Below are 72089 nucleotides of genomic sequence, written 5' to 3' on the forward strand. Positions count from 1 at the left end.
GTGGCTGCGGTCCACAACTTGTGCTAGCCACCGCACCAGCTCTAACTGCACTTATGGGACTCATCACGTCACCAAGTGTTACTGCAGTGCTGGTTTGTCTACGACCAGGGTGTACTAGGCCGCTGGTGCTTGCCAGTTTACCTGACGTTTGAGCGGCACTAGTACCAACACTCTGCTGCATACTAGCACCCTGCGATCTCTGCACCTCAGCAACTCCAGAACGGGGCAGGTACGCCTGACCTTAGCAGGGACCCCTCCGTATTCGAAGCTATCTGTCAGGGAGCCACTGCTCTCTACAGGTTCGTATACTGACCCTGATTCTGCCAGTGAGGCTTCCCCTCATCTGACATGGTGTAATGTTCCGGTACCTTTGGTACCCTAAATTACACTTTCCACAAGTGTATGCGCCCCACCATTTACTTTTGGAAAGGTGCGCATACACCTTTAAGACTGGAGCTGTCATCACCCAGCGCCGGACTAGATGGCTATTTAAAGCGCCGGTTCTCACTCACATGTGTTCGTTCAAACACCCTTACCTGGATGCTAACCTTGCTTGAAGCTTCCATGCTTGCAAGCTCACCTCGCTGACGGAACCTCGCTGCGCTGATCCCTGTATCCCGCTACTGGATCATCCGCCTCTCCTGAACCACCCTTCGGCTGTATCGCTAATAGTGTTAAGTACCCCGCAGGGGAATTCTCTATAAACTTATACTAAGCTTACACTATCTAGCTCTGCATAGTAAAGACTGTTTATCACATCTGCATAACTAGATTGCTAGCTCTTGAGGCTACTGCTACTTTCCTGCACTGGGTTGATCACTCTTGTATGTCCACCTGCTACTCTGTCATCTGCTACCATACATGACTGCTAAACCTTCCTGCATCCATCTGCTACTGTCTCACCTTCAAGTGTCTATCACCTACCACCTTCACTCAACCTATCCCTCAAACCCTCATCATTGTGTTACCACATACATAAAGTCACACTAGGAACCAACTTGCTAATTGTGTGTATTTACTGGCTGAAATAAGACCTTCCACACATGATGAATCATTGAGGTTGGGAATGGTATCTCAGCATATCTCTTACATGACTACTGACGTGGAACTATTTCTGCAGCTGAAAATCCACACCATATAAGAAACGCAGAAGCGTTACAGATTGAACAAACCAAAAAATGGATTCAGCAGAAATAACCACTCAGGTGACACAATTAAAACAGCAAGTATCTGCGTTAATACACGCACTTGCTGAATTAAAAGAAGACAATCAGGCTCTGTCGCAGCAGGTAATTAGACTGACACAACTTACCTCTGCTCAGTCCCCTGAACCCAAGATAAATCCCCCTTTGGTATTTACAGGCGATCGCAAAAAATTTCGCGAATTTAAAAACGCATGTGAGTTACTTTTTTTGCTAAAACCTCGTACCTACCTTACTGATCACATTAAGGTTTGTACTATTATTTCTTACCTATCAAATGATCCTCGAGCCTGGGCAGATTCTCTTTTTGAGAAAAACGACCAGCTTCTCAACTCCTATGCCTTGTTCCTGGCAGAGCTCACTAGCCTATATGATGACCCCAATAGGCAGAGTACTGCTGATCTTCAGTTAAGATCCTTGAAACAAGGAAGGAGGCCTGTAGAAGACTTTGTCGCAGAGTTCAAGAGATGGACCCTTGATTCAGAATGGAATGATGCATCTCTGAAAACCCAATTTAGGCTTGGCCTATCAGAAGCCGTTAAGGACGAGCTCGCCCGAGCGGATCTGCCAAAAACCCTGGATGCACTAATACAACTCAGTATTACCATAGATAGAAGACTACGAGAAAGAAAGGCTGAAAAGATGGGAATGCCATTATCCGTTTCCTCTCGGAGTCTGGCCGTTGACCCCGTTCCTATGGAGATAGGAACCATACGCCCACCGCTATCAACTATGGAAAAAGCCAAAAGACGAAATGAAAATCTCTGCTTGTACTGTGCATCCCCGGATCACAAGATAAACGTCTGTCCCCTAGTCAACAAAAAGAAGGGTGAGTGTTCACATGTCTCCCTAGGAGGATTGACAACTTCATTCACTAACCCCTACATTTCTGTTTTTTTGACATTACAGTGGGACCAGAACAGGATTACTACTAAGGCCATGATTGACACAGGATCTTGTGGAAATTATATGGATATATGTTTTGCTGCTTTAAATAAAATTCCTATTATTTCTAAACTCAAACCTGTCTCAGTAAGTCTTATTACCGGTGTTCCGTTATCCTCTGGTCCGATCACCGATCAGACACAAGCACTTCTAGTCACTATTAACGAGTCTCATAGGGAGACTTCTACCTTCGATTTAATACCTTCACCCCACTTTCCCATTGTGTTGGGACTTCCCTGGTTACACACACACCAACCAACCATTGATTGGAAGAAACGGTCCTTGACCTTCCCTTCTTGTTATTGCGAGGATACGTGTAACCTCCCGTTTTCCGGGAAGATTCTGTCTGTGGTGACAGATGAGATTGCACCACTATGTTATCAGGATCTTTCTGAGGTTTTTCTTGAGAAAAATGCTCAAACATTACCTCCTCATCGAGACTATGATTGTAGCATTGATCTACTCCCAAATAGCAAATTGCCGTTCGGTCATGTTTATCCTCTTTCACAGGATGAACTTGCCCATCTCAAAACCTATTTGGATGAGAACTTGGAAAAAGGTTTTATTAGACCTTCCACTTCTTCTACAGCAGCAGGACTCTTTTTTGTTCGCAATAAAGATTCAAGTCTCAGACCTATCATCGACTACAGGAAATTGAATGCCATCACAATAAAAGATCGCTATCCTCTACCGCTTATCCCTGAGCTCATTGAGCAGGTGCGTGGAGCTACCTATTTTTCAAAATTAGACCTGAAAGGAGCATACAATCTCATTCGAATCCGTGATGGACACGAGTGGAAGACTGCATTCAGAACTAGATACGGATTGTTCGAATATCTTGTGATGCCATTCGGCCTATGCAATGCCCCTGCAGTTTTCCAACGATTTATAAACAATATTTTTAAAGACTTACTAGATGTCTGTGTTGTGTTATATCTGGACGATATACTTATATATTCACGGACCCTGTCTGAACACATAAGACATGTAAGACTTGTATTATCGAGATTGCTTGCACATAATCTTTATGTGAAGCTGAAGAAATGCTTGTTCCATAAAGATGAGGTACTCTTTCTAGGCTACATCATATCCAAAACAGGAATCGAGATGGACATGAGTAAAATATCCTGCATTCAGGATTGGCCTACACCAACTACACGCAAGGCGCTACAGCGATTCCTGGGATTTTCAAATTTCTACAGGAAGTTCATAAAAAACTTTTCTGCTATTGTGAGACCCCTCACACAGCTCACTAGCATAAAAATACCATTTAAATGGTCAGAAGAAGCAAATAAGGCTTTCCACTTGTTAAAGACAAGGTTTACTTCCGCTCCCATATTACGCCATCCAGACCCATCCCTCCAATACATTCTGGAGGTAGATGCGTCAAACATGGCAGTAGGAGCAATACTCTCCCAACGACCTACCCACACTTCACCACTTCATCCAGTCGCTTTTTTTTCTAAATCCCTGAGCAGTCCCGAGATAAATTACCCCGTGGGTGAAAAGGAACTGCTTGCTATAAAATTGGCTCTGGAGAATTGGCGACATTTACTCGAAGGCACCCAATTACCAATAATTATATACACGGACCATAAAAACCTCCAATATCTTCAGACTAGCAAAACTCTCTCGCATCGACAGGTACGATGGTCACTATTCTTTCTAAGGTTTAACTTCCTAGTGACCTACACACCTGCAGATAAGAACAAAAAGGCGGATGCACTATCACGACTAACTGAAGAAAACTACTTTGAAATCCCTTCCGTTCCTATAATACCTCACAAACGCATTATTGGAGTTGTCCGTTCCTTAAAGGAAGAGGTTCTGCATGGTATAAGTTTGGATTCACCCCCACCACAACTAAATACTGATGCAGAAGGCTTCCTCTACTACAACGACAAACTTTACATACCACCTACCCTACGCACCAAGATCTTGGAATTATCGCATGATGTGCCTATGGCAGGACATATGGGTATGACAAAGACTTTCAATTTGATTTCTCGACAATTCTGGTGGCCTGACATGAAAACATCTATACAAAGATTCGTCTCTTCATGCAATGTCTGTGCCAGGTCCAAAATTGACACTACGAGACCATCCGGTCTACTATGCAGTCTACCAATACCCCAAACTCCATGGGAGGTTTTGTCATTGGACTTCATCGTAGAATTGCCTCCTTCCAAAGGATTTAATACCATCTTGGTGTCAGTGGACCATCTGACAAAGATGGCACATTTCATTGCTATTCGCAGACTACCTTCGTCCAAACAAACGGCAGAACTCCTGATGAAACATGTCTTCAGATTACATGGTATCCCAAAAACTCTTCTGTCTGACCGTGGATCCCAATTTATTTCTAAATTCTGGCAAGAACTATGTCACATACTACGGATTGAGCGGAAGCTCACTTCTCCTTACCATCCGCAGACCAAAGGACAGACTGAAAGAGTCAACCAATGCATCGAGCAGTATTTACGTTGTTACACTTCTTACCAACAGGATGATTGGTTGGATCTTCTCCCCCTGGCAGAATTTGCCTACAACAACGCAACTCACAGTACAACCAAGCAGAGTCCGTTCTACTTGAACTATGGGTTCCATCCCTCTATTCTCCCTCCACGTATCCTTCCTTCAAATAACCCAGTAGCCTCAGACTATCTTACCCAAATAAAGGATTCTCTGGGTTTACTAAATACTACCATTGCACACGCTCACAGTCAACAAAAGAAGTACTATGATCTTCGTAGAAGACCTTCTCCACAGTATACTATCGGGGACCTCGTTTGGCTCTCAACAAAAAACTTGAGACTGAAGATCCCTAGCAAAAAGCTTGGACCTCTGTTCTTGGGACCTTTCCCAATCAAGAAACTTATTGGAAAAGCTGCAGTGCAGCTTACATTGCCAATGGACCTAAAAATCCATCCCATTTTCCATGTGTCGCTACTAAAACCCCATGTTCCGGACCAAGGAATAAGGCCTAATATTCCACCTCCCCCTCCTGTACAAGTTGAAGGTGGAGAAGAATACGAGATAAAAGAGATTCTGGATTCTCGTATCTACAGAAGAAGACTTCAGTACTTGGTTAGATGGAAGAACTATGGGCCCCAAGACGACACCTGGCTAAACACCTCTGACATACATGCCCCTAGATTAATCCGCAATTTTCATGCGAGATACCCAGACAAACCAGCTCCAGAGGCCTTCAGGAGCAGGCCTTAAGGGGGGGTATTGTAATGTTCCGGTACCTTTGGTACCCTAAATTACACTTTCCACAAGTGTATGCGCCCCACCATTTACTTTTGGAAAGGTGCGCATACACCTTTAAGACTGGAGCTGTCATCACCCAGCGCCGGACTAGATGGCTATTTAAAGCGCCGGTTCTCACTCACATGTGTTCGTTCAAACACCCTTACCTGGATGCTAACCTTGCTTGAAGCTTCCATGCTTGCAAGCTCACCTCGCTGACGGAACCTCGCTGCGCTGATCCCTGTATCCCGCTACTGGATCATCCGCCTCTCCTGAACCACCCTTCGGCTGTATCGCTAATAGTGTTAAGTACCCCGCAGGGGAATTCTCTATAAACTTATACTAAGCTTACACTATCTAGCTCTGCATAGTAAAGACTGTTTATCACATCTGCATAACTAGATTGCTAGCTCTTGAGGCTACTGCTACTTTCCTGCACTGGGTTGATCACTCTTGTATGTCCACCTGCTACTCTGTCATCTGCTACCATACATGACTGCTAAACCTTCCTGCATCCATCTGCTACTGTCTCACCTTCAAGTGTCTATCACCTACCACCTTCACTCAACCTATCCCTCAAACCCTCATCATTGTGTTACCACATACATAAAGTCACACTAGGAACCAGCTTGCTAATTGTGTGTATTTACTGGCTGAAATAAGACCTTCCACACATGATGAGTCATTGAGGTTGGGAATGGTATCTCAGCATATCTCTTACATGACTACTGACGTGGAACTATTTCTGCAGCTGAAAATCCACACCATATAAGAAACGCAGAAGCGTTACACATGGACAGTATCCTGTAGGCCTCTTCACTAGTGTACCTCCGTTTGGACATTTTAGCCACAACATTTATAGGTACTTAGTGTGACTCACAGGTAAAAAAGCACCTGGTTGTCCAGGACTATTTGAAACGCTACAAAAAAAGAACTGCTAGTGCAAGCAGAGATCAGGCCTGACTGTGCTAACGCTGCGATTTTGTGTGTTTTTGGAAGTGACAGTAATCTATTGATTACTGCTCTTGCCTGGGTGGAGTGGGCTGGGCGGAGGGGCTAAGCGCAGGTGCTGGCAGGTGTCTTGGCCGATCCTGCTACTGCTAATGCTGCATTTTGGGAACCCTAAAACTATTGGGGATGCAAGTGTGTGTATGTGTGTGTTACTTGGAATCCAAAGGTTAAATTATATTTCTAACTATGCGGCGGGGATCTGCGCTGTCCTAGACTGACGCTAACTAGCGTTAATGCTAACTAACATCACCTGTGACACTAATAATAGTGATCAGAAAAAAAACTGTAACTATAAAAGTGACACTGTGACAGGGCAATGAAGGGATTAACTGGGGGTGATCAGGGGGTTAAATCTTTATTGGGGGATGGTGGGTACCCTAAACCTATTTGGGACAGAAACTGTCGCTAACGCTAAATGAAGTCACAAGGCACACTATTACAGAAATCAGCAAAACCACTATATACTGCATATAGTGTGCAACGTGACAGGGGGTGTGTGGGTTAACTGGGGGGTGATCGGGGCATTAAATATGCCTAGCTAGGTGTGTGTATATGTGCTATTGGTCGGTCTGTCATTGGTCAGATCCGATCACCAGGTCCAGGCCAAATATCATCATTGGTTTGGACCTGATGACTTATCAGTTCTATACCGAATCAGACCATCGCGGGGACCGAGGGCATGCGGGAGGGCGCCCCATAGCCCCGTAGACCTACGTCGCTTTTCCTGCATGAGCCACCCTGCCGCAGTAAAAAGGCGGCGGGTGGTCAGGAACTGGTTAAAGTAAGGTGCGCATGGGCAGCCAATCAGCAAAATAAGAAAAAATCTACAATGTTTCAGCAATTTGTATTGGATTTATGTTGGATACATTTGCAAATATATCTGAAGCTGCACTGCCACGTCAAGGCCCCTCTGCAAAGTGCAGTCCCTAACTCTACTCTACTGTCATTTCCAAATTGTGATATACAAAGTAAAAAAAACATTCAGAGTCTAAACTAGTTCAATAATTTCATTCAAAACAGAGGTTTTGGTTACATATATTTGCAATCATATGTAATAATTCCTTCCATTACAGGCTGTTCAAAACCTGTCTGAGAAAAATACCAGCCTCCAACCTCCCCTTATAGCTGGTCCAACACACACCTGAAAAAATACCTTCCTCCAACCTCCCCTCATAGCCAGTCCAACAAACGCCTAAAAAAAAAAACACCGACCTCCAACCTCCCCTCATAGCCGGTCCAACACACGCCTGAAAAATACCGGCCTCCAACCTCTCCTCGTAGCCGGTCCAACACATCCCAGAAGAAATACTAGCCTCCATCTTCCCTTATAGCCGGTCAAACACACCTGAAAAAAATAACGGCCTCCAACCTCCCCTCATAGCTGGGGGAAAAAAGTACTGGCCTCCAACCTCCCCTATAGCCAGTCCAACACACGCCTAAAAAAATACCGGCCTCCAACCTCCCCTCATAGCCGGTCCAACACACACCTTTAAAAAAGAAGTACCGGCCTCCAATCTCCCTTTATAGCCAGTCCAACACACACACATAAAAAGAAATAGTACCGGCCTCCAACCTCCCCTCCCCTTATAGCTGGTCCAACACATGCCTGAAAAATACCGGCCTTTTTGGACATTTTTCTGTTTTTGTAGCATGGTGCTCTTTCACATTATAAAAATGCTGTTCTGGACTTGTCTTCTCAGCAGTAACCTCCTGCACCTCCTGTTGAATATCTTCTGTCCGCCATTGTTTTGCCATAGCCAATACATCATCAGAAGAGAAAGCATGGTTTTTGTATCAAGGATTCAAAAGACTTGCAAGCACAACATTTTTAATCTCTTCATGCTTCTGAAAACATATATCAACCAAAGCTCTTTGGCTTGACAGACCATCATTTGAAAGTTGGAGGGTGTTGTGTGTCATGACACTGAATTCTGACATATCAGCAAGCCTCATTCCTTTCTGCATGTTTGCTCCATTGTCTCGAAGAAGCACAAGCATCACTCAGTCTTTGTTGATTCCCCAGTCTTCAAGCATGTCTAGAAACATTTCTCTACTGTGCTCAGTGTGGGATCCGTGCATCACTTTTGTATCCAACACCAATTGGATTTTTGTCCATCCGCTGTCAATGAAGTGGCATGTAAGAATCGTTAATGACTCGCCTGACTTTTTGTCCTGATCAGCAGTCAGTCGTGAATGAGAGTGAGTTGCCAGCATTCTCTGGTTGCAGCATAGCCTTTTACTTTCTCGACGACCTTTTGTTCGATAATACTTCTCACTCTTCAGTGTGTAGCTTGGCTTAAGTATGGACATCAACCACTTAAATCCTGAGTCAGACACCATTGTAAATGGCTGGTTATCAGTGACAATCATCTCTGTGATTATTCTGTCCAGCAGTTGGGATCTTCCATCTAAATCTAGACAGTGACACCTGTTTTTTTTCATAAACATATCTGTTATTGACGCCTGGTAGTGTGGGTGGCTTGCTGGCACCCTGTTGTGGGGTGTCTGGCTGCTGTCACCCTGTTGTGGGTCAGTGGCTGACGCCTGGCAGTTTGGGTGGCTTGCTGGTAGCCTGTTGTGGGTCGGTGGCTGACGCCTAGCAGTGTGGGTGGCTTGTTGGCACCCTGCTGTGGGTCGGTGGCTGACACCTGGCAGTGTGGGTGGCTTGCTGGCACCCTGTTTTGGGGTGGCTGGCTGCTGTCACACTGTTGTGGGTCGGTGGCTGATGCCTGGAAGTGTGGGTGACTTGCTGGCACCCTGTTGTGGCTGGCTGGCTTGCTGGAACACTTTGGTGGGTGGCTTGCCTGGTGTCACCCTGTTGTGGGTGGCTGGCTTGCTGGAACACTGTCGTGGGTCGCTGGCTGGCTTGCTGGAACAATGTGGTGGGTGACTGGCTTGGTGTCACCCTTTGGTGGGTTTCTGGCTTGCTGGAACACTGTGGTGGGTGGCTGACTTGGTGTCACCCTGTTGTGAGTGGCTTGCTTGCTGGAGCACTGTAGTGGGTGGCTGGCTTGGGGTCACCCTGTTGTGGATGGCTTGCTTGCTGGAACACTGTGGTGGGTGGCTGGCTTGGTGTCACCCTGTTGTGGGTGGCTTGCTTGCTGGAACACTGGTGGGTGGGTGGCTGGCTTAGAGTCACCCTGTTGCGGCTGGCTGGCTTGCTGGAACACTGTGGTGGTTGGCTGGCTTGGTGTCACCCTGTTATGGGTGGCTGGCTTGCTGGAACACTGTGGTGGGTGGCTGGCTGGCTTGCTGGAACACTGTGATGGGTGGCTGGCTTGGTATCAACCTGTTGTGGGTGTCTGGCTTGCTGGAACACTGTGGTGGCTGGCTGGCTTGCTTGAACACTGTGGTGGGTGGCTGGCTGGCTGGCTTGCTGGAACACTGTGGTGGGTGGGTGGCTGACTTGCTGGAACACTGTGGTGGGTGGCTTGCTTGCTGGAACATTGTGGTCAGTGGCTGGCTTGGTGTCACCCTGTTGTGGGTGGCCTGCTTGCTAGAACACTGTGATGGGTGGCTGGCTTGGTGTCACCCTGTTGTGGGTGGCTGGCTTGCTGGAACACTGTGGTGGGTGGCTGGCTTGCTGGAACACTGTGGTGGCTGGCTGACTTGGTGTCAACCTGTTGTGGGTGGCTTGCTTGCTGGAACACTGTGGTGGGTGGCTGGACTGGTGTCACCCTGTTGTGGGTGGCTTGCTTGCTGGAACACTGTGGTAGGTGGCTGGCTTGGTGTCACCCTGTTTGGATGGCTGGCTTGCTGGAACACTGTGGTGGGTGGCTGGCTTGTTGTCACCCTGTTGTGGGTGGCTTGCTTGCTGGAACATTGTGGTGGGTGGCTGGCTTGGTGTCACCCCGTTGTGGGTGGCTGGCTTGGTGTCACCCTGTTGTCGGTGGCTTGCTTGCTGGAACACTGTGGTAGGTGGCTGGCTGGATTGCTTGCTGGAACGCTGTGGTGGGTGGGTGGCTTGGGGTCACCCTGTTGTGGGTGGCTTGCTTGCTGGAACGCTGTGGTTGGTGGCTGGCTTGTTGTCACCCTGTTGTGGGTGGCTTGCTTGCTGGAAAACTGTGGTAGGTGGCTGGCTTGGTGTCACCCTGTTGGGGGTGGCTGACTTGCTTGCTGGAACACTGTGGTGGGTGACTGGTTTGGTGTCACCCTGTTGTGGGTGGGTGACTTTCTTGCTGGAACACTGTGGTGGGTGGCTGACTTGTCACCCTGTTGTGGGTGGCTTGCTTGCTGGGACACTGTGGTGGGTGGCTGGCTTGTTGTCACCCTGTTGTCTGTGGCTTGCTTGCTGGAACACTGTGGTAGGTGGCTGGCTTGGTGTCACCCTGTTGGGGGTGGCTGGCTTGCTTGCTGGAACACTGCGGTGGGTGACTGGCTTGGTATCACCCTGTTGTGGGTGGGTGGCTTGCTTGCTGGAACACTGTGGTGGGTGGCTGATTTGTTGTCACCCTGTTGTGGGTGGCTTGCTTGCTGGGACACTGTGGTGGGTGGGTGGCTGGCTTGGTGTCACCCTGTTGTGGGTGGCTTGCTGGAACACTGTGGTGGGTGTAGAGACATGCCGGTTTTCGGTAATGCGATATATCGCGGTATCACATACACACGGTATCATTATTGTGGTTATTTTTAAAATACCATGTTTTTCTGCTCTCCAAGTCTGCCTTTAGAATTTATTATTTTCAGTGAACTGGATGACTCGTTCACTCACTCATTCAATAGAGACAGGTCTGGTAATATGCTCCTAGAGTGAGCTTAGCTTAGCTTAGAGAGAGAAAGATCACCTGAGGGGCGGAGTCTAAGTACTAACTGGTGTTTACCAGAGCTCCTGATGGTGGAGATGGGTTTTGCTGCGTGTTAGTACCAGGTCGCTGTCCTCAGGATTGCCCCCCCCCCCACTAGGAGGTAAGCAAGCCAGGGTCCAGTAGCATATATAGCATATATAGAAGGTACAGAGCTGTAGTTGGTAAACAAGCTCAGTGAGAATAGTCTTTGATAGACACAGCAAAGGTCCCAGGTTCAAGTTCAGGCCCTGACACCTAGTTTAAAATGTCTTCCAACATTTTGGCCATCTTCACTCCCAAAAAAGCTGCACCTGTCCCATTTAAGTGCATTCCATCGATGCCATAGTGATGGTAGTTGACTGAAAAGTCAGCCCAGTTCTCCATGAAGCCAAACCCCTCCTCCCTGCACCAGATCCTCAGCCACTTATTAAGCTCCCTAAGCTCCTGTTGCCTCTCTGGTGTGGCTCGAGGTACAGGCAGTATTTCTGAAAATACTGCATTGGAGATCCTTTTCTTCAATATAGCTCCTAAGTCCCTGAAATCACTTTTTATGGCGTTCCATCTTCCTCTAACTTTGTCGTTAGTACCAATATGTACCATGACAGCTGGGTCCTCCCCAGCGCCATCCAACAATCTGTCCATGCAGTCTACAATGTCCCGAACCCGAGAGCCCGGTAAACAACATACTGTTCGGCGAGAACGATCTTTGTGACAGATTGCCCTCTCTGTTCCTCTAATAATAGAATCCCCTACCACAAGTATCTGCCTATTCTTTCCTGTATCCTTGCCCCCATCTTCACTGGGGGAGTTGTTCCCAAGGTTCCTCTGGTATTTTGGTGGAGCCTCAACTTGAATTTCTTCCAGCTTTTTGGTCATCTTCTCTCCCAATAGAGCAGCACCCTGCTCATTTAAGTGCAGCCCATCTCTGGTATAGAGCCAGAAACGGTATGAAAAGTCAGCCCAGTTATCCAGAAACCCAAATCCTTCCTCCCTGCACCAGTTCCTCAGCCACTTGTTAAGTGCTGCAAGCTCTTGCTGCCTCTCTGGTGTGGCTCCAGGTATGGGCAGAATTTCTGAAAATACGGCCTTGGAGGTCCTTTTCTTCAGTATAGTCCCTAAGTCTCTGAAATCATTTTGTAGGGCGTTCCATCTTCCTCTAACTTTGTCGTTAGTACCAATATGTACCATGACAGCTGGGTCCTCCCCAGCTCCATCCAACAATCTGTCCATGCAATCCACAATGTCCTGAACATGAGCGCCTGTTAAACAACATACTGTTCGGCGATAACGATCTTTGTGACAGATTGCCCTCTCTATCCTTCTAATGATTTCGTCCCCTACCACAAGTATCTGCCGATCCTTTCTTGTAACCGTGGCTCCAACTTCACTGGAGAAGATGTTCCCCTGGCATTTTGGTGGAGTCTCAACATGAACATCACATTCTGGTGGAGTCGCAATGTGAATGTCGCATGCAGGTGAAGTCGCAATGTGAACATCACATTGTGGTAGAGTTTCGATGGGAATGTCACATTCTGCCGGAGTCTCATTGGGAATGTCACATTCTGCCGGAGTCTCATTGGGAATGTCACATTCTGCCGAAGTCTCATTGGGAATGTCACATTCTGCTGGAGTCTCATTGGGAATGTCACATTCTGCTGGAGTCTCATTGGGAATGTCGCATTCAGCTGGAGTCTCATTGGGAATGTCGCATTCAGCTGGAGTCTCATTGGGAATGTCGCATTCAGCTGGAGTCTCATTGGGAATGTCGCATTCAGCTGAAGTCTCACTGGGAATGTCGCATTCTGCTGGAGTCTCATTAGGAATGTCGCATTCAGCTGGAGTCTCAACAGGAACCTCACATTCTGTCGGCGTCTCAACAGGAACATCACAATTTGTCGAAGTCTCAGTGGGAATGTCACAATCTGCTGGAGTGTCAGCGGAAACGTCAAAATCTTCTGTAGTCTTAGCCGGAACGTCACATTCTGCCAGAGTCTCGGCGGGAATGTTACATTGTGGAGAATTATCAATGTGAACAACACATTTTGGTGCATTCAACATTTTTTCCAACTTTTTGGCCATTTTCTTTCCTAACAGAGTTGCACCCTGCTCATTTAAGTGAAATCCGTCCCTGCTGTAGAGCAGGTAATAATTCATTGAAAAGTCAGTCCAGTTCTCCATGAAGCCAAAACCCTCCTTCTTGCACCAGTTCTTCAGCCACCTGTTAAGCCCCATAAGCTCCTGCTGCCTCCTTGTTGTGGCTCGAGGTACAGGCAGTATTTCTGAAAATACTACCTTGGAGGTCCTTTTCTTCAATATAGCCCCTAAGGCCCTGAAATCATTTTGTAGAATGCTCCATCTTCTTCTGATGTTGTCGTTGGTGCCAATATGTACCATGACAGCTGGGTCCTCCCCAGCCTCATCCAACAATTTGTCCATCTGTTCTGCAATGTCCCGAACCCGTGCATTCGGGAAAAAACATACTGTTCGTTGATCACAATCTTTCTGACAGATTGCTCTCTCTGTCCCTTTAATAACTGAATCCCCTACCACCAGTATCTGCCTCTCTATTTTTGTAAGCTTGCTCCCATCTTCACTGGAGGAGGTGATCCCATGGCTCCCCTGGTATTTTGGTGCATTCTCAACATGAACTTCACATTGTGCTGTAGTCTCAACATGAACATCACATTGTGCTACAGTCTTAACGTGAACATCACATTCTGGTGGTGTTTCAAAGGGAATGTCACATTCTGGTAAAATCTCAATGTGAATGTGACATTCTGGTGGATTCTTTTCGTGAACCTCATATTCAGGAGAAGTCTCAGTGTGAACCTCACATTCTGGAGGTGTCTCAGTGTAAATGTCACATTGTTTTGGAGTTTCAATGTGGACATCACATTCTTCCGGAGTGTCAGCGGGAACATCACATTCTTCCGGAGTATATGAGGGAACATCACATTCTGTTGGAGTCTCAGCGGGAGCGTCACATTCTGGAGGAGACTCATTGTGATGATGAAATTCGGGAGACGTCTCATTGTGAACATCACATTCTGGAGGAGTACCATTGTGAACTTCACATTCTGGAGCACTCTCAATGTCAACGTCATATTGTGATGAAGTTTCAACATAAAAATCTCTTTCTACTGTAGTCTCAACGGGAACGTAACATTCTGGTGATGTCACAACAGGAATGTCACATTCAGCCTGAGTCTCAGTAGGACTATCACATTCTTCCTGAGTCTCAGCAGGAACATCACATTCTGGAGGAGACTCATTGTGATGATGAATTTCTGGAGAGGTCTTAATGTGAAAGTCACATTCTTGATTAGTCTCATTGTGAACATCACATTCTGGAGGAGTACCATTGTGAATGTCACATTCTGGAGCAGTCTCAATGTGAACTTCATATTGTGATGAAGTTTCAACATGAACGTCTCTTTCTTCTGCAGTGTCATGGGGAACGTCACATTCTGGTGATGTCACAACAGGAATGTCACATTCTGCCTGAGTCTCAGTGGGAATGCCACATTCTGCTGAAGTCTCAACAGGAACGTCACATTCGTCTGCAGTCTTAATGTGTACATCACATTTTGGTTGCCCCTCAATGTGGATGTCACGTTGTTGCTCACTGGGGAAGGCCTGCTGCGTGGGATCCGTCTGCAATAAAATTCTGCCTTCATCTGCAATAGAAAAAAAAAGAATTAGATTTAGCACCTTGATCTACATTTCATATATATTTTCTTCATAAAACATCAAATTATACAGAGAATAATTCAGTGCAAGGAACAATAAATAAACCCAACATGACAGGGACACAGGGATGACTACTGTTGGCCTTCGTATAAAAATTCTGGTTGCCTGGCAGTTACTGTATGCCAACCCACTAAATTTCAATGACTCAGGAAGCTGGTAACAAGTATTTTTAGTGGTGTGGTGATGCGCTTTCATGTTTAAATGAGTGGGTGGGTCACAAAAGAAGTTGCAACAGGGGGTATTGGTGTCACTTGCTTGGCTTTGCATTGTGGTAGGGGCTTGTGAATCATCAGACCAGCTAAGCAGATGCTTTCTTAACTGTCAGTTTTGCCCAGAAAGCTTGTCATTTCTCAGCCCTGAGATCAGACAGGAGAGGGGTCACTTGCTATGGGGGTCATACACCAGCTGATAGGTTTGCATTGGCCGGGAGAGAAAACAAGTGACTAATGTAGTAGGAATAGTAATGTATGGTTTCCTATATTCTTATCATTGTTTTAAAGATATTCATGCTGTTCCTTCAATTGCTATATATTAGTTATGCTTAACCCCCCCTTTGACAGAATCTTTACCCCAGTAGGGGGAGGGCAGGAGGGACCAGCCAATCACAGGACTGATTCTGTCATATGAGGGGCGTTTTATGAAATCGGTGGGCCTGTGTGCAAAATCATAAGTTGGGCTCAGCTGCTTAATTAAAAATAAAAAAAGTGGTGTACTTAGTGTGGCGCAGTGAAGAGTAAGCATGGCGTTCATTGTGCCAGGGGTGGTGCTAGGATTGTAAGAGACCTGGGGCACCTTTGGGCACACCAAGTAGAAGAATAATACGGTTCACGTAGCATGTCGTGGTGAACAGTGGGTGTGGCCAAATTATGTTAATGGTAGGAGGGGTTTGAAGGGGTGGTTAAATAAAACAGAACATGCAAGAGTCCCACAGACATGTATAAACCTCAGCACAATTATTTAAAAATAAAACTCTTCCATTGTGTCTGATTTTGTGTACATTGAAAATAAATGGAGAGCTGACCATAAAGGATTATTTCACCTTTTAGTGAAGAATAATAAATGGCAATTTTTTAGCAGGTAAGAAATCGTACATTTACTTTTCCTGTAAAGCATTGCAGTGAGATTAGCAGATCCCGGGTACCATGCCGCTCTCCTTCACACTGACAGTTTAAAAAAAAAAAAAAATCGTTTGGCAGCGAACAGGTGTGGAGAGAGAGATGGGGGAGGGGAGACTTGGCTCCAAGATTTACAGTTTGTTTCTCTTGATTTAAAAATCTGCAGATTTCTGTTTATAAGACAAAAGTCAGCAACGTCCATGGCAACCCCTATACATGTTTTTATATGGGGGGGGTGACCTGTCATCAATGTCCATGACAATCCCTATACATGTTTTTATATGGGGGGGGGGGTGTGACCTGTCATTAACGGCAATCCCTATACATGTGTACATATGGGGGGGGGAGGGGGGTGACCTGTCATCAATGGGGTGGAAGGATCCAATGAAAGGCTGTCAGTTATTTTGTATCTATTAATATCCACAACACTTACCAATCCCAGTGTCGGTATTTCGGGGCGGTCCATTGGCTTTACGGCCGGAACCAATACATCTAAGAACGGCTCTGGCGCAGCCGCGCACAAAAGCCCGAGCCCTCTTCATTTTGGGGGGCTTCTTGGTTGGGGTATCTGCAGGACGGTCACTGATACCTTCTTCCATAGCTGATCTTCCTATGGGGGGTTTCTCTTTGGTGTTTTTCAGAGAAAAAAGCTGTTTACATTTAAATTGGTTCATTATTAAGAATAATGAAACACGCTTTAAACGTACAACAATGAAATCGCAATGAAATTGAATTCAAATGAAATCAAATCCAATGAAATCGCAAGAAATATCTCAGCAGAGATAAAGACAGGTCTTCACTGGTCGGTGTCAACACTTGTCTCAGTGATTTCCCGCTCCTGCGGCTCTTTATATAGGCCCAGCCTCCTCTGGCTCCTCCCACTGGTCATGTGACCTTTTTTTTTTTTTTTTTTTTTAAATCTCATGATGACTCAGCAAAAAAAATAACTGACGATTTTTCTTAAAGGAGCCTCGTCCTTGTTTGTGAGCTGTGTGAATTCAGGCTGTAGGCTCAGTATACGGATCTAATAGGGATACGGCTCCTGTAATAACATGTTTTTCTGGAAGTGACAGTTATTTTCACTGACATTTAACCCTTACAGTCCCATGGCTGAAATAAAGATCTGTATTCCTAACCAATTACTTTTCCATATTTAACCCTTTAACTGCCAAACCATTTTTTTTCCTTTCAGCTTTTAACCCTTTCAGTACCAAACTATATACTTCATTTTTTTAAACCCTTAACTGTAAAACCAATGCTGGCCCCCTTTCATTTATTAACCCTTTCACTGCCAAACCAAATAACCCCCTCCACACAAACTTTAACCCTTTCACTGTCAGATCTTTTTTTGTTTTTTTTTAATTTTTTTTTCCATTTTTAGCCCATATGTTAAAATATAAATAAAGGAAAACATTTTTATTTTTAGTTTTGGATGGAGTGGAGAGGGATTAGAACACCTGTTAGGTTTTTATCGCTGTGTGCGCCCCCTTTAGGGATATTCACCCTCTTTGTGTTTCATGTTTACCATTATCACCAAAGGTGAAAGAAAATTCCAATATTTGGGTTGTCACCAGAAGCAGAATTAGAGGGGAAATCTTCCAATGGGGACACCCTGGGATTATGTCACTTTGGGGGATTTCTCTAACTTCTGTTTTTGTTTGGGACAGGAAGTGAAGGGAAATCTCCACAATGGGGACACAGTTGGCAAAGAAAACCTGGCAGAGGTTCTATCCCTCCCTTATTCTATTCTAAATGGGGAAAAACAACATTGTCTTTAGTTCAATTTTAACTTTTCACTTGTTTGTGGGGGGTGATGGGGAGTCTGAAAGAGGGTGCAGCATATTACACATGGGGCTCAACGGGGGTGGAGTGTCTGCAGACACGAGCAACTGCTGCTTTCAGAGAGGGGGAGGGGAGAGCGCTCAGATGGTCATTTTAACCCTTTCACTGTTGGACATTTATTTATGTATTTTCATTTTTCCAATGTACTAATCGCTAATTTCTGCCTTCAAAGCATTCCATAGTTTGTGAAGTGATGAAGGCCCCGCCCAGTCACACTTCTTACATACACCTGGATGGGAAACGCCCATTTTTTCAAGTGTTTTTTTTTTTTTACCCAACAAGCATAGGGCAGTCTATTCATTTCAATGGGCCGCCTTATGTGCAATAAACATGGCAAAGTAGCGCATGGCGTGTTCCGGGTCACTTTTTTTTTATTGTTCTCGATCAATTGTTCGCAGGGATACCTCACATGTGGGGTTTGAATATCGTTTATATATGTGTGCGCGACTTGCACATGCGTTCTCTTGGATGTTAGAGACCTTGCGCTCCTCCACCTTCCGTTTGAGGATGTCCCACAGATGCTCAATAGGGTTTAGGTCTGGAGACATGCTTGGCCCGTCCATCACCTTTACCCTCAGCTTCTTTAGCAAGGCAGTGGTCATCTTGGAGGTGTTTGGGGTCGTTATCATGTCGGAATACTGCCCTGCAGCCCAGTCTCTGAAGGGAGGGGATCATGCTCTGCTTCAGTATGTCACAGTACATGTTGGCATTCATGGTTCCCTCAATGAACTGTAGCTACCCAGTGTTGGCAGCACTCATGCAGCCACAGACCATGACACTCCCACCACCATGCTTACTGTAGGCAAGACACACTTGTCTTTGTACTCCTCACCTGGTTGCCGCCACACACTCTTGACACTATCTTAACCAAATAAGTTTATCTTGGTGTCATCAGACCACAGGACATGGTTCCAGTAATCCATGTCCTTAGTCTGCTTGTCTTCAGCAAACTGTTTGCGGGCTTTCTTGCGCATCATCTTTAGAAGAGGCTTCCTTCTGGGATGACAGCCATGCAGACCAATTTGATGCAGTGTGCGGCATATGGTCTGAGCACTGAAAGCCTGACCCCCCATCCCTTCAACTTTTGTAGCAATGCTGGCAGCACTCATACGTCTATTTCTCAAAGACAACCTCTAGATATGACACTGAGCATGTGCACTCAACTTCTTTGGTTGACCAAAGCAAGGCCTGTTCTGAGTGGAACCTGTCCTGCTAAGCTACTGTATGGTCTTGGCCACTGTACTGCAGCTCAGTTTCAGGGTCTTGGCTATCTTCTTATAGCCTAGGCCAGCCGTCATTAAATGATAGCCTGCGGTCAAAGAACGGACTGCACAATGCTTCCACCCAGACCGTCAGGCCGCCACTATAAGCAGTCATTTGTTTGCTGGGACCTCGTGTGTCCCAACAACCAGTGACGTCCCGTGTATGCGCCCCACCCCACTGCTTCTTTCTACCGCTCCCGACTCACTCCCAGTCAGGCCGCGAGTTGGGGCGTGATGTCAAGTGCACGCCTGCCCCCCTGCTCCTAACTGCGGCTCCTGACTCTCACTCTCAGCCGGGCTGCGAGTTGGAGCCTGACATCACGTGTGCGCCCCGCCCCCCCTGCTGTTTGCGGCTCCTGGCTCTCGCATTTTCTGCCCCCAAAGGTATGTGGGTCACATTTTTAAGGGGGTTGCTTATTTTATAAAGTGCAGACTGATGGGCATATTTTATGATAAGGGACATGCTGATGGGCACATTTTATGTTAAGAGCAACGCTGATGGACACGTTTTGTTTTGCCCAACAGAGTGCCCTCTAACATAAAATGTGCCCATCAGTGTGCCCCTATTTTATGTTAAAGGTCACGCTGATGGGCAAATTTTATGCTAAAGGTTACACTGATGGGCATAATTAATGCTAAGGGTCATGGTGATGGGCACATTTTATGTTAAGGGACACGCTGATGGACACGTTTTGTTTTGCCCATCTTTCTGAGTCATAGCACAGACTTGAGATTCAGACCTCGGCCCAAAGAAAATTTTAGAGGCTGGACCTCCTTGAATGTTAATTCATTACCCCTGGCCTAGGCCATCTTTATTTAGAGCAACAATTCTTTTTTTTCAGATCCTCAGAGAGTTCTTTGCCATGAGGTGCCATGTTGAACTTCCAGTGACCAGCATGAGACAGTGAGAGCGATAACACCAAATTTAACACACCTGCTCCCCATTCACACCTGAGACCTTGTAACACTAACGAGTCACATGACACCGGGGGAGGGAAAATGGATAATTGGGTCCAATTTGGACATTGTCACTTAGGGGTGTACTCACGTTTGTTGCCAGCAGTTTAGACATTAATGGCTGTGTGTTGTTATTTTGAGGGGACAGCAAATTTACACTGTTATACAAGCTGTACACTCACTACTTTACATTGTAGCAAAGTCTCATTTCTTCAGTGTGAGGGGTGTACTTAGTTTTGTGAGATACTGTATAAACCTCAGCACAATTATTTAAAAAATAAAAATAAAACTCTTCCATTGTGTCTGATTTTGTGTACATTGAATATAAATGGAGAGCTGACACTTCATCTGAGCCGACCATAAAGGATTATTTCACCTTTTAGCGAAGAATAATAAATGGCAATTTTTTAGCAGGTAAGAAATCGTACATTTACTTTTCCTGTAAAGCATTGCACTGAGATTAGCAGATCCCGGGTACCATGCCGCTCTCCTTCACACTGACAGTTTAAAAAGAAAACAAAAATCGGTTGGCAGCAAACAGAGAGAGAGAGAGTTGGGGGAGGGGGAGACTTGGCTCCAAGATTTACAGTTTGTTTCTCTTGATTTAAAAATCTGCAGATTACTGATTACAAGACAAAAGTCAGCAACGTCCATGGCAACCCCTATACATGTTTTTATATGGGGGGGGGTGTGACCTGTCATCAATGGCAACCCCTATACATGTGTATATATGTGGGGGGGGGACCTGTCATCAATGGCAATCCCTATACATGTGTACATATGGGGGGGGGGTGACCTGTCATCAATGGGGTGGAAGGATCCAATGTAAGGGTGTCAGTTATTTTGTATCTATTAATATCCACAACACTTACCAATCCCAGTGTCTGTATTTCGGGGCGGTCCATTGGCTTTACGGCCGGAACCAATACATCTAAGAACGGCTCTGGCGCAGCCGCGCACAAAAGCCCGAGCCCTCTTCATTTTGGGGGGCTTCTTGGTTGGGGTATCTGCAGGATGGTCACTGATACCTTCTTCCATAGCTGATCTTCCTATGGTGGGTTTCTCTTTGGTGTTTTTCAGAGAAAAAAGCTGTTTACATTTAAATTGGTTCATTATTAAGAATAATGAAACACGCTTTAAACGTACAACGATGAAATCGCAATGAAATTGAATTCAAATGAAATCAAATCCAATGAAATCGCAAGAAATATCTCAGCAGAGATAAAGACAGGTCTTCACTGGTCGGTGTCAACACTTGTCTCAGTGATTTCCCGCTCCTGCGGCTCCTTATATAGGCCCAGCCTCCTCTGGCTCCTCCCACTGGTCATGTGACTTTTTTTTTTTTTTTTTTTTTTTAATCTCATGATGACTCAGCAAAAAAAAATAACTGACGATTTTTCTTAAAGGAGCCTCGTCCTTGTTTGTGAGCTGTGTGAATTCAGGCTGTAGGCTCAGTATACGGATCTAACAGGGATACGGCTCCTGTAATAACATGTTTTTCTGGAAGTTACAGTTATTTTCATTGACATTTAACCCTTACAGTCCCATGTCTGAAATAAAGATCTGTATTCCTAACCAATTATTTTTCCATGTTTAACCCTTTAACTGCCAAACCATTTTTTTTTCTTATAGCTTTTAACCCTTTCAGTACCAAACTATATACTTCATTTTTTTAAACCCTTAACTGTAAAACCAATGCTGTCCCCCTTTCATTTATTAACCCTTTCACTGCCAAACCAAATAACCTCCTCTACACAAACTTTAACGCTTTCACTGCCAGATCTTTTTTTGTTTTTTTTAATTTTTTTCCATTTTTAGCCCATATGTTAAAATATAAATAAAGGAAAACATTTTTATTTTTAGTTTTGCATGGAGTGGAGAGGGATTAGAACACCTGTTAGGTTTTTATCGCTGTGTGCGCCCCCTTTAGGGATATTCACACTCTTTGTGTTTCATGTTTACCATTATCACCAAAAGTGAAAGAAAATTCCAATATTTGGGTTGTCACCAGAAGCAGAATTAGAGGGGAAATCTTCCAGTGGGGACACTAGTTCTGGTGACACCCTGGGATTGTGGGGGGAGTTCTCTAACTTCTGTTTTTGTTTGGGACAGGAAGTGAAGGGAAATCTCCCCAATGGGGACACAGATGGCAAAGAAAACCTGACAGAGGTTCTATCCCTCCCTTATTCTATTCTAAATGGGGAAAAAACAACATTGTCTTTAGTTCTATTTTAACTTGTATGTGGGGGGTGATGGGGAGTCTGAAAGCGGGTGCAGCATATTACACATGGGACTCAGCGGGGTGGAGTGTCTGCAGACACGAGCAACTGCTGCTTTCAGAGAGGGGGAGGGGAGAGCGCTCAGATATTCATTTTAACCATTTCACTGTTGGACATTTATTTATGTATTTTCATTTTTCCAGTGTGCTAATTGCTCATTTCTGCCTTTAAAGCATTCCGTAGTTTGTGAAATGATGAAGGCCCCGCCCAGTCACACCTCTGACATACACCTGTATGGGAAACGCCCATTTTTTCAAGCGTTTTTTTTTTTTACCCAGCAAGCATAGAGCAGTCTATAGATTTCATTGGGCCGCCCTATGTGCGACAAACATGGCAAAGTAGCGCATGGCGTGTTCCGGCTCACTTTTTTTTATTGTTCGCAGCGATACCTCACATGTGCGGTTCGAATACCGTTTACATATGTGGGCGCGACTTGAATATGCATTCGCTTCTGCGCGCCAGCACTGAGGGATCGGGGCACTAAAAGTGTTTTTTTTCCTATTTATTTTATTCTTTACTTTACACGGTCCCTTTCATTTTTGTCACTTTTATTCCTATTATAAGGAATGTAGACATCCCTGGTAATAGAATATAAGGATGACCGGTCCTCTTTTTGGAGAGATATAGGGTCAAAAAGACCCCAAATATCTTCTTTACCTTTAACCACTTCCCCCAAATGTACGCCCCGTACGTCCTCGGGCTTCACTGGTAATAACGGGATGGTGGGGGCACCTACAGGCATCATCTCCGTATCATTGTTTGCAGCCAGCGAATTCTCTACAAGGCAGAAGTGATCCGAGGGGCCAATTAGCCACTGGATCACTTCTGCGGGTGGTGGAAGGAGGTCCCCTCCCCCTCCCCCATCTCTCCAGTCCCATAGCAGAGGCCGGGAGCGGTGTGGCCGGTGGCAATGACTGCCCTGTACAGAGAGAAAGGAACTGGCGTCATTCTCCTCTCTTTGTAACTCTGGAAACCGGGAGCGAAAAGTGTTCATCACTTCCCTGCTCCGCCCCCTTTGTTTACCTGTCCACCAGCGACCAGAGAAGCAGCCGATCGGACCGATCTCAGTCTGTTCTGCAGCATGGAGGGGGGGGGGGGGGTGGTCAGAGGAGAGATTTGGGGTCTAACCCCAAATCTCTCCATAAAGAGGAGCTGTCAATGTCCCATGCTGTCACAAGAGATGTTATTCATCCTTTGTGATAGCAATAAAGTTATTATAAAAAAAATAAATAAAAAAAGTATAACATTTTTTTTTTTTTCAGAAAATAAATAATAATAAAAAAATAAATAAAGCGCACCGTACCGCTGTGCTTACGCGCAAATGGGAATGCATACGTTATTCCCACGCATATATGTAAATGTTGGGTATTGTCACGAACGTCAAAGCGAGAGAAATAATTCTATCACCAGACCTCCTGTGCCCCTCTAAACTGGTAACCTGTAAAGGCATTTAAAGCGTCGCCTATGGAGAATTTTAAGCAATGTAGTTTGCCGCCATTCTACGGGCAGACGCAATTTTAAAGCCTGACATGTTAGGTATCTTTTTACTCGGCATAACATTATCTTTCACAGTATACAAAAAAATTGGGCTAACTTCACTGGTTTATTGTTTTTTTATACTTGAAAGTGTTTTCTTTTTTTTTTTTTAAATTGCGTTTAAAAAACCGCTGTGCAAATACCGTGTGACATAAAAAATTGCAACACACACTATTTTATTCTATTTTGAGGTTCTAAGTAGTTTTCTAGCAAAAAAGAGTGTCAGAATAGGTTTGGGAAGGAGGGGGTTAAAAGCAAATGATAACAAAAATGTATTATTTTTTTGCTTTAAAAAAAAAAAATAATTTTTACTTCCAGCCTGGACTGGAAGTCACGTCATGACGTCTCTCTGGTCCTCCAAGGTCATAGAGTGGATGAAAGAGTACTAACTGTTTGATGGGTTATGGGAGCAGCTGGCCACACCGTCAAATGGTTTCTCAGGTGAACTGGCGGAAACGGTAAGCCCGGGGAACACCGGCGAGTGTTTCATGAGCCGCTTGGAGCGGTTCCATGAGAAAGCCGGGTACTGGGGTTATGGGGATATCTTCAGCTATAATCCCAGGAAACCACTTGCAGATCACAACGGATATATACGTATTGCGGGTGGCAAGGGGGTTAACCACTTACCGTATAGTTATGTACCGGTACGTCGGTACACTTTGTGGGGTTATACCGGGATGATGCCTCTTAGTTAGAGGCATCATCCCGGTACCGTGGTTTGAAGCCGACGGTTGGCTTTCCGTCTGTAACGACCGATGCGGCTTGGGAGCCGCTCGATCGTTACCCAGGTGAGCGGGAGGGGACATCCCCCCCCCCTCCTGCCGCCTTCCGTGGCTTTGCTCAGGGCTCCCGTCCCACCGGGAGCCCCGAGCACCCAGCCGGCACGTCCGCCGGCTGGATGGAGTCCCGATGAATGGCGGAAATGGCATTGATCGGGTCTCCGATGACGTAACCCGGAGGCGGCGTCCATGACGTCACTTCCGGGTTACTGTACTGCAAAAGGCGGCAGATTTGAAAAACGTCTGTATGCAAAAATGCAGTTTTCGGCGTTTTGCATACAGGGAAGTGTAGTGGAGGGGTCTAGGGTCTTTTAGACTCTCGATCCCTCCATAAAGTGTATAGTGATGTCGCGAACCTAAAATTCGCGGTTCGCGAACGGCGAACGCGAACATCGGCAAATGTTCGCGAACCGGCGAACCGGGCGAACCGCCATAGACTTCAATAGGCAGGCGAATTTTAAAACACACAGGGACTCTTTCTGGCCACAATAGTGATGGAAAAGTTGTTTCAAGGGGACTAACACCTGGACTGTGGCATGCCGGAGAGGGATCACGCAAAAAAAAGTTCTTAAAAATTATAATTTTTTGATAGAGAGCCAATTATTGGAAAAATTAAAAAAAAATAAAAATAAAAAATTTCTTTGGATTTAGCATCTGGGGGGTCTAAAAAGTGTACCTGTGAAGTTTCAGCTCTGTAGCATGTCCAGAACCCCTAAAAAACAGCATTTTTCTTATATTTTCAGGAATATGGCTTCTCTGCGGCTGGCTTTTTCTCTTGCAGGCATTTAGCGGGCATTTTTTTAGGCAGGCATGTCATTTTTTGTATTTAGTGTCTGGGGGGTCACAAAAGTGTACCTGTCAAGTTTCAGCTCTGTAGCATGTCCAGAACCCCTAAAAAACAGCATTTTTCTTATATTTTCAGGAATATGGCTTCTCTGCGGCTGGCTTTTTCTCTTGCAGGCATTTAGCGGGCATTTTTTTAGGCAGGCATGTAATTTTTTGTATTTAGTGTCTGGGGGGTCTAAAAAGTGTACCTGTCAAGTTTCAGCTCTGTAGCATGTCCAGAACCCCTAAAAAACAGCATTTTTCTTATATTTTCAGGAATACGGCTTCTCTGCGGCTGTCTTTTTCTCTTGCAGGCATTTATCGGGCATTTTTTTAGGCAGGCATGTCATTTTTTGTATTTAGTGTCTGGGGGGTCACAAAAGTGTACCTGTCAAGTTTCAGCTCTGTAGCATGTCCAGAACCCCTAAAAAACAGCATTTTTCTTATATTTTCAGGAATACGGCTTCTCTGCGGCTGTCTTTTTCTCTTGCAGGCATTTATCGGGCATTTTTTTAGGCAGGCATGTCATTTTTTGTATTTAGTGTCTGGGGGGTCTAAAAAGTGTACCTGTCAATTTTCAGCTCTGTAGCATGTCCAGAACCCCTAAAAAACAGCATTTTTCTTATATTTTCAGGAATACGGCTTCTCTGCGGCTGGCTTTTTCTCTTGCAGGCATTTAGCGGGCATTTTTTTAGGCAGGCATGTCATTTTTTGTATTTAGTGTCTGGGGGGTCTAAAAAGTGTACCTGTCAAGTTTCAGCTCTGTAGCATGTCCAGAACCCCTAAAAAACAGCATTTTTCTTATATTTTCAGGAATACGGCTTCTCTGCGGCTGTCTTTTTCTCTTGCAGGCATTTATCGGGCATTTTTTTAGGCAGGCATGTCATTTTTTGTATTTAGTGTCTAGGGGGTCACAAAAGTGTACCTGTCAAGTTTCAGCTCTGTAGCATGTCCAGAACCCCTAAAAAACAGCATTTTTCTTATATTTTCAGGAATACGGCTTCTCTGCGGCTGGCTTTTTCTCTTGCAGGCATTTATCGGGCATTTTTTTAGGCAGGCATGTCATTTTTTGTATTTAGTGTCTGGGGGGTCACAAAAGTGTACCTGTCAAGTTTCAGCTCTGTAGCATGTCCAGAACCCCTAAAAAACAGCATTTTTCTTATATTTTCAGGAATACGGCTTCTCTGCGGCTGTCTTTTTCTCTTGCAGGCATTTATCGGGCATTTTTTTAGGCAGGCATGTCATTTTTTGTATTTAGTGTCTGGGGGGTCTAAAAAGTGTACCTGTCAAGTTTCAGCTCTGTAGCATGTCCAGAACCCCTAAAAAACAGCATTTTTCTTATATTTTCAGGAATACGGCTTCTCTGCGGCTGTCTTTTTCTCTTGCAGGCATTTATCGGGCATTTTTTTAGGCAGGCATGTCATTTTTTGTATTTAGTGTCTGGGGGGTCTAAAAAGTGTACCTGTCAAGTTTCAGCTCTGTAGCATGTCCAGAACCCCTAAAAAACAGCATTTTTCTTATATTTTCAGGAATACGGCTTCTCTGCGGCTGTCTTTTTCTCTTGCAGGCATTTATCGGGCATTTTTTTAGGCAGGCATGTCATTTTTTGTATTTAGTGTCTGGGGGGTCTAAAAAGTGTACCTGTCAAGTTTCAGCTCTGTAGTATGTCCACAACCCAAAAAAAACAGCATTTTCTTATGATTTTTAGTAGAAAACTAATGCAGTGTCTTTCCAGCTGTCTTTTTTTCTTTCTGGCAAGCTGAAATATGATATGCCAAGGCAAACATGCCTATCAGTTGAGCTATGACACAGACAACACTGCACACATGGGGAAATATGTAAAACAAAAAACAGGAAAAGGAAATTAGGTGACGGTCACAAAACATGATATTGTGATTGGCCAAATAAAAAGTCACCTCGCGATGAGGTCGCGCCAAAGTCGCGCTAAGTCGCGCCAAAGTCGCACTGGAAGCGACGCTACTTTAGTGGTAGCGGCAGTGTAAACCAGCACTAAAACATCCAGTGTGTGAATACGATCAGGTATGATGTTTTATCGGTCAAGTAGTGTAAGGGTTACGCCCGTCGCCCGCTTCACAGTGACAGACCAAACTCTGACAGACCAAACTCCCCGTTTAACAGTCAGTCAGTCCATTTGCACAACCGCAAACTCCCAATTTGCACAAGGTTGGATACCAAGCTAGCCATGTCCCGTTCCTTGTCCTCACTGACATCATTGAAGGTCTCTTCCTCCACCCAGCCACATACAACACCAAGGGTCCCCGAAAGGTGAGAACAAGCCCCCTGGGACGCCTGCTGTGGCTGGTATTCCACCTCCTCAAAGCCACCTTCCTCCTCTGACTTCTCTTCTTCAGACTCCTCTCTCTGCGTTGCCACAGGTCCAGCAATTGACAACGACAAGGCTGCTTCTGGTGGTGATGAGGACCACAACTCTTCCTCTTCATGCTCATCTACAGCCTGATCCAGTACTCTTCGCAGGGCACGCTCCAGAAAAAACGCATATGGGATGAGGTCGATGATGTTGCCTTGGGTTCGACTGACCACCAGGGTTGTCATCTCCGCAAAAGGACGCATGAGCCTACAGCCATTGTTCATGAGCATTCAGTAACGCGGCCAAAAAATACCCAGCTCCGCAGAAAGAATGAAAGAAAATGAATGTTTTTTTTTATGAAAAATTATCCTGCGGATCGCTTTTGGTCTGTACACAATGAAGCAACGACCTTATCATCTGGGGTGTGCCAACACAATCCTAGAGGTGATCGCTTCATTGTGATACGCAAGCCCCTTCACCACGACAAGGTAACGATCACGAAGGGGAATTGACACATGTATGTGCCTTTTTTTTTGTTTTTTGTTTTTTTGCAGCCACAGTGTAGCACCAGAGGCCAGAAAAATTAGGCATGTACACATGCATGAAAAAGTAGGTATTGTTGCAGCCGCTGCTGTAGCAGCGGCCTGAAAAATTGAGGTTTTAAGGCAGAAAGTGCACTAAAACATTGCTGCTTGAACCGTAGTTGGTGGCGGAGACGTCACGTAAGTCATCCGGCATGCAGAGAATGATTATATACAGCAGCGTGTGGACCATTTTTAGGCCAAGGCATCTCAGTCATCACCAGGCCTTTTTTAGTCAAATGCATCCCCCACTGTCAGTCCCTTCGGGATCCATGCCTCATTCATCTTAATAAACGTGAGGTAATCAAGACTTTTTTGACCTAGGCGACTTCTCTTCTCAGTGACAATACCTCCTGCTGCGCTGAAGGTCCTTTCTGACAGCACACTTGAAGCGGGGCAGGCCAGAAGTTCAATGGCAAACTGGGATAGCTCAGGCCACAGGTCAAGCCTGCACACCCAGTAGTCAAGGGGTTCATCGCTCCTCAGAGTGTCGATATCTGCAGTTAAGGCAAGGTAGTCTGCTACCTGTCGGTCGAGTCGTTCTCTGAGGGTGGACCCCGAAGGGCTGTGGCGATGCATAGGACTAAAAAAGCTCCGCATGTCCTCCATCAACAAGACGTCTGTAAAGCGTCCTGTCCTTGCCGGCGTGGTTGTGGTGGTAGGAGGAGGATTACTTTCACCTCTTCCCCTGTTGGATTCCCGTTGTGCTGTGACATCACCCTTATACGCTGTGTAGAGCATAGTTTTTAACTTATTTTGTAGCTGCTGCATCCTTTGCGACTGCCGGTAATTGGGTAACATGTCACAGACTTTCTGCTTATACCGGGGGTCTAGTAGCGTGGCCACCCAGTACAGGTCGTTCTCCTTCAGTCTTTTTATACGAGGGTCTCTCAACAGGCATGACAGCATGAAAGACCCCATTTGCACAAGGTTGGATGCCGAGCTACTCATGTCCAATTCCTCGTCCTCACTGATGTCATTGAAGGTGTGTTCTTCCCCCCAGCCACGTACAACACCACGGGTACCAGATAGGTGACAACGAGCACCCTGGGATGCCTGCTGTGGTTGGTGTTCCTCCTCCTCAAAGCCACATTCCTCCTCTGACTCCTCTTCCTCACACTCCTCTTCCAGTGTTGCCGCAGGTCCAGCAATCGATGGTAAGGCTGTTTCTGGTGGTGGTGATGGTGACCACAACTCTTCCTCTTCCTCTTCACGCTCATCTACGGCCTGATCCAGCACTCTTCGCAGGGCACGCTCCAGGAAAAAAACATATGGGATGATGTCGCTGATGGTGCCTTCAGTGCGACTCACTAGGTTTGTCACCTCCTCAAAAGGACGCATGAGCCTACAGGCATTGCGCATGAGCGTCCAGTAGCGTGGCAAAAAAATACCCAGCTCCGCAGAGGCTGTCCTAGCACCCCGGTCATACAAATACTCGTTGACCGCTTTTTCTTGTTGGAGCAGGCGGTCGAACATTAGCAGTGTTGAATTCCAACGTGTCGGGCTGTCGCAAATCAAGCGCCTCACTGGCATGTTGTTTCGCCGCTGAATATCTGCAAAGTGCGCCATGGCCGTGTAGGAACGCCTGAAATGGCCACACACCTTCCTGGCCTGCTTGAGGACGTCCTGTAAGCCTGGGTACTTCTGCACAAAACGTTGCACAATCAGATTCAACACATGTGCCATGCACGGCACATGTGTCAACTTGCCCAAATTCAATGCCGCCAACAAATTGCTCCCGTTGTCACACACCACTTTGCCGATCTCCAGTTGGTGCGGGGTCAGCCACTGATCCACCTGTGCATTCAGGGCGGACAGTAGTGCTGGTCCGGTGTGACTCTCTGCTTTCAGGCAAGTCAACCCCAAGACAGCGTGACACTGTCGTATCCGGCATGTGGAATAGCCCCTGGGGAGCTGGGGGGGTGCAGTTGGTGTGGAGCAAGACGCAACAGCAGAAGAGGACTCAGCCGAGGAGGTTAGCAAAGAGGATGGAGTAGGAGGAGTAGAGGAGGTGGCAGCAGGCCTGCCTGCAAGTCGTGGCGGTGTCACCAACTCCTCTGCAGCAGAGCCACGCATTCCATGCTTGGCAGCCGCCAGCAGGTTTACCCAATGCGCAGTGTACGTTATATACCTGCCCTGACCGTGCTTTGCAGACCAGCTATCAGTGGTCAGATGGACCCTTGCCCCAACACTGTGTGCCAGACGTGACATGATTTCCTTTTCCACAATAGAGTACAGGTTGGGGATTGCCTTTTGTGAAAAATAATTTCGGCCGGGTACCTTCCACTGCGGTGTCCCAATAGCGACAAATTTTTTGAAGGCCTCAGACTCCACCAGCTTGTATGGTAAAAGCTGGCGGGCTAAGAGTTCCGACAAGCCAGCTGTCAGACGCCGGGCAAGGGGGTGACTCTGCGAGATTGGCTTTTTGCGCTCAAACATTTCCTTCACAGACACCTGACTGTGGGCAGGTGACGAGCAGGAACTGCTGAAGGTGAGAGGCGGAGGGGCGGGTTGTTGATAGGGGGCATGGAGGACAGCAGTGGTTGACGTGGCTGAAGATGCTGGACCAGGAGGAGGATGGTGGCTTTCAGTTTGTGTGCTGCTTTTACTCATGTGTTGATCCCATAGGCGTTTGTGATGTGAGATCATGTGCCTTCGCAAAGCAGTTGTACCTAGGTGGGTGTTGGACTTCCCACGACTCAGTTTCTTTTGGCACAGGTTACAAATGGCATCGCTGATATCAGAGGCAGACACACAAAAAAAATGCCACACTGCTGAGCTTTGCAAGGACGGCATTCTGGTGGTGGCAACAGCTTGCGTTGATTGGCGTGCTGTCTGGCTGACCCCGGGTGCCGAATCTACATGCTGTCTGACTGCGCCACTAGCTCCTTGCGATGACCTCCTCCCCCTGCTTCCAACTCGTCTCCTCCTCCTCTCTGTCTCCCCATCTGAACTTTCCCCCTCTTCTTCTGCTCTTCGAGCAGGCACCCAGGTGACATCCACAGACACATCGTCATCATCAGCCGCTTCACTTGACAACTCAGCAAAGGCAGCAGCAGCAGGTACAACATCATCATCATCACAATGTACGTCCATGTGTATAATGCTGCCTGACTGAGACATATCCCCGTTATCTACATCCTCTGGCACTAATAGTTGCGCATCACTTATTTCTTCAAACTGATGTGAAAATAACTCCTCTGACGGATCAAGTGAAGCGGCTGTGGTGCTAGTGTTGGTGGTGGTGCCGGCGGGCTGGCGAGTGGTAAATTGAGAGGTGCCCGAAGCTGAGCTGGAGGAGGATGGTGCATTAAGGTTCCGAGCGGAAGCTGTAGACGATTGGGTGTCCTGTGTAAGCCAGTCAACTATGGCCTCAGAATTTTTTGAGTTCAGGGTCTGTGGTGGCCTCTGAACACTGGGCATTATTCTAGGGCCTAAGGAAATCACAGCACCACGACCACGACGGCCCTTGCGGGGTGGCCTGCCTCTGCCTGTCATTTTTTTTTTAATGTGTTGTTACTGTTGTACTATGAGTGCAAGCTGCTGTGCCACCTTATATATCAGTGGTGGGTGGGCAGTGGCACAGTACACTCTCTGTGGACCTGACAGCAGTCACTGGCACCCAGGCAACTGCAATTTAAAAAATATATATATTTTTTTTTACTTTGCAAGCTGCTGTGCCACCTTATATATCAGTGGTGGGTGGGCAGTGGCACAGTACACTCTCTGTGGACCTGACAGCAGTCACTGGCACCCAGACAACTGCAATTTAAAAAATATATATATATTTTTTTACTTTGCAAGCTGCTGTGCCACCTTATATATCAGTGGTGGGTGTGCAGTGGCACAGTACACTCTCTGTGGACCTGACAGCAGTCACTGGCACCCAGGCAACTGCAATTTAAAAAAATATATATATATTTTTTACTTTGCAAGCTGCTGTGCCACCTTATATATCAGTGGTGGGTGGGAAGTGGCACAGTACACTCTCTGTGGACCTGACAGCAGTCACTGGCACCCAGGCAACTGCAATTTAAAAAAAAAAATATATTTTTTTTACTTTGCAAGCTGCTGTGCCACCTTATATATCAGTGGTGGGTGGGCAGTGGCACAGTACACTCTCTGTGGACCTGACAGCAGTCACTGGCACCCAGGCAACTGCAATTTAAAAAAATATATATTTTTTTTTTACTTTGCAAGCTGCTGTGCCACCTTATATATCAGTGGTGGGTGGGCACACAGTGGCACTGCAGTGGGCACAGTACACTCTGTGGACCTGACAGTCACTGGCAGCCCAGGCAACTGCAATAATAAAAAATATTTTTTTTTTCAATTTATTGCAACAAGATGCTGTGCCAACGTATATATATCAGTGGTGGGCAGTGCACTGCAGTGGGTACAGTGCACTCTGTGGACCTGACACAGCACTCACTGCAATTATGACAGAGGAAAAAAAAATATTTTTTAAAATGCCAGGTACTGTGCCTGTGCCACCCGAAATGAGTGTGGTGTGCACACAGTACAGTCTGTGGTAGGTCTGTGGCCTCTCACACACAGCGGGCAGGCAACTGCAGTGTACAATAGATATATATATATATATATATATATAAAGAAAAAAATCTATTACCTTACCAGCCCTTGAAAGGGCTTTTGGGGACACTATATATATATATATATATGTATATATATAAATAAAAAAATCCTCAATTACCAGCCCTTAAAAGGGCTTTTGGGGACACTAGATAGATATAGATATATATATATATGAAGAAACAACTCAATTACCAGCCCTTAAAAGGGCTTTTGGGGACGCTAGGTATATATATATATATATATATATATATATATATAAAAAAAACACAAATACCAGCCCTTAGAAGGGCTTTTTGGGGTGCTGATATTACAGCAGTAGTGGACCAAGAACACTGCAAGACCAGGAACACTGACTAACTGTCCCTAGCTTAACAGCAGCAGCAGCAGCAGCTCTCCCTACTCTCACTACACACACTGCTTCAGAATGATCTAAGATGGATGCTGCCCTTGCTTATTTATAGGAGGTGGGAGGGTGTGGGAGGGAGGTACGCTGATTGGCTGGAAATGTGTCTGCTGACTGTAAAGTTCAGGGTCAAAGTTTGCCTCAATGATGTCTTATGGGGGGCGGACCGAACATCGCATATGTTCGCCGGCAGCGGCGAACGCGAACATGCTAAGTTCGCCGGGAACTGTTCGCCGGCGAACAGTTCTATACATCTCTAAAAGTGTACCTGTCACTGCATATTGGTGTTACAAGGGATGTTTACATTGCTTGTGACAGCAATAAAAGTGATCAGATTTTTTTTTTTAAAAAACCTGTAATTAAGTAAAAAAAAAAAGAAAAAATAAATAGGAAAAAAAATAAAAATTTAGCCGCCCCCGTCACCGTTAGCTCGTGCACCAAAAAAAACGTATACGCAAGTCGAGCCGCAAATGAAATCGCTGTTCAAACCACACATGTGAGGTATTGCCGCGATCGCCAGAGCGTGGGCAATAATTTGAAAAAAAGAGCTACACTCTAACTCTAAACTGGTAACCGTTAAATAAATTTAAATCATCGCAGATTGAGATCTCTATTGACCGTAGTTTGTTGCCATCCCACGGGGGGGGGGGGGGGGCGCAATTTTAAACCGTAACATGTTGGGTATCTATTTACTCGGCGTGACATCATCTTTCACAATATACAAAAAAAATGGGCTAACTTTACTGTTTAGTATTTTTTAAATGCAGTGAAATGTGATTTTTCTAAATTTTTCCAAAAAAATGGCGGTTTAAAGACCGCTGCGCAAATACCGCGTGACAAAAAATTTGCAACGTCCGACATTTTATTCTCCAGAGTCTTTGCTAAAAAAATATATATAATGTTTGGGGGTTCTAAGTAGTTTTCTAGGAAAAAATACTGATTTTAATTTGTAAACAAAAAGTGTCCGAAATAGGGCTGGGGCTTAAGTGGTTAAAGTAGATCTCATATAAGCACTGTTGAGGCAGCACAGGTGGGCACTGATGAGGCTGCAGCGATAAGTGGCACTGATGGGTACTGATAGGTGGCACTGGTAGGTGACACTGATGATGAGGTACTGATTGGCAGCACTGTATGGTGACACTGGTGGGCACTGGTAGGTGCCACTGCTGGGCACTGCTTAGCAGTACTGATATGCACTGGTAGGTGGCACTGGTGGGAACTGCTTAGCAGTAGTAGGTGTCCGTGTGCGGGAACGATGTCCCATTTACACAGGATGGTAATCGGTTTATGTTTACATTACATGATCAGCTGTCATTGGCTGACAGCTGATCATGTAGTAAAGAGCCAGGATTGGCCCCTTACTCCCATCTCATGGACTCGCTGATCACATAGCGCACCCCCCGTGCCCCGCAGGGAGCATACAGGCAGCACATGCATGGGAGAACGTACATGGATGCCTTCCCGGCAATTTAGGCCCATGTAGCCGTTTTTCAGCTATAACGTGTGCAGGAAGAGGTTAAACACCTTTACTGGTTACCAGTTTAGAGATACACAGGAGGTCTGGTGATAGAATTATCGCTCTCACTCTGACGTTCTCCACAATACCTCACATATGTGTGCGGGAGTAACGTATGACTTCGCTTTGCACGGAAGCACGAGGGGACGGGCGTGCTTTACATTATTATTATTATTTACCGTATATTTATTTTATCCAAAACTTTTTCTTGGTAATAACTTTATTGCTATCACAAGGGATGAACAACATCATGTATTACAGGGAATCGCCAGCTGAAAATTCTCATGCAGGTGCAGGCATCATCCTGCTATATCCACTGCAACCCGAGGACGTCCTATGGGCGGCAAGGGGTTAATGGGCCATTCATTTTGTACCTTTTTATTGGTGGGTGTTCTGCTTTTTGTCTGTCTTGAATGTATGATAGAGAAGAGCCTGGCAGCTTGTAGACTGGGCAGCCGCCTGTGTCCTGAGCGATGACAGTCTCCTGTCCAAAATGCTTTTCACTGTGTGGCCAGACGGTGTCACTCCATGTCTTTACTTGTTAATGCAGTCATGGTGTCACTGAAGTGTATGTAGTGTTTCTGTAAACTACAAGGCTCTCCTCTTATTACTTTTGCAGTGAGTACTTAAGCTGGTCATTCGAATCTCGGCCGGTGTTCTGCCGAAAACTCCAACTCATCAAAATCTCCAACCACGTCCCTTCAGGTGGCTTTACAGCAGCCATTATTGGAGATTTCATGAGTTGGAGTTCTCACAGAACACCACCAATGTATACACTATGGTCAGGGGCAGACTGGCAACTTTCAGCCCAGGGGGCAAGTACAAACCAGAGGCCCATGGTACAGCGACTCAGCCCCCCTCCCACTCTACCTATCGGGACACTGTGATGGGGGCAACTCATCTATGGGGGTACTCTGTTGGGCGTCAACTGATCTACAGGGACACTGTCATGAGGCAACTAATTAATGGGGACACTGTGATGGGGGCAACTCATCTATGGGGGTACTCTGGTGGGCGGCAACTGATCTACAGGATAAACCAAAAGGAAAATGGACCGCACTCAGGAGTAAATTAAATTAGAAGTATCCTTTATTCCTCATGAAGGATTAATACAGACAGTGCATCACCGGGACATGTGTCAGGTTGACGCGTTTCACGATACAGAAGATCGCTTACTCATAACCACACCTCATTTACTCCTGAGTGCGGTCCATTTTCCTTTTGGTTTATCAAGTTTTGGATGGCGGATCCGACCTGCACCTGAGTGCTTTGTCTCACCTGAGCGGTTTTCCTTCTTAGCTTTTGTATTTCTAACTGATCTACAGGGACACTGTCATGAGGCAACTAATCAATGGGGACACTGTGATGGGGGCAATTAATCTATGGGGGTACTCTGATGGGGGGCAACTGATCTATAAGGACACTGTGGTGAGCCAGCTAATCTATGGGGGAAACTTTGATGGGGCATTATGATAGGGCAATTGATCTATGGGGACACTGTGATGAGGGCAACTACTCTATGGGGGCAATGTGATTGGGGCAACTAATCTATGGGGAGACTGTGATGGGGCAATTAATCTATATATGTACTCTGATGCGGCAACAAATTGATGGGGGTACTGTGATAGGGGCAACTGATTTGTGGGGACAACCTAACTTATTGGGAGACTGTAAAGAGGGCAACTAATCTATATATACTATATTGTCAAAGTTTTGGGACACATGACTTTGCACACATATAAACTTTAATGTCATCCCAGTCTTTGGATGACCAAGTTTGGGGTGGAGGAACTTGACTGGTCTGCACAGAGTCCTGCCCTCAACCCGATAGAACACCTTTGGGATGAATTGGAGCGGAAACTGTGAACATTAGCGCCTGACATCATAAATGCTCTTGTGGAAGAATGGGTCAAACATTCCCATAGGCACACTCCTAAACCTTGTGGACAGCCTTCCCAGAAGAGTTGAAGCTGTTATAGCTGCAAAGGGCGGAGCCAACTCTACATTGAACCCTACAGACTAAGACTGGGATGCCGTTAGATTTCATGTGTGTGTAAAGGCAGGCATCCCAATACTTTTGACAATATAATGTACTCTGATGGATAATCTATGGCTGCAACTAATCTAAGGGGACATTCTGATGGGGTAACTGATCTATGGGAGCACTGTGATGGGGCAAGTAATTTGTGGAAGCACTCTAATGGGGGAAACTGATCTATGGAAGTATTTTGATGGGGCAACTGATTTATGGGCGTACTCTAATGGGGCAACTGATCTATGGCAGTACTCTTATTGGGGAAATATTATATGAGGGTATTTTGATTGGGGTTCCTGATATAAGGGGGCACTGTGAAGAAGAAGACCTAATGTAAGGGGACACACTCATGGGGGTAACTGATCTATGGGGATGCACTGTTTGGGATAACCAATGTATGAAGGTATTCTGATGGGGCTCCTAATTTACGGGGTACTTAAGATGGGAACACCTGATGTAAGGGGGCAGTCTAATGGGGCAGCTAGTCTATGGAGAGGTTGTATTACGGGGGTACCCTTATGGGTTATTGATATATGGGGGCGCATTGAAGGGGGCAACTGAAATATGAAGGTATTCTGATTAGGGTTTTGGATTTCTAGGGGTACTTTGATGGACATCTGATGTAAGGGGGCACTTTTATGGGAAAACCTGATGTAAGAGAGCACTGTTATGGGGACACCTGATGTAAGGGGACACTGTTATGGGGACATCTGATGTAAGAGGGCACTGTTATGGGGACACCTGATGTAAGAGGGCACTGTTATGGGAAAACCTGATGTAAGAGAGCACTGTTATGGGGACACCTGATGTAAGGGGGCACTGTTATGGGGACACCTGATGTAAGGGGGCACTGTTATGGGGACACCTGATGTAAGGGGACACTGTTATGGGGACACCTGATGTAAGAGGGCACTGTTATGGGGACACCTGATGTAAGAGGGCACTGTTATGGGAAAACCTGATGTAAGAGAGCACTGTTATGGGGACACCCGATGTAAGGGGGCACTGTTATGGGGACACCTGATGTAAGGGGGCACTGTTATGGGGACACGATGTAAGAGGGCACTGTTATGGGAAAACCTGATGTAAGAGAGCACTGTTATGGGGACACCCGATGTAAGGGGGCACTGTTATGGGGACACCTGGTGTAAGGGGGCACTGTTATGGGAAAACCTGATGTAAGAGAGCACTGTTATGGGGACACCTGATGTTAGGGGACACTGTTATGGGAAAACCAGATGTAAGGGAGCACTGTTATGGGGACACCTGATGTAAGGGGGCACTGTTATGGGGACACCTGATGTAAGGGGGCACTGTTATGGGGAGTAAGTAAAAGGCAAAGGTGACCAGCGCTATGGAGTATGAGGTAGAACAGTGAAGACTGGAATGCAATAGGTGTAAGCAGCCAACAACCAAACCCCGAAGGGTTAAGAGTAAAGTAAATGTGTAGAAAGGTTGAGACGGCGCTACCTAAAGTGATCGAGTGCTGATTAAAGTGCAATAATGTGCAAAAACCTTTTTACAAAAAGGGTGACACCGGGGTGAAGCGGCCTCGAATCAGTGTAGAGCAAACGCCGGGAAGCTTCCGCGTTTTACGGCTGCAAAGTCCGAGACCGGAAGTGACGCAATGGACCCGCCCTACGCGTTTCGTCAGAGGACGTCTGCTGGAGCGGTCCAGCAGATGTCCTCTGACGAAACGCGTAGGGAAGTGTCATTGCGTCACTTCCGGTCTCTGACTTTGCAGCCGTGGAACGCGGAAGCTTCCCGGCGTTTGCTCTACACTGATTCGAGGCAGCTTCACCCCGGTGTCACCCTTTTTGTAAAAAGGTTTTTGCACATTATTGCACTTTAATCAGCACTCGATCACTTTAGGTAGCGCCGTCTCAACCTTTCTGCACATTTACTTTACTGTTATGGGGACACCTGATGTAAGAGGGCACTGTTATGGGAAAACCTGATGTAAGAGAGCACTGTTATGGGGACACCTGATGTAAGGGGGCACTGTTATGGGGACACCTGATGTAAGGGGGCACTGTTATGGGGACACCTGATGTAAGAGAGCATTGTTATGGGGTCACCTGATGTAAGGGGGCACTGTTATGGGAACACCTGATGTAAGGGGGCACTGTTATGGGAACACCTGATGTAAGGGGGCACTGTTATGGGAACACCTGATGTAAGGGGGCACTGTTATGGGGACACCTGATGTAAGAGGGCACTATTATGAGGACACCTGATGTAAGGGGGCACTGTTATGGGGACACCTGATGTAAGAGGGCACTGTTATGGCGACACCTGATGTAAGGGGGCAATGTAATGGGAACACCTGATGTAAGAGGACACTATTATGGGGACACCTGATGTAAGGGGGCACTGTTATGGGGACACCTGATGTAAGAGAGCACTGTTATGGGGATACCTGATGTAAGGGGGCACTGTTATGGGGACACCTGATGTAAGGGGGCACTGTTATGGGGACACCTGATGTAAGGGGGCACTGTTATGGGGACACCTGATGTAAGAGGGCACTATTATGAGGACACCTGATGTAAGGGGGCACTGTTATGGGGACACCTGATGTAAGAGGGCACTGTTATGGGGACACCTGATGTAAGAGGACACTGTTATGGGGACACCTGATGTAAGAGGACACTGCTATTAGAACACCTGATGTAAGGGAGCAGTGTTATGGGAACACCTGATGTAAGGGGACACTGTTATGGCAAAACTTGATGTACGGGGACACTGTTATGGGGACACCTGATGTAAGGGGACGCTGTTATGGGGACACCTGATGTAAGGGGACACTGTTTTGGGGACACCTGATGTAAGGGGACACTGTTATTGGGACACCTGATGTAAGGGGACACTGTTATGGGGACACCTGATGTAAGAGGGCACTGTTAAGGGGACACTGGATATAAGAGGGCACTGTTATGGGGACACTGGATGTAAGGGGGCACTGTTATGGGGACACCTGATGTAAGGGGGCACTGTTAAGGGGACACCTGATGTAAGGGGGCACTATTATGAGGACACTGGATGTAAGGGGACACCTGATGTAAGGGGGCACTGTTATGGTGACACTGGATGTAAGGGTACACCTGATATAAAGGGGTACCTTGATTGGGGTAACTGATCTAGGACAATATTCTGTTGGGGCATCTGATATGTGGTGGCAACTGATTATATAAAGGTACTCTGATTGGGGTTCCTGATTTATGGGGAGACACCTGATGTGAAGTGGTTCTATTTTCTTTCACTTGAAATATGGATGTGATTGGCCTACTTTTATGTTTTAATGAAGAGTTATTTCTTTGTCTTCCATCTTGTTTCTGGTAAAGATAGTTGTTTGTGGAAGTGCAGAATAAAAGGGCACAGCCAATGAAGGTGCAAGAATAGGAATGATCACAGGAAGGAGAAGAGACACGCTGCATCTGATGGCAGGCGATGGTGGCAAGGGACACGCTGCATCTGGGGATAAATGACAGTGGCATACTGCTTCTGGTGGCAGGCAACGGTGGCAAGTGACACGCTGCATCTGATAGCAGGCAACGTTGGCAAGTGACACGCTGCATCTGATAGCAGGCAACGGTGGCAAGTGACATGCTGCATCTGGTGGCAGTCGACAGTGGCACACTGCATCTAGTGGCAAGTGACAAGCTCAGGGTTCCAACTGATTCTGTATTATGGTGAGTTGAAATATTTTATTATATATTACAATGTAATAATAGAAATAATGTGCTTCAGTCATCCTGACACCATATCAAGCATGGTGTCAGGATGATTTAAATGCTTACAACAGCCATTTGCCCGACAAATCACAGCCACCGAATTCCCCGTCAACCTTGAAACTACATTCCCCTCCTCCAGTCCTTGGAAAAGTTTTCTTCTACAAAATCAGTCCCCCATGTCAAAAAGGTTGCGGACCGCTGCTCTAAAGTGACATTACTTCCTCCTATGGAGGGGGCAGAGGAGGACATTACTGTGCGGGGAGGGGGTGAAGGGGGCAGAGGAGGACACTGATGTGGAGAGGTGAAAGGGGCACAGCAGGACATGGCAGTGGGGGGTCATGATATGAAGCGAGCAGAGAAGGACACTACTTGAGGGGGCAGAGGAGGACATTACTGTAGGGGAGTGTAAAGGAAGGAGGCAAAGGAGGACACTATTGTGTGGGGCAGTGTTGCCAACCACCCGTTAATTTACAGACTGTCCGTAAATGTCTGTTACTGGCAGCGGCACCCATAAAAAATATGGCTGTCCACAGCCTCTAACCATCTCTTGTACCATATCCGCATCCTCTAGCCATCTCCTGTACCATTTCTGCAGCTTCTGACCATCTCTTGTATCATGTCTTCAGCCTCTGACCATCTCTTGTATCATGTCTTCAGCCTCTGACCATCTCTTGTATCATGTCCTCAGCCTCTAACCACCTCTCCTGTATCATGTCCGCAGCCTCTAACCACCTCTCCTATATCATGTCCTCAGCCTCTAACCACCTCTCCTGTACCATGTCCTCAGCCTCTAACCACCTCTCCTGTATCATGTCCTCAGCCTCTAACCACCTCTCCTGTATCATGTCCTCAGCCTCTAACCACCTCTCCTGTACCATGTCCGCAGCCTCTAACTATCTCTTGTATCATGTCCGCAATCTCTGACCATCTCTTGTCTTTTATCATGTCTGCAGTCTCTGAGGGGGAGTCTGGAGAAGACTCAAGAGTGGGAGCGGCATCGGGATGGGGGTCACGGGAGAAGTCAGACATGTGTGGACTGTGGAGAAGAGACTATAGGATAAAACCAGAGCCACTGGAGCGAACTGGAGCTGACTGACTGAGCCCTGCAAGGTGCACCTGAGAGGAGGTCAGTGACCGTGCTGCCAGGCCAGTCTGGGGGTGGCGTTCACAGATGTAAGGGGGAGCGAATACAATAATGTAAGGGCACACTGATATAAAGGTTCCCCCCTATATCAGGACCCCCCACCTTAGTGCATTCACTCTGTGGAAGGTGGTCTCTGGTCACCAGAGCCCCCCTCCCCCCCACATCAGAGTTCCCGGCATTCCCCTTTACATCAGTCTGCAGGATTCCCCCTTACAGTGCAAGAGGGAACTCTGTGGATGCTGATGTGAAGGGGAACTCTGATGTAAAGGGCAATGCTGCAGACCCTGATGTAAGTGGGAACTCTGACGGAAAGGGGAACGCAGTGGACTCTGACATAAGGGGGTCTCTGGTCACCAGAGCCCCCCTTATATCAGAGTTCCCCTTTAGATCATAATCTGCAGCATTCCCATTCCCTTGTACTGTAAGGGGGAATTCTGCAGACTCTGATGTAAGGAGGAACTCTGTGCTGGCTGGGTTATTTTAACCTGACCTTCATGTAAATGGAGAAATATGTTTTTTTACTTGTTTTAACTTAAACACATTGCCAATAGCGCTATCTACATGTTTATAGTTTAAATAATGATATTTGCACTGTTTAGCACAAAAAAATTGCCATTTTAGGTACTTTCTTGGTTGAGTTCCCACATTTTTTTTCCCAGGACTTGATCCCTGGGTACAGGCAGTACTTCCCATATGGTCAGCAGGGGGCGCCAACAGAAGCTGCCTGTGGATAGGTGGGGGGTGTCTGGTCAGCTCTCCAGTGCCCCATCATTTCTAATGGCAGCCCAGCCTAGCCCTGTCATCTGTAGTCAGCCATTTTCTCCCTTTCACATCAATGGCTGAACACAGACAGCAGCCAGCTGTGCAGAGACGGCGACCGGACAAATGTGTGATAAGGATATGAGAATATCTGACCCTTTCATAGGGTGGTCCATTCCTCCTCCAAGTGGGGGGTCTGCACACCCAGAGGACTGGAGGTTACACTCATTAGTTCTGATCAGCCTCCATTTCTGGAATGTGGAAATGTGGAAATTGTATTGATACAATGGAAACATCGGACACACTTCTATAGACATGTAGTGATGAGACTTGAATGGATCCCAACACTCACCATTATTACTCTTCCAGGAGATTTCTATCAAGATTTTATTCTTTACAAATGAAAGATCTCTTTTCTATTTTTATAAAGATTTCTCTGATTTTTAGAACCTGAAAAGTCCTGAAGTATTACATAGTAGTTCTGATTCTTCAAAAAGCTGCTGACCCTGAAAACAGCATAGAAAGCAAACGGCGGGGAATAATGGGGAATGTATTCAGCATGGAATCCAGGGAGAAATCTTCACCAATAGGCCACACCTTCAGGATAAACCTTGATTGGGTGAGAGCCGCATACTTTACCATTGTGTCATTCCTCATCCACTGATCTCATTCCTGTCTTTCCCACCATCATGTGCATTAGAACATCACTAAAGAACATCTAAACCCCAACACAAAAATGTAATAAACTACAGCTGACCACTCCTTAGATATGGTGGCTGCATTCGTTTTCTTTTTCCTTTGTTTTCACCTTGTGTTTCTGCCAGTAACTCACTTCCTGTCCTAGGGTGACAACACTCACTGTACTGAATCTATGGAGAAGCTGTGTTGTCACCCTAGGACAGGAAAGAAGGACTACAGAATACTTCCCCCTGTCTATACCATAGTGAGGTGATGTTTTGTAGTGCACATAGAGAACTGGGAACAATGCTGACTGAAAACAGTCCACAGGCAATGAGACCAGAAAGTTATCAGCTCTTTATATTTACTGCAGAACCAAAACTTAAATTTTTGCACCTACAGAACGGATATAAGAATACGGAATGTTTATTCATTCATTCATACACTATCTTACCAAAAGTATTGGGACGCCTGCTCTTTGCAGCTATAACATCTTCAACTCTTCTGGGAAGGCCGTCCACAAGGTTTAGGAGTGTGTCTATGGGAATGTTTGACCATTCTTCCAGAAGCGCATTTGTGAGGTCAGGCACTGATGTTGGAGAGAAGGTCAGGCTCACGGTCTCCACTCTAATTCATCCCAAAGATGTTCTATCGGGATGGATGTGCAGGCCAGTCAAGTTCCTCCACCTCAAACTCGCTCATCCATGTCTTTATGGACCTTGTTTTGTGCACTGGCCCAAATCATTTGGATTATGGTGTGGGGGTGTTTTTCAGGGGTTGGGTTTGGCCCCTTAGTTCCAGTAGTGAAGGGAACTCTTAAGGTGTCAGCATACCCGTGCAACGGCAACAAACAACGTAAATGTTACTGTCCATAGGTGAGGCTTTAAAATCCTTTACAGGTTACCACTTTCTATCTACAGAGGAGGTCTGGTGCTAGAAATACTGCCCATGATCTGACGTTCGTGGTGATACTTCATGTGTGGGACGATCACTGTTTGCACGCTAACATGGGGACGGGGGCACTTTGAATTTTTTTTTTTTTATTAATAAATCATTTTTTTTAAATTATTCATTAAATTTTTTTAAATTATCAATTCTTTTTTTTTTTTTAAACTGTTCTTTAACATTTTTTTGTCACTTTATTGCTGTGAGAAGGAATGTAAACATCCTTGTGATAGCGATAGACATGTGACGGGTACTCTTTATGGGGAGATCGGGGGTCAATATGTTCCCAAATCCCTCCTTTGCACTGGTGCCGATGACAGTCAGGTAAACCGGAAGTCATTTCATGTCATCGCTTCCGGGTTCGCTTCCGGGTTACTATAGCGGAGACCCAATCAAAGCTGATTGCGGTTTTGTATGAGTCTCCGGCCAGCCGGCGGACGTGTCGGCTGGTAGCTTGTGCCTCCCTGGGGGATGGGAGAGCCCAGGAGCTACAGAAGGGGGCGGGAGCGGGGGAAGCTCAGGGGTGTATCATGAAATCAGTGGGCCCATGTGCAGGATCAAAAGTGGGCTCTAGGCATTGAGAGAAAAAGTGCCTGCGAAAAGTGGGCGTATCTTAAAGGGGGGGTGGTTTAATAAAGATGACTTACATAGTGAAGATTTTGGTAATAATAAATAGTGAATTTACAGTGCAGAACAAGGGGGCAAAGATGCCAATCCTCTCATAAATATACAGTATATACTCTATGTTTCCAAAAGTATTGGGACGCCTGCCTTTACACACACATGAACTTTAATGGCATCCCAGTCTTAGCCCGTAGGGTTCAATATTGAGTTGGCTCCGCCCTGTGCTTCTGGGAAGGCTGTCCACAAGGTTTAGGAGTGTGTCGATGGGAATGTTTGACCATTCTTCCATGAAGGGCATTTGTGAGGTAAGGCACTGATGTTGGACGAGAAGGCCTGGCTCGCAGTCTCCACTCTAATTTATTCCAGAGGTCAGGCCAGTCAAGTTCCTTCACCCCAAACGCACTCATCCATGTCTATATGGACCTTTGCTTTATGCACTGCTCCAAATCATTTGGTGGAGGGGGGATTATGCTGTTTTTTTTTTTCTCAGGGGTTGGGCTTGGTCCAGTGAAGGGAACTCTTAAGGCGTCAGCATACCAAGATATAACATAGTAACATAGTAGCTAAGGTTGAATAAAGACAATAGTCCATCTGGTTCAACGCGTGTAGGTGTGTGTGGACGTATTTATTTCCCATACCCCCGGAAGTTTTTATCCTTCAGATGTATGTCCAAGAGTCTTTTAAAAGTAGCCATACTCCCCGCAGTAACCACCATTTGTGGTAGAGAATTCCACAGTCTTGTAGCCCTCACTGTAAAGAACCCACTGCGTAGTCTGATGTTAAATCGCTTCTCCTCTAATCGCATTGTATGTCCTCGTCTCTTCATACATTCATATTTTAGACACTTTTATGCTCCCAACTTTGTGGGAGGAGTTTGGGGATGGCCCTTCCTGTTCCAACATGACCGCACACCAATGCACAAAGCAAGGTCCATAAAGACATGGATGATTCAGTTTGGGGAGGTAGGAAGCTGACTGGCCTGCACAGAGTCCAGATCTCAACCCGAAAGAACACGTTTGGGATGAATTAGAGGGCAAACTGCGAGCCAGGCCTTCTCTCCAACATCAGTGCCTGACCACACAAGTGTGCTTCTGGAAGAATGGTCAAACATTCCTATAGACACCTTATGGACAGCTTTCCCAGAAATGTAGAAGCTGTTATTGCGGCAAAGGGTGGGCCAACTCAATATTGAACCCTACAGACTAAGACTGGGATGCCATAAAAGTATATGTGCGTGTAAAGGCAGGTGTCCCAATACTTTTGGCAGGATAGTGTGTGTATACAGTATCTGACAAAAGTAAGTACACCCCTCACATTTTTGTAAATATTTTATTCTATCTTTTCATGAGAAAACACTGAAGAAATTACACTTTGCTACAATGTAAAGTAGTGAGTGTACAGCTTGTATAACAGTGAAAATTTGCTGTCCCCTCAAAATAACTCAGTACACAGCCATTAATGTCTAAACCGCTTGCAAGAAAAGTGAGTACACTCCTAAGGGAAAATGTAAAAATTGGGCCCAAAGTGTCAATATTTTGTGTGGCCGCCATTATTTTCCAGCACTGCCTTAACCCTCTTGGGCATGGAGTTCTCCAGAGCTTCACAGGTTGCCACCGGAGTCCTCTTCCACTCCTCCATGACGACATCACTTTGCTGGTGGATGTTAGAGACCTTGCGCTCCTCCACCTTCTGTTTGAGGATGCCCCACAGATGCTCAATAGGGTTTAGGTCTGGAGACATGCTTGGCCAGTCCATCACCTTTACCCTCAGCTTCTTTAGCAAGGCAGTGGTCATCTTGGATGTGTGTTTGGGGTCGTTATCATGTTGGAATACTGCCCTGCGGCCCAGTCTCCTAAGGGGGGGATCATGCTCTGCTTCAGTATGTCACAGTACATGTTGGCATTCATGGTTCCCTCAATGAACTGTAGCCCCCCAGTGCCAGCAGCACTTCTGCAGCCCCAGACCATGACACTCCCACCACCATGCTTGACTGTAGGAAAGACACACTTGTCTTTGTACTCCTCACCTGGTTGCCGCCACACACAATTGAACCCATCTGAACCAAATAAGTTTTTCTTGGTCTCTTTAGACCACAGGACATGGTTCCAGTAATCCATGTCCTTAGTCTGCTTGTCTTCAGCAAACTGTTTGTGGGCTTTCTTGTGCATCATCTTTAGAAGAGGCTTCCTGCTACAATGTAAAGTAGTGAGTGTACAGCTTGTATAACAGTGAAAATTTGCTGTCCCCTCAAAATAACTCAGTACACTGTTAGCATACAAGGTTTGTATTTAATGAGCAACAACCACTGTATGTCATTGCTGTGTGCCTATTACATTGTATGACCACTAGATGGCAGTGTTACATTTGTGAGTTCATGTTTTTTGTCTATGCCTCAAAAAGGAATAAACAAGTTCCTGCTCCGAACAAAGCAGTGTTCAGTGAAACAACAGACTGTCTGCCTGTACTTTGTTTAGCTCCAAAAGGTTATGTCTAACAGGTTATGGGCCCAGGACATGTTACAGAAGCCCAGGATATAATACAGATTACCCCCGGATATAGCCAGATACAGTGAGCTACAGCAAGTAAGTGCAGAAGACAGCAACAGAAAGACGAACAGCAGAAATGGCTGCTGCCATCCCCTCAGCGAAGTTCTCCATTGCAAATCTGACAAATCAGAACTACCAATCTTGGAAATTCAAGATGAAAATGCTGCTTATAAGAGAAGGTACGTGGAAATGTATAAATGAACAAAGACCTGGACAGCCCACAGAGGAGTGGTTAGACAGAGATCAGAAAGCACAGAGCACAATCTCCCTGTGCATAGATGATGATCAAATCATACATATATGTAACTGTCAAACTGCTAAAGACATGTGGGAAGAGTTACAGAAAGCACATGAAAGAGTTAATCTCAGCAATAAACTGTATTTAATCAGAAAGCTCTATCAGACTAAGCTACAGAAAGACCAGGACATGCAGGACTATATAAGACAGACCTTAGAGATGGTGGAGAGACTGAGAGGGATTGGAGAGGAGATAAAAGATTTCCATGTTGCAGCGCTGTTATTAAGTGGACTTCCTGAAAGTTATGAGACACTTGTCACAGCACTAGATGCACGTCCAGATGATGATCTGACACTGGAATATGTTACACGTAGTGAAAATGGCACTCTCCAAAGTAACCTTTACCGCAAAACCCATTGATAAACCCATTGGTTTATCTCCTACTTTGTTCTTGCCAGTGTTTTTACATTGGCAAGACCAAACAGGAATTTTGGCAACGCGCCTATCGTCATCTTTTAAGCATGAGAAAAGCAGACCCTGAGCTACCTCTGGGTAGGCATGTAGCTACAACACATGCCGGCAAAATGCCCAAGGTAAAGTTCTTGATCCTTGACCGAGTCCATCCTGCCCCTAGAGAAGGAGACTGGAATAAGTCCCTCCTCCAGCTTGAACTAAGGTGGATCTATTCGCTCAGGGCCACTGAGCCCCCAGGGCTTAATTGATCCCTGTCGTTCAAGCCCTTCCTTGAGGGCTTTAACTCTGGAGGGATGGAGATTTAATTCTCCCTCCCAATCTGACTGTCATCAGTCTATCCACCCTTAGCATAATGGGGTCTCATGTAATATGATATTATATATTGGTGTCTATGTGTCAATATGGTTCTATTGCCTTATTTTAAATTATATTGTATAAGTGCAATCCTTTTGATTACAAAAATCACATGTTCAATATCCTCATGTACTTTCAATATATGTATATATTTTTTGATGATTGTTTCATATTATTTTATATTGTTCCCCTATAATTCTCCACTATTGACGTACATTGTTATGTGCATTTTCCCCTGTTGTTGATGACCCTGTCATTTTTGTTCTCCAGTGTTTTCAATTGTTCACATCTGTGGGCTGTGCCTTTGCTGACAGGCATATGCAATAATTATAGTTACTATCTATACCCTTGATTGATACAATCACATTATATTCTTTTGTATTGCAATTAATCTAATAATCTCATAATACTTTGCTATTGCAAAACTTTTCCCAGCAATTTGTTTTAGTTCCGGGTCGTGCCCCTCCTTCACTGGACGTCCCGGCACGGGGAGACATACACCGCGCTGCGCGCGTGGTAGTTTGGTCCCCTTCTTCCACCATCTGTCCCCCTGTGGTTCAGCCTGGACCAATCAGGAGCCGCAGTGTGTTCACACTTCCCGCTCTGATCTCCGTGTCGGTGGAGCGCAGATGCCGCTCCCGCCCACATTGTGTCATGTGTGACGCACGTCGTTTGAGGGCGGGCCCGGCACCAGCGTTCCGGGAAGCCCTTCCCTATGAAGCCAGCTGACACACATTTCTTATCAATCGGCCAGCACTCTTATAGTGCACCTCTCGCAACACACAGCCAGCGCATTTGTTTGCTGGCTGTGGTGCAGAGAGGACGCTGATTGCCGTATCACCTTTAACATACAGGTACTGCCCCTTTTCTCCTAATAGACTTTTTCATCATGCAGTAAGTTTAAGTGATCTTTTTGGCTCTGTATTTAGCCGCTATATTTTATATTGTCTCTAAATTCCCTTCTAATGTTGGGCTATTTACGGCACTTTTCCCTGTCAAAGTGCTATAAATAAATTTCCCTTTGTCTATTAACTGAATACATTTACCAATGTAGCCCTGATCTGTCTATTTTTCAGATCGGTGCTACTTATGCTCCTGACATATACCTATGTTAAAAGGCTGTCCCTGGCTTCTTCAATTTGAGGACTTCAGATGTCCAGTGATTGTAGGTTATACACCTGACCTAAACAGCTGTGGTCTACTAACCGGTATATTTATCTACCATCTATATTATTGCATTCTGTCGCAAGGACACTCGCACCCACCAGATGCTTTTAACCGTGCAGGCTACCTAAGTACAGTTATTTTTCAACCCTGTGAGTACTCGCCAATGTCATTGTATTCATTATGTGAACCTCTATAGTCACGTTGCAATGTCTTAAAAAACCTTTAAAAATTTACGTTTTTTTACATGTCAATTTATCTATTTACTAGAGTACCGCTTGAACCATCCCCTGAAGAAGAAGCAAATTCCTCTGGCTTCGAAACATGTCGGGTTTTTAGTTCAGACTATTGTGGTTGATCTACCTGTCTTTATTTGCTTGCACTGTTCTTAACCTATTAATATATATGTTTACAAAAAAAATTATTTTTCTTAATAACTATTTTTCATATAATTTTATGTGCCTGTAAAGTCCCAATAAGGGGAACCCCACTTTTTGCATTTTGTCTGGAATATGTTAAAGGCAAGCTTGTGGATGAATACAAGCGCAAAACTGAAAGCATGAGTAATGTGAGTGTGTGTTCAGAGACAGCTTTAAAGACAAAAATCAAAAATAAACACAGTAACGTGCAGCTAGAAAAGCGGGAATGCTTTGTGTGCAAGAAACCAGGACACCTAAAAGCAGATTGTAGAATCTGGAAAGCTAGAATGCAAAAACAAAGTGCATTGCAACATGCTAAGAATGTCATAGAAACAAAGGAGTATGCATTCGGATCCAAAAAATGGTGTCACCTCTGTGCAAGCATGGTATGTGGACTCAGGTGCTACAAGTCACATGACAAATGACCGAAGTTTCTTCACTCAGCCTGATGAAAGCAAAACAGAAGGGATAACTACAGCTAATGGACAATTTATGAAATCAGTGGGAATAGGAGATGGCTTTCTATACTGTCCTATCTCTCCAGATATCACTAAAAAGATCCATATGAGGAATGTTCTGTATGTGCCAGATCTTGAAAGCAACCTTTTGTCAGTAAAGAAACTCACTAACCAAGGCAAGGTAGTCACATTTCAGGGTGACAGTTGTATCATAACAAAAGGGGATTGCTTGCTTGCAAAGGCTAAAATCATAGATGAACTGTATCAGCTGAACTGCAGTGAAATGGTTAAAATAGCCAAAGAGGATAAACATTCAAACTGCATCCACACTTGGCACAGACGATTGGGGCACAGAAATTCTGATACAATAAATAAAATAGTTGAGAATAACTATGCAAGTGGTATTAAGATTAATCCATGTGATCACATAATGATTTGTACCAGCTGTATTAAAGGAAAAATGGCAAGGACACCTTTTCCCAAGCAGACCAACAGCAAATCCCAAAAACCTCTGGACTTAATACATTCAGATCTTTGTGGTCCAATGAAAACTATGACTCCAGGAAAGAAAAAGTACTTCCTGACCTTCATTGATGATTACTCCAGATATACCACAGTATTTCTACTTCACAATAAGGATGAAGTGCCAAAGAAATTAGAAGAGTATCTCGCTCAAGTAAATAATATTTTTGGCGGAATGCCCAGAGTACTACGAACAGATAATGGCTCAGAATATACAAGTGGTAAAACACAAGCCATTCTCAGGAAGCATGGAATTATGTTCCAGACAACAGTTCCATATAACCCAGAGCAAAATGGAGTTGCAGAGAGAATGAACCGCACACTGTGTGAAAGTGGGAGGAGCATGCTATTTGATGCTGATATGCCAACTACATACTGGGGAGAAGCTATCACAACTGCATGTTATCTTCAAAATCGTTTGCCGAGAAAAGCAACAACAAAAACTCCATATGAACTGTGGAACAAAAGGAACCAGATTTAAGACACATCAGAATTTTTGGAAGTAAAGCCTATGTACACATTCCAAAAGAAAAACGTACAAAATGGGATGCATGTGCAAAAGAAGGTGTACTTGTGGGGTACAGTGAATCTCAAAAAGGATACAGGATTTTACATCAAGACACGAACAAAGTAACAGCCAGCAGAAGTGTGATTATTGATGAAAGTTCTGTGTGCTCAAAGTTTGAACAAACTATTCAAACTGAGAAAGAATCAACATCAGTCACTCAAGAAAATAAGGAAAGTGATACAGAAATAGAAATTACTGCAGAAGAATTAAAACCTGAAACTGAACCAGAAATACCTTCAGTCAGAAAATCAACCAGAATCAATAAAGGTGTTCCAGCTGAACGTTTATCTAACATAGCTCGCAGAGCTGTTCAAACTGAACCAGGTTCATGGAAAGAGATGCAGAAACTGCCAATGCATGAGAAACAAGTATGGAATAAAGCCGCTGATGAAGAAATGACATCACTCAAAGATCTCCAGACATGGACACTTTCAGAGCTACCTCAAGGTAAACATGCCATAGGATGTAAATGGGTTTTTAAAACCAAATGTAACTCTGAAGGGAAAGTCTGTCGGTACAAGGCAAGGCTGGTTGCTAAAGGTTACTCACAGAAGTTCGGTGAGGACTATGATGCTACTTTTGCTCCAGTTGCTAAACAAAGTACTTTCAGAACACTAATGACAGTGGCTGCCATGCGTACAATGATTGTGAAACATCACGATATTAAGACAGCTTTTCTTAATGGTGATATTGAAGAAGAAATTTACATGTCACAGCCAGAAGAATATTTGAAAAAGGGACAAGAGCATCTTGTCTGCAAGTTGAATAAATCTCTTTATGGCCTTAAACAATCAGCTCGAGCATGGAACCTGAAGATTAATCAAGTTCTACTAAATGAAGGATTTACAAGAAGCAAAGCTGATCCATGCCTATATGCTAAACAAGTTGACACTGAGTGGATGTATCTGCTAATTTATGTAGATGACCTGATCATTGCTCACAAAAACAACAATGAAATTGCAAAGTTAACAGGAGTACTCAACAAGCACTTTGAAACTAAAGATCTAGGTGAAGTGACATATTATCTTGGAATTGACATCCAGCGTGAGAAAGATGGAAGTTTCCTGTTGAGTGCAGAAGTGCAAAAATTGAATCTATTCTTCAGCAATTTAACATGACAGAGGCGAAAGGAGCAAGCACACCTATGGATACAGTCTATCCAAAGTTAGAAGGAGAAGATGATCTTCTCACATCCAATGAACAATACAGACAAGCAGTGGGGGCACTTCTCTACATTGCAACCACTACACGTCCAGACATTGCAGCCAGCATGTCTCTTCTTTGCAGGCGAGTTGATAAACCACGTCAAAGAGACTGGAATGCGATCAAAAGAGTTATGAGATATCTGAAACAGACAAAAGACTTAAATTTGAAACTGTCAGCAAGTGGTAGTTTAAACCTCGTAGGATATGTGGACTCCGATTGGGCAGGTGATCACAGCACACGCAAATCCACAAGTGGTTACTTATTAAAATTGGGAGACAGTCCTATATCATGGTCCAGCAAGAAACAGATGTCAGTGGCATTGTCCTCTACAGAAGCTGAATACATATCTGCAGCTTATGCCAGTCAAGAAGTTGTGTGGTTACAGCAATTACTCAAGGATCTTGGAGAAGCAACATCAGAACCTACCGTCTTATTTGAGGACAATCAGGCTTGCATTAAGCTTGCAACAAGTGAGAAAATGAATGGAAGAACCAAGCACATAGATGTCAGACATCATTACATTCATGACTTAGTTGATCAGAAAGTGATTGTACTTGTGTATTGTGAGTCGGAAAAAATGATTGCTGATGCTTTGACAAAGCCACTAGCTAGAACCAAATTTGTGGATCTTAGATCAGAAATGGGATTGACATAGATAGTAGTTGTTGAGTGGGGGTGTTAGCACACAAGGTTTGTATTTAATGAGCAACAACCACTGTATGTCATTGCTGTGTGCCTATTACATTGTATGACCACTAGATGGCAGTGTTACATTTGTGAGTTCATGTTTTTTGTCTATGCCTCAAAAAGGAATAAACGAGTTCCTGCTCCGAACAAAGCAGTGTTCAGTGAAACAACAGACTGTCTGCCTGTACTTTGTTTAGCTCCAAAAGGTTATGTCTAACATACACAGCCATTAATGTCTAAACCGCTTGCAAGAAAAGTGAGTACACTCCTAAGGAAAAATGTAAAAATTGGGCCCAAAGTGTCAATATTTTGTGTGGCCGCCATTATTTTCCAGCACTGCCTTAACCCTCTTGGGCATGGAGTTCACCAGAGCTTCACAGGTTGCCACTGGAGTCCTCTTCTACTCCTCCATGACGACATCACTTTGCTGGTGGACGTTAGAGACCTTGCGCTCCTCCACCTTCTGTTTGAGGATGCCCCACAGATGCTCAATAGGGTTTAGATCTGGAGACATGCTTGGCCAGTCCATCACCTTTACCCTCAGCTTCTTTAGCAAAGCAGTGGTCGTCTTGGAGGTGTGTTTGGGGTCGTTATCATGTTGGAATACTGCCCTGCGGCCCAGTCTCCTAAGGGGGGGATCATGCTCTGCTTCAGTATGTCACAGTACATGTTGGCATTCATGGTTCCCTCAATGAACTGTAGCCCCCCAGTGCCGGCAGCACTTCTGCAGCCCCAGACCATGACACTCCCACCACCATGCTTGACTGTAGGAAAGACACACTTGTCTTTGTACTCCTCACCTGGTTGCCGCCACACACAATTGAACCCATCTGAACCAAATAAGTTTTTCTTGGTCTCTGTAGACCACAGGACATGGTTCCAGTAATCCATGTCCTTAGTCTGCTTGTCTTCAGCAAACTGTTTGTGGGCTTTCTTGTGCATCATCTTTAGAAGAGGCTTCCTTCTGGGACGACAGCCATGCAGACCAATTTGATGCAGTGTGCGGCGTATGGTCTGAGCACTGACAGGCTGATCCCCCACTTCTGGGACGACAGCCATGCAGACCAATTTGAAGCAGTGTGCGGCGTATGGTCTGGGCACTGACAGGCTAACCCCCCACCCCTTCAACCTCTGCAGCAATGCTGGCAGCACTCATACCTCTATTTCCCAAGGACACCCTATGGATATGACGCTGAGCACGTGCACTTAACTCCTTTGGTTGACCATGGTGAGGCCTGTTCTGAGTGGAACCTGTCCTGTTACACCGCTGTATGGTCTTGGCCACCGTGCTGCAGCTCAGTTTCAGGGTCTTGGCAACCTTCTTATAGCCTAGGCCATCTTTATGAAGAGGACAAGAAAAAAACTAGCGCAAATTCTTTTAGACCCAAATCTAGCAGAAATAGCTCTTTAGATAGACCAAATAATCAAAATATGATGCTTTAAAGTCCCAGTGCAAGGTATAATACTTTCTCTATATTTGATGTGGAAAATATACTATGACCTAAATGAAAAAAACTACCAACTAGTTAACCTAGTTTAATAAAGTGCAAAAAATGAAAAAAAAAAAAAATGAAAACAGTCCTGCACGCTGGAAAATGTATGCTAAAGTGCAAAAAGTATGTGTTAAAGTGCAAAAATATATTATGAACTAAAATTATAAAAATGGTTAGTTTCCACTGACCTATATTGTGCAAATAATATATAATGATGTAGTGATAGAACAATTATACTATTCTGAAGTGTAATGTGCAAAAATAGCAGAAGTTCAATAAATGTGCCTAATTGTTGTAAACTAACTGACCACTAGATGGCAGTTTAATAACAGAATAAATTAAAGTGACTGAAGTGCATAACAACTATGAAATAACTTGTATGAAAAATTAATAGATAATTAATATAAGTGACCATCCCTTATGCGGGGAATCGCCTTTTTGGGGACTCCCTGGACGAATTGGTTAAGGGGGTCACTGGGGGCAAGAGCACTCTGCTGCCCCAAGCTCCCAAGGGTAAGTTTTTCCGCGGTAAGCGGGGCCCTTCCTTTAAACCAAATCAGGGGTCCTTTCATGCCTTCAAGGCACAGGACAAGGGCAAATCCTTCAAAGGCCATGGTGGCCAGAAGAAGCCTTGGGCGGGCAAGTCCAAAGCCGCCCACGCTGGCGCATCGGCCCAGTCCGCCTCGACCTGAAGGGACGCCCTCACCCGTTCCAGGAGTGGGGGGACGTCTGCACGGTTTTCTCGAACCTTGGCTGCTCCGGATTCGGACAGGTGGGTTCAGGAAATCATTCGATCAGGTTACAAGATCGAATTCCTTTCGCGTCCAGGGGACAGGTTCTTTCCCGCAAATCTTCGTTTGACCCCAGATCGTTTGCAAGATCTTACATGGGCTGTTCAGGATCTCCTCGCACAGGGGGTGATCGTACCGGTGCCGCATCGGGACAGATTTCGGGGGTTTTACTCGAATCTGTTCACTGTGCCCAGAAAGGAGGGCAAGGTACGTCCGATTCTGCACTTGAAGGCTCCGTGCGGGTTCAGAAGTTCCGTATGGAATCCCTCCGTTCAGTGGTTGCGTATTTGCACATCCCCATATTCGAGGGTCATCAGAGGTACCTCCGATTCGCAATCGAGGAGGAACACTATCAGTTTGTGGCGTTACCTTTCGGTCTCGCTTCAGCTCCAAGGGTGTTTACCAAAGTGTTGGCTCCTGTTCTGGCCCTGTTACGGGTGCAGGGAATTGCAGTCTTGGGATACTTGGACGATCTCCTGTTAAGATCGAGTGCCAGCCCGAGTCTGTTGCGCGATCTGTCAACCACGGTTCAGACGCTCCAGGAGTTCGGGTGGACCATCAACGTTCAGAAGTCGACTTTGTTCCCTTCTGTTCAACTCCCTTACTTGGGGATGGTCCTGGATTCCGCCCAAGCAAAAGTCTTTATGCCGGAGGACAAGCTCCGGACTCTACAGGACGAGATCCAGTCCCTCAGGGACAACGAATCCTCATCACTCAGGACCTGCATGCGGTCCCTGGGGTTGATGGTGCCGGTCTTCGAGGCCATACCATTTGCACAGTTCCACACACGATCTCTTCAAGCGGAGATCCTGGCCAGATGGGACGGGCATCCTCATTCTTTGGAAAGGAGGATATCTTTGAGTCACCGAGTCAGAGAGGATCTTCTGTGGTGCCTCCAGTCTCCGGCTCTGATGGAGGGGAAATCCTTCCGGCCATTGTTGTGGACGGTGATCACCACGGACTCCAGCCTGTCGTGCTGGGGTGGCGTTTTGGGCACTCTTCCCAGGGCACTTGGTCGGAGGAGGAATCCTCCCTGCCAATAAACATCTTGGAACTGCGAGCGATCAGACTGTGCTTACTCCATTGGTCGGATCATCTTCGGGGCCGCCCTGTGCGGGTGCAGACAGACAACGCCACTGCGGTGGCTTACATCAATCACCAAGGGGGCACCAGGAGTGCCCGGGCGGCCCAGGAAGTGACCAAAATTCTGTCTTGGGCCGAGACGCAGGCCCTGGCGATTTTGGCAGTTCACATTCCAGGTGTGGAGAATTGGCAGGCCGATTATCTGAGCCGTCAGACGCTGGACCAGGGGGAATGGTCCCTACAGCCGGAGGTGTTTCCGATGCTGTGTGCGCGATGGGAATCCCCGAATGTGGATTTGTTCGCATCTCGGCTGAACAACAAGGTGGGAAGGTTTGTGGCAAGAACGCGCGATCCTCTGGCAGACTCCTCAGACGCGTTGGTAGTGCCTTGGAATCGGTATCACCTGATTTATGCCGTCCCCCTGATTCAGTTGTTGTCCAGGTTCCTTCGCAGGTTGGTCTCGGAACCAAAGTTGGTGATTCTGGTGGCCCCGGACTGGCCGCGCCGGTCTTGGTACATGGAGATCATACAACTGGTTTGTCGAGCCTCCCTGGCGGCTCCCGTTACGAGAAGATCTACTGTCTCAGGGGCCAATCTTCCATCCTGCTTTACAGTCGCTGGCTTTAACGGCATGGCTGTTGAAAGCCAGGTCCTGAGAGATCGGGGTCTCTCGTTGGCGGTCATTCCTACCCTGCTCAAAGTAAGGAAGGCCTCGTCCGGTAAAATCTATTACCGTACCTGGAAGGCTTATTTTTCCTGGTGTGAATCCAGGGGCGTCCATCCTCGCTTTCGGTGGAGAGGGTGTTAGCCTTCCTGCAATCTGGTGTGGATCAGCGTCTTGCGCTGACCACGATTAAGGGTCAGTTGTCTGCACTGGCAATCCTTTTCCAGCGCCCCTTCGCGTCAAACTCTTTGATACGCACCTTTATTCAAGGGGTGCGTCATTTGGCTACTCCTCGGAGAGCGCCTTTGCCTCCTTGGGACTTGAATTTGGTCTTGTCCGTTTTGCAACGTCCTCCCTTTGAGAACATCAGGGAGATTCCTCTGCCTGTGCTGTCACGGATTGTTGCCTTTCTGGTGGAAATCACATCTGCCCGCAGACTGTCGGAGTTGGCGGCCCTGTCTTGCCGCTCTCCTTACCTGGTTGTTCATGAGGATAAGGTGGTCTTGCGACCTCACCAATCTTTTCTTCATAAGGTGGTATCCGATTTTCAGCTTAACGAGGATATTGTCTTGCCTTCGCTGTGTGCGAATCCTAAGCATCCTAAGGAGTTTGCTTTGCAATCCTTGGATGTAGTCCGGGCGATCAGGGTGTACCTGTCGTCTACTGAATCCTTCCGTAGGTCGTATTCTCTTTTTGTCCTTCTCGACGGCCCTCGGAAGGGTACGGCTGCGTCTGCGGCAACCATTTCAAGATGGATTAGACAGACAATTGTGCAGGCCTACTCGATTAGGGAACAGGTACCGCCCTTCCCTGTCAAGGCGCACTCTACCAGAGCGGTGAGTGCGTCCTGGGCCTTCCGGTATCAAGCTTCAGTGGCCCAGGTGTGCAAGGCAGCGACTTGGTCGTCCATGCACACCTTTTCCAAATTTTACAAACTTGACGTTTTGGCATCGGCAGATGCCTCCTTTGCCGCAAAATGTCCTGTGCGCGGCCGTGCCTTGAGGGGGACATGGCGTTTACCTGTCCCTGTCTGTTGGGGTTGTTTTCCCCTTTGTTGATTTACTTTCCTGGGTTTGTTGCTCCTATTGAGCTTTCTTGTTACCCAGAGTTTACCTTTCTGGTTCAGATAAGGTTCCTTTCTCTGACCTGGGTGCTGCGTTGCCTTTGTGACGGTTGCGCTTCCCACTCCTCATGTCTACACTGCTTTGGGACATCCCGTTGGTGAAGACTATATGAGGGGCGGCGACTGTCAGAGGACGTAAGAGAAAACTGAATTTTTGTAATATCTTACCGTAAAATTCCTTTCTCTGAGTCCTCTGACAGTCGCCGCCCCCGCCCCTCTCTTGTGGGGTTTTTGGACTATCTACTGCTTGCTACCAAACTGAGTTGGAAATGCTGATAGCAGGGGGGTATTGGACCAGTGGGACAGCACCCTACAGGTGTGTCTATGCAAATTGTTTGTGTTTTTAACAAGTCTTATGCCTAGCTTGCTCCTGTGGATAAAATGTCAATACCCATTGGTGAAGACTATATGAGGGGCGGCGACTGTCAGAGGACTCAGAGAAAGGAATTTTACGATAAGATTTTACATAAATTCAGTTTTCTCTCAGCAGGGATCTATCTAAAGATCCCCGCTGAGCAGGCGGATGACAGCTCCGTTTCCACTCTGTGTGCGGAGACGGAGGTGTCAGATCCCCACTGTCCTCTATGGGGGAATCGGATGATAACGGACCGCCTTTCCATTCTCATCTGATCCGCCAGACGGATGGAAAATAGGGTTTTGATCATCCGGATTTGAGGGACAGGATCGGATTGGATGTCAGCAGGCATGTCTCCGCTGACATCCGCTGCCCCATAGGGATGCATGGGGTATCCGATCAGGTTCGCCTGAAAAACTGACAGGCGGATCTGATCGGACCATATGTGTGAAAGGGGCCTTAGGGGTGTACTCACTTTTGTTGCCAGCGGTTTAGACATTATTGGCTGTGTGTTGAGTTATTTTGAGGGGACAGCAAATCTACCCAATTTATACAAGCTGTACACTCACTACTTTACATTGTACAAAGTGTCATTTCTTCAGTGTTGTCACATGAAAAGATAGAATAAAATATTTACAAAAATGTGAGGGGTGTACTCACTTTTGTGAGATACTGTGTGTGTGTATATGTATATACAGTATATGTGTATACATATATATATATATATATATATATATATATACACACTCTCTATATCATCCCGCACATCCATATATCTCTCTTATATACCATCCTATTCATCCATATACCTCTCTTATGTACTATTCTATTCATCCATATATACCTCTCTGGGCAGAGTGGCAATTTTCCCCCGGGCCGATCTGACCCCCCCCCCCCCCAGAAAAGGCCGCTCAGTCTCTCTTCATTAAGGGGTCACTCACTCACTTTCAGTATGCATTGCATTGAAGTGAAGTCACTCACTGACTGGCCGCGGCCGGCGACTGCCCCGGAGGCCTCCTGGTTGCTAGATCACCAGCCGCTTAGCGTCTAGCAACCAGTGATGTCATGGTCTCCAGAGCAGAGGACGAAAGCGAGGCCGAGTGGAGAGAGCAGAGAGGACCCACCAATGCAAAGCGGTCAGCGGAGGGAGGATCTTCCTTCCTCGTCCTCTGCACCGATTACTGGCCCCCACCCACCTCCGGCTCCTCCCTCCATCCATCTTCCAATGTGGGGCCGGCCGATGCAGAAGAGAGGGCCTGGCTGGTAAACTAAAGCTGCAATCCGGAATTGAAGACACTCCGCACTCCGCAGGTGCAGCAGCCAGCAGCAGATCCACTATCCGAAGCACCTCTCCAGTCTCCAGATTCAACCTGCTGCAGTGAGGTGGTCAGGACTCGAGTCGGAGAAGAGCAGTGAGTGCCAAAAAAAAACAAAAGTGTCATGTATGGACATGTGGAGCATATTTCCCTGTACTCTGCTACCCCCTGGCACTGTATACATGTATATTGATGTCTAGCTGTTCCTGGCACTATATACCTGTCTCATACCTGTATTATACAGGTATGAGACAGGTATATAGAGCCAGGAGCAGCTAGACATCAATATACAGGCTGTATACAGTCCAGTTAAAGGTATTGGGTCCCTGAGGTCCCATAGGGCTCCCCCTTGTGTCATGGGAGCGTAAGCTGGCCGCAAAGGAGGAGGTCACATGATTAGATCTCAGCCAGGGTTCATGCTGGGACTTGTAGTCCTTTGCTTTTGGGGGTGTAACCCCCCCAAAAGTGAAGGACTACAGGTCCCAGCATAAGCCCCTCAGAGCTCAGCATTTGTCACACACCCCCGATCCCCCAACTAGTGAAGGACTACAGGACCCACTCTTCCAGCTTAACCACTTCCAGACCACCCACCGCATATATAGTGTTGCAGGTCGTCCTGGCTGCTCAAAATCACATACTGGTGCGTGATTTTGTGCATGGGTTCTAGGGGGCGCGACACAGCGGGAGCCAATCAGCAGGTCACCCGCGATCATGCAGGAGAATGACAGAATGGCGGTCTGCCTTTGTAAACAAGGCAGACGGCTGTTCTGTCACAGGAAGATGGAGATCTGTGTTTCAGCTAAGCGGAAACACAGATCTTTTTTTTTTCTCTAGTACATCCATCCCCCACACAGTAAGAAAGCATTCCCTAGGAGCAAACTTAACCCCTTGATCACCCCTAGTGTTAACCCCTTTCCTGCCATTGTCATTTATACAGTAGCAGTGCATTTTTTAGCACTGATCACTGTATTAGTGTCACTGGTCCCCAAAAAGTGTCACAAAGTGTCAGCTTTGTCCGTCGCAATGTCGCAGTCCCACTAAAAAGCACTGATCGCCGCCATTACTAGTAAAAACAATAAAAAATAAAAAAAATAATCCATAAATGTATCCCATAGTTTGTAGACACAATAAAATTTGCACACACCAATCAATATACACTTATTATTTTTTTTTTTTTTTTTACCAAAAATATGTAGCAGAATACATACTGATCAAAATTGATCAAAAATTTTATTTTTTATAATTTAATTATGATACCACATTGTATCAAATTTGTCTTGCTATATAAGGTGAATATCCGTTTTAAAACCAGGTGGGCATGGATAGTGAGTTGATTCGGTGGTTCAATGGGCCACTTGACTGGACTTGTCCCCCAGGCCTAAGGCTGCCAGCCCTCCCCTGCTCTTAGATATCATCCTGTAAATCCATATACCATGTCATAAGTCATTTTTCTTATTCTCTGACGTGTTCTGATGAGGCTGCACTGATGGGCGCTGAAGAGGCGGCACTGAAGAGGCTGCACTGATGGACGCTGATGAGACTGCACTGATGGGCAGCACTGATTGGCACTGATGGGGCTGCACTGATAATCAGGGCACTGACCTTGATTCTCAGTGTAAACAATGTACTTAAAGCCTTGCTGTTTATTGGGTCTCCTTTTCTAACACAGTCACGGCATATGAGGAAAGGAAAGATGATAACTGGTAAGTCTGTTTATGTGTAATCAGCTGTCATTGGACATAACAGAACCCATGGTAAAGGGCTGTCGTGACAGGGTGACAGGACCTGTCACAAAGCTTATACAGCTTGAACCCGTATCTGACATGCTTGCTGGGGAGAAACTGCTTGAAAGCAAGGCGGCCAGAAAACCTAATCAGGGGGACTCATCAACGCAGACAACTTGTTGGGGGGTAAACAAGGCTGCAAACCGCTGATTGAAGTGGTTTACGAGGGTCGAATTTTGTGGAGCCGGTTATATCCAGGGTCTCCCCGAGGACGACAGAGTTCATTGTCACTGAAGTGCATGAACTGCAGAATTTGCTCGTATCTCCCCCTGGCCATGGCAGCAGAGAACACGCGCATATGGAGGACTGGGTTAGTGGACCAATATGACCACAGTTCACTCCTTTTAGTTATGCCCATGTTGAGGGATAGGCCCAGAAAAGTTTTAAACTCGGAAACAGTTATAGGTTTCCAGCCGAATGGTCTGGCAAGGGATGAATTTGGATTGGCGGCGATGAATTGACCAGCATATAAATTGCTTTGGTCCATGTGACGAGACCCTTGCTCGCTCTGTCCGCTCTCCCGACACTCCTCTGTTTCTAGTCAGTCAGCTTGCAGATCACAACGTCTGATGGTTTAGTCAACCAAGGATCTGGGATCCGAACTACAGCTATGTGCCATCCGGAATCCATTAGAACACACACCAGGCAGGCTGTATGTAAGTTCAAACAGGAAGACCATTTATTGGAAGAACACAGCACACTTTTATACAGAATTTGGAACATCCTGCCCCCAACAACCGCTTTCCTATTGGTCAATTGTAAAGTACCTGCAGTTCCCATTCAGGTCCCCTCCAGACATGCAAATGAGGGCTCGAAAATTAGTCAATAGTGATTGGTCAGATAGCTTGACCAGGAAATGCAAATGAGGACTTGAAAATGAGTCAACAGGGATTGGTCAGATAGCTTCGACCAATGCAAGGAGACAGAAGCCCCAGGGGGCAACCAATGTACACAATAGTCAGACACAGAACAATGGTTCCCTAACGAGCCCTCAATACACATTACTCTGAGTGTCAATATCTCCCTTAGCAGACAACAGGTGAGGTCATTAGCACACCTTAGACAGTCCGTCTCCTCAGAACTTCCTGGGATGACCATATTAGGAATGCACTTCCTGCTCAGAAACCTCATGAGAAAGGGAACAATTGACCTTGCTGACAAATATGAAGCAATTCAACCTATCACCCATCTGTCCTTAAATTCCAGTGATGGTGAACACCATCACAGTCCACAATAGATCTGTAAGAGATCTTCAGTGAAAAACAGCTCGTAGAAGTCTAGGGAATTAAAATTGGCTGTTTCCACCTGAATTCCGGGTTGGGCAGTGAATGGGGGAAGTACGGGTGCTGTAGAATCTGTGGGCTGCCAAATAAGATATGCCGGCGCATCAGGGAGGACACTATGGGCTCTACGGGCCTGTGTTCAAATTCTTGGTGGCTGCGGTCCACAACTTGTGCTAGCCACCGCACCAGCTCTAACTGCACTTATGGGACTCATCACGTCACCAAGTGTTACTGCAGTGCTGGTTTGTCTATGACCAGGGTGTACTAGGCCGCTGGTGCTTGCCAGTTCACCTGACGTTTGAGCGGCACTAGTACCAACACTCTGCTGCATACTAGCACCCTGCGATCTCTGCTCCTCAGCAACTCCAGAACGGGGTCAGGTATGCCTGACCTTAGCAGGGACCCTTCAGTCGTCGGAGCTATCTGTCAGGGAGTCACTGCTCTCTACAGGTTCGTATACTGATCCTGATTCTGCCAATGAGGCTTCCCCTCATCTGACATGGACAGTATCCTGTAGGCCTCTTCACTAGTGTACCTCCGTTTGGACATTTTAGCCACAACATTTATAGGTACTTAGTGTGATTCACAGGTTAAAAAGCACCTGGTTGTCCAGGACTATTTGAAACGCTACAAAAAAAGAACTGCTAGTGCTAGCAGAGATCAGGCCTGACTCTGCTAACGCTGCGATTTTGTGTGTTTTTGGAAGTGACAGTAATCTATTGATTACTGCTCTTGCCTGGGTGGGCTGGGCAGAGGGGCTAAGTGCAGGTGCTGGCAGGTGTCTTGGCCGATCCTGCTACTGCTAATGCTGCATTTTGGGAACCCTAAAACTATTGGGGATGCTAGTGTGTGTATGTGTGTGTTACTGGTAATCAAAGGGTTAAATTATATTTCTAACTATGCGGCGGAGATCTGCGCTGTCCTAGACTGACGCTAACTAGCGTTAATGCTAACTAACATCACCTGTGACACTAATAATAGTGATCAGAAAAAAAACTGTACACTATAAAAGTGACACTGTGACAGGGCAATGAAGGGGTTAACTGGGGGTGATCAGGGGGTTAAATCTTTATTGGGGGATGGTGGGTACCCTAAACCTATTTGGGACAGAAACTGTCGCTAACGCTAAATGAAGTCACAAGGCACACTATTACAGAAATCAGCAAAACCACTATATACTGTATATAGTGTGCAACGTGACAGGGGGTGTGTGGGTTAACTGGGGGGTGATCGGGGTGTTAAATATGCCTTGCTAGGTGCGTGTATATGTGCTGTTGGTGTACTCAGTTTTATCCTCTCTTTTCTCACGTTGGAATCCAAAAAAGACTCCAGGAGGGAAGGGAGGACCTTTTCCTGTGCCTGTGTTTACATTACACAGGTCGGTCTGTCATTGGTCAGATCCGATCACCAGGTCCAGGCCAAATATCATCATTGGTTTGGACCTGATTACTTATCAGTTCTATACCGAATCAGACCATCGCGGGGACCGAGGGCATGCGGGAGGGCGCCCCATAGCCCCGTAGACCTACGTCGCTTTTCCTGCATGAGCCACCCTGCCGCAGTAAAAAGGCGGCAGGTGGTCAGGAACTGGTTAAAGTAAGGTGCGCATGGGCAGCCAATCAGCAAAATAAGAAAAAATCTACAATGTTTCAGCAATTTGTATTGGATTTATGTTGGATACATTTGCAAATATATCTGAAGCTGCACTGCCACGTCAAGGCCCCTCTGCAAAGTGCAGTCCCTAACTCTACTCTACTGTCATTTCCAAATTGTGATATACAAAGTAAAAAAAACATTCAGAGTCTAAACTAGTTCAATAATTTCATTCAAAACAGAGGTTTTTGTTACATATATTTGCAATCATATGTAATAATTCCTTCCATTACAGGCTGTTCAAAACCTGTCTGAGAAAAATACCAGCCTCCAACCTCCCCTTATAGCTGGTCCAACACACACCTGAAAAAATACCTTCCTCCAACCTCCCCTCATAGCCAGTCCAACAAACGCCTAAAAAAAAACACCGACCTCCAACCTCCCCTCATAGCCGGTCCAACACATGCCTGAAAAATATCGGCCTCCAACCTCTCCTCGTAGCCGGTCCAACACATCCCAGAAGAAATACTAGCCTCCATCTTCCCTTATAGCCGGTCAAACACACCTGAAAAAAATAACGGCCTCCAACCTCCCCTTATAGCTGGGGGAAAAAAGTACTGGCCTCCAACCTCCCCTATAGCCAGTCCAACACACGCCTAAAAAAATACCGGCCTCCAACCTCCCCTCATAGCCGGTCCAACACACACCTTTAAAAAAGAAGTACCGGCCTCCAATCTCCCTTTATAGCCAGTCCAACATACACACATAAAAAGAAAAAGTACCGGCCTCCAACCTCCCCTCCCCTCATAGCTGGTCCAACACATGCCTGAAAAATACCGGCCTTTTTGGACATTTTTCTGTTTTTGTAGCATGGTGCTCTTTCACATTATAAAAATGCTGTTCTGGACTTGTCTTCTCAGCAGTAACCTCCTGCACCTCCTGTTGAATATCTTCTGTCCGCCATTGTTTTGCCATAGCCAATACATCATCAGAAGAGAAAGCATGGTTTTTGTATCAATGATTCAAAAGACTTGCAAGCACAACATTTTTAATCTCTTCATGCTTCTGAAAACATATATCAACCAAAGCTCTTTGGCTTGACAGACCATCATTTGAAAGTTGGAGGGTGTTGTGTGTCATGACACTGAAGTCTGACATATCAGCAAGCCTCATTCCTTTCTGCATGTTTGCTCCATTGTCTCGAAGAAGCACAAGCATCACTCAGTCTTTGTTGATTCCCCAGTCTTCAAGCATGCCTAGAAACATTTCTCTACTGTGCTCAGTGTGGGATCCGTGCATCACTTTTGTATCCAACACCAATTGGCTTTTTGTCCATCCGCTGTCAATGAAGTGGCATGTAAGAATCGTTAATGACTCGCCTGACTTTTTGTCCTGACCAGCAGTCAGTCGTGAATGAGAGTGAGTTGCCAGCATTCTCTGGTTGCATCATAGCCTTTTACTTTCTCAACGACCTTTTGTTGAATCTTTCGCAGCATTTTGGTTCGATAATACTTCTCACTCTTCAGTGTGTAGCTTGGCTCAAGTATGGACATCAACCATTTAAATCCTGAGTCAGACACCATTGTAAATGGCTGGTTATCAGTGACAATCATCTCTGTGATTACTCTGTCCAGCAGTTGGGATCTTCCATCTAAATCTAGACAGTGACACCTGTTTTTTTTCATAAACATATCTGTTATTGACGCCTGGCAGTGTGGGTGGCTTGCTGGCACCCTGTTGTGGGGTGTCTGGCTGCTGTCACCCTGTTGTCGGTCAGTGGCTGACGCCTGGCAGTTTGGGTGGCTTGCTGGTAGCCTGTTGTGGGTCGGTGGCTGACGCCTAGCAGTGTGGGTGGCTTGTTGGCACCCTGCTGTGGGTCGGTGGCTGACACCTGGCAGTGTGGGTGGCTTGCTGGTACCCTGTTTTGGGGTGGCTGGCTGCTGTCACACTGTTGTGGGTCGGTGGCTGATGCCTGGAAGTGTGGGTGACTTGCTGGCACCCTGTTGTGGCTGGCTGGCTTGCTGGAACACTTTGGTGGGTGGCTTGCCTGGTGTCACCCTGTTGTGGGTGGCTGGCCTGCTGGAACACTGTCGTGGGTCGCTGACTGGCTTGCTGGAACAATGTGGTGGGTGACTGGCTTGGTGTCACCCTTTGGTGGGTTTCTGGCTTGCTGGAACACTGTGGTGGGTGGCTGACTTGGTGTCACCCTGTTGTCAGTGGCTTGCTTGCTGGAGCACTGTAGTGGGTGGCTGGCTTGGGGTCACCCTGTTGTGGATGGCTTGCTTATTGGAACACTGTGGTGGGTGGCTGGCTTGGTGTCACCCTGTTGTGGGTGGCTTGCTTGCTGGAACAATGTGGTGGGTGGCTAGCTTGGGGTCACCCTGTTGTGGGTGGCTTGCTTGCTGGAACACTGGTGGGTGGGTGGCTGGCTTAGTCACCCTGTTGCGGCTGGCTGGCTTGCTGGAACACTGTGGTGGTTGGCTGGCTTGGTGTCACCCTGTTATGGGTGGCTGGCTTGCTGGAACACTGTGGTGGGTGGCTGGCTGGCTTGCTGGAACACTGTGATGGGTGGCTGGCTTGGTATCACCCTGTTGTGGGTGTCTGGCTTGCTGGAACACTGTGGTGGCTGGCTGGCTTGCTTGAACACTGTGGTGGGTGGGTGGCTGGCTGGCTGGCTTGCTGGAACACTGTGGTGGGTGGGTGGCTGGCTGGCTTGCTGGAACACTGTGGTGGGTGGCTTGCTTGCTGGAACATTGTGGTCGGTGGCTGGCTTGGTGTCACCCTGTTGTGGGTGGCTTGCTTGCTAGAACACTGTGATGGGTGGCTGGCTTGGTATCACCCTGTTGTGGGTGGCTGGCTTGCTGGAACACTGTGGTGGGTGGCTGGCTTGCTGGAACACTGTGGTGGGTGGCTGACTTGGTGTCACCCTGTTGTGGGTGGCTTGCTTGCTGAAACACTGTGGTGGGTGGCTGGACTGGTGTCACCCTGTTGTGGGTGGCTTGCTTGCTGGAACACTGTGGTAGGTGGCTGGCTTGGTGTCACCCTGTTGTGGATGGCTGGCTTGCTGGAACACTGTGGTGGGTGGCTGGCTTGTTGTCACCCTGTTGTGGGTGGCTTGCTTGCTGGAACATTGTGGTGGGTGGCTGGCTTGGTGTCACCCTGTTGTGGGTGGCTGGCTTGGTGTCACCCTGTTGTCGGTGGCTTGCTTGCTGGAACACTGTGGTAGGTGGCTGGCTGGATTGCTTGCTGGAACGCTGTGGTGGGTGGGTGGCTTGGTGTCACCCTGTTGTGGGTGGCTTGCTTGCTGGAACGCTGTGGTTGGTGGCTGGCTTGTTGTCACCCTGTTGTGGGTGGCTTGCTTGCTGGAAAACTGTGGTAGGTGGCTGGCTTGGTGTCACCCTGTTGGGGGTGGCTGACTTGCTTGCTGGAACACTGTGGTGGGTGACTGGCTTGGTGTCACCCTGTTGTGGGTGGGTGGCTTTCTTGCTGGAACACTGTGGTGGGTGGCTGACTTGTCACCCTGTTGTGGGTGGCTTGCTTGCTGGGACACTGTGGTGGGTGGCTGGCTTGTTGTCACCCTGTTGTCTGTGGCTTGCTTGCTGGACACTGTGGTAGGTGGCTGGCTTGGTGTCACCCTGTTGGGGGTGGCTGGCTTGCTTGCTGGAACACTGTGGTGGGTGACTGGCTTGGTATCACCGTTGTGGGTGGGTGGCTTGCTTGCTGCAACACTGTGGTGGGTGGCTGATTTGTTGTCACCCTGTTGTGGGTGGCTTGCTTGCTGGGACACTGTGGTGGGTGGGTGGCTGGCTTGGTGTCACCCTGTTGTGGGTGGCTTGCTGGAACACTGTGGTGGGTGGCTGGCTTGGTGTCGCCCTGTTGTGGGCGGCTGGCTTGCTGGAGCACTGCGGTGGGTGTACAGATATGCCGATTTTCGGTAATGCGATATATCGCAGTATCACATACACACGGTATCATTATTGTGGTTATTTTTAAAATACCATGTTTTTCTGCTCTCCAAGTCTGCCTTTAGAATTGATTATTTTCAGTGAACTGGATGACTCGTTCACTCACTCATTCAATAGAGACAGGTCTGGTAATATGATCCTAGAGTGAGCTTAGCTTAGCTTAGAGAGAGAGAGAGAGATCACCTGAGGGGCGGAGTCTAAGTACTAACTGGTGTTTACCAGAGCTCCTGATGGTGGAGATGGGTTTTGCTGCGTGTTAGTACCAGGTCGCTGTCCTCAGGATTGCCCCCCCCCTCCACTAGGAGGTAAGCAAGCCAGGGTCCATTAGCATATATATAGCATATATAGAAGGTGTAAACAGAGCTGTAGTTGGTAAACAAGCTCAGTGAGAATAGTCTTTGATAGACACAGCAAAGGTCCCAGGTTCAAGTTCAGGCCCTGACACCTAGTTTAAAATGTCTTCCAACATTTTGGCCATCTTCACTCCCAAAAAAGCTGCACCTGTCCCATTTAAGTGCATTCCATCGATGCCATAGTGATGGTAGTTGACTGAAAAGTCAGCCCAGTTCTCCATGAAGCCAAACCCCTCCTCCCTGCACCAGATCCTCAGCCACTTATTAAGCTCCCTAAGCTCCTGTTGCCTCTCTGGTGTGGCTCGAGGTACAGGCAGTATTTCTGAAAATACTGCCTTGGAGATCCTTTTCTTCAATATAGCTCCTAAGTCCCTGAAATCACTTTTTATGGCGTTCCATCTTCCTCTAACTTTGTCGTTAGTACCAATATGTACCATGACAGCTGGGTCCTCCCCAGCGCCATCCAACAATCTGTCCATGCAGTCTACAATGTCCCGAACCCGAGAGCCCGGTAAACAACATACTGTTCGGCGAGAACGATCTTTGTGACAGATTGCCCTCTCTGTTCCTCTAATAATAGAATCCCCTACCACAAGTATCTGCCTATTCTTTCCTGTATCCTTGCCCCCATCTTCACTGGGGGAGTTGTTCCCAAGGTTCCTCTGGTATTTTGGTGGAGCCTCAACTTGAATTTCTTCCAGCTTTTTGGTCATCTTCTCTCCCAATAGAGCAGCACCCTGCTCATTTAAGTGCAGCCCATCTCTGGTATAGAGCCAGAAACGGTATGAAAAGTCAGCCCAGTTATCCAGAAACCCAAATCCTTCCTCCCTGCACCAGTTCCTCAGCCACTTGTTAAGTGCTGCAAGCTCTTGCTGCCTCTCTGGTGTGGCTCCAGGTATGGGCAGAATTTCTGAAAATACGGCCTTGGAGGTCCTTTTCTTCAGTATAGTCCCTAAGTCTCTGAAATCATTTTGTAGGGCGTTCCATCTTCCTCTAACTTTGTCGTTAGTACCAATATGTACCATGACAGCTGGGTCCTCCCCAGCTCCATCCAACAATCTGTCCATGCAATCCACAATGTCCTGAACATGAGCGCCTGTTAAACAACATACTGTTCGGCGATAACGATCTTTGTGACAGATTGCCCTCTCTATCCTTCTTATGATTTCGTCCCCTACCACAAGTATCTGCCGATCCTTTCTTGTAACCGTGGCTCCAACTTCACTGGAGAAGATGTTCCCCTGGCATTTTGGTGGAGTCTCAACATGAACATCACATTCTGGTGGAGTCGCAATGTGAATGCCGCATGCAGGTGAAGTCGCAATGTGAACATCACATTGTGGTAGAGTTTCGATGGGAATGTCACATTCTGCCGGAGTCTCATTGGGAATGTCACATTCTGCCGGAGTCTCATTGGGAATGTCGCATTCTGCCGAAGTCTCATTGGGAATGTCACATTCTGCTGGAGTCTCATTGGGAATGTCACATTCTGCTGAAGTCTCATTGGGAATGTCGCATTCAGCTGGAGTCTCATTGGGAATGTCGCATTCAGCTGGAGTCTCATTGGGAATGTCGCATTCAGCTGAAGTCTCATTGGGAATGTCGCATTCAGCTGAAGTCTCATTGGGAATGTCACATTCTGCTGGAGTCTCATTGGGAATGTCGCATTCAGCTGGAGTCTCAACAGGAACCTCACATTCTGTCGGCGTCTCAACAGGAACATCACAATTTGTCGAAGTCTCAGTGGGAATGTCCCAATCTGCTGGAGTGTCAGCAGAAACGTCACAATCTGCTGTAATCTTAGCCGCAACGTCACATTCTGCCAGAGTCTCGGCGGGAATGTTACATTGTGGAGAATTATCAATGTGAACAACACATTTTGGTGCATTCAACATTTTTCCCAACTTTTTGGCCATTTTCTTTCCTAACAGAGTTGCACCCTGCTCATTTAAGTGAAATCCGTCCCTGCTGTAGAGCAGGTAATAATTCATTGAAAAGTCAGTCCAGTTCTCCATGAAGCCAAAACCCTCCTTCTTGCACCAGTTCTTCAGCCACCTGTTAAGCCCCATAAGCTCCTGCTGTCTCCTTGTTGTGGCTCGAGGTACAGGCAGTATTTCTGAAAATACTACCTTGGAGGTCCTTTTCTTCAATATAGCCCCTAAGGCCCTGAAATCATTTTGTAGAATGCTCCATCTTCTTCTGATGTTGTCGTTGGTGCCAATATGTACCATGACAGCTGGGTCCTCCCCAGCCTCATCCAACAATTTGTCCATCTGTTCTGCAATGTCCCGAACCCGTGCATTCGGGAAAAAACATACTGTTCGTTGATCACAGTCTTTCTGACAGATTGCTCTCTCTGTCCCTTTAATAACTGAATCCCCTACCACCAGTATCTGCCTCTCTATTTTTGTAAGCTTGCTCCCATCTTCACTGGAGGAGGTGATCCCATGGCTCCCCTGGTATTTTGGTGCATTCTCAACATGAACGTCACATTGTGCTGTAGTCTCAACATGAACATCACATTGTGCTACAGTCTTAACGTGAACATCACATTCTGGTGGTGTTTCAAAGGGAATGTCACATTCTGGTAAAATCTCAATGTGAATGTGACATTCTGGTGGATTCTTTTCGTGAACCTCATATTCAGGAGAAGTCTCAGTGTGAACCTCACATTCTGGAGGTGTCTCAGTGTAAATGTCACATTGTTTTGGAGTTTCAATGTGGACATCACATTCTTCCGGAGTGTCAGCGGGAACATCACATTCTTCCGGAG

The sequence above is a fragment of the Pelophylax lessonae genome (assembly GCF_965119305.1).
Source record: "Pelophylax lessonae genome assembly, chromosome: 11".
NCBI classification, from domain to species: Eukaryota; Metazoa; Chordata; class Amphibia; order Anura; family Ranidae; genus Pelophylax; species Pelophylax lessonae.